We start from the raw sequence: 70,584 nt of genomic DNA, 5'->3' as shown, positions 1-70,584 counted from the left end.
AAATTCAGAAGCCATGTGTGTAAAGTTGTTCATCACAATGATCATTTTATATTGAAAAAAATGTTTAAAATATGCAACTCGGGGCGCCTTGGTGGCTCAGTCTTTCAGCATCTGCCTTTGGCTCAGGTCATGATCTCAGGGTCCTGGGATCGAGCCCTGCATCGGGCTCCCTGCTCTGCGGGAAGTCTGTTTCTCCCTCTCCCACTCCCCCTGCTTGTGTTCCCTCTCTCGCTGTGTCTCTCTCTGTCAAATAAATAAATAAATAAAATCTTAAAGAAAATAAAATAAAATATGCAACTCAAATATCTACCAATTAGTAAATGATCAAAACCATCCACTTGGTGGAATATTCTGAAGCTATTAAAAATAATTATATTTTAAAAATTGTAACTACATGATGAAGTGTTTATATTATAATGCACCATGAAAAAAGAAAAAACTGATTGAAAGAGCAGGTTAAAACCTAAGCATAGAAAATATTTTTTGGGGGGAAAAAAAAAAGCCACACCAAAGTATTACCAGTAGTTCTTTGTGAGGCCATAAAGGACTAAACACTTTTTCCCTACTTTTTAGTCTTTTCCAAATGGTCTTTCACAAATATGTATTAACTTGTATAATGGAGGAAAAACTTGTTTCCCCTAAAAGAGGCCAAGGTTTTAATTCCACATTTTACTAAAAAACTTTTTAAAAACCCACAAATCCTGCATGACCATGGGCACCCACTTCAGCTCTCTAGGGCTCAAGCCTTTCATCTGTCAGTTGCTTCCCTCACCTCCCAGGGTTGTTCAAGGATCAATTCAATAATGGATGTGAAAGTTCTTTGAGGAGAATGATATTCCATATGATTTATTATTAATAATTAATTTTATCTACAGGTTCTCCACAATCTTCTCCATTATCCTGGCTTCCCTATTGATCCAAAATCAATAGGGAAAATATAAAAATTTGTATTTCCCCTCACTCTTGGCAAAATAATAATTTATAATCTGGGTAAAAGACACCACTCTCCATTCAGTAATCCAAGTCCTATGGGTGCCTCCCTTGAGCTCCTGATTGGGCCACTCTAATTGTCTCCCATCTGATCTCCCTGTCTGGTCTCTCTTCCTCCACAGCTTTGCTTACACTAGTGACAGCCAGAATGATCATTCTCAAATGCAAGTTTGGGGCACCTGGCTGGCTCATTTGGTAGAGCTCCCCCGTTGGGGGTGGAGATTACATAAAAAAATAAAATCTAGGGCGCCTGGGTGGCTCAGTTGGTTAAGCGACTGCCTTCGGCTCAGGTCATGATCCCAGGGTCCTGGGATCGAGTCCCACATCGGGCTCCCGGCTCAGCGGGAGGCCTGCTTCTCCCTCTCCCACTCCCCCTGCTTGTGTTCCTGCTCTCACTGTCTCTGTCTCTGTCAAATAAATAAATAAAATCTTTAAAAAAAAAATAAAAAAAATAAAATCTAAAAATAAAATAAAATAAAATGCAAGTTTGGTCAAACCATTCCCCAGCTCAGAATCCTTCAATGGGCCCCACTGCTTTATGGGATTAACTTCAAACCCCTAGTCCTGGCATCTAAGATCTCTGTATTGAACTTTCAAGTCTCCTGCTCTGTCAGGCTATTTCACACCTCTTTGATTTTGCTTGGGCTGTTCCCTCTGCCAGGAATGCCCTTTCTGGCTCTCTGCCTGACAAATCTGTCCTCATCTTTGGGGACTCAGTTTAGGCATCAGCTCCTTTTGAAACCTTCCCTGAAACCCTGCCCCTCAATATAACTTGCCATACCCTCCTTCCTACCACCAGCTCCCCTTCCCCACCATGCTTTAATAATGCCACTTATCATAGAGTCAGGTAATTTTTTCTTTTCTTATCTGACTCCTTCACTAGATTAAAAGCTCCTTAGGAGTTTACAAATCTCATATTAAGGTATATATCCCAGCACTTAGTACTGTGCCTGGTTTATAGAAGATGTTTGGTAAATGCTTGTTGAATTAAAAAATAAACTCATTTAACTTTTTTTTTTGTTTTTTAAGATTTTATTTATTTGACAGAGAGAGACATAGCGAGAGAGGGAACACAAGCAGTGGGAGTGGGAGAGGGAGAAGCAGGCCTCCCGCTGAGCAGGGAGCCCGATGCGGGGCTCGATCCCAGGACCCCGGGACCGTGACCCGAGCCGAAGGCAGACGCTCAACGACTGAGCCACCCAGGCGCCCTCATTTAACATTTTTTAAAAGAGATCTTATTTATGTATTTGAGAGAGAGAGAGAATCTCAAGCAGACTCTGTACTGAGTAAGGAGCCCAATGCAGGGCTCGATCTCACGACCCTGAGATCACAACCTGAGCTGAAATCAAGAGTGGATGCTTAACCGACTGCACCACCCAGGTGCCCCCTCATCTAACATTTTAACTTTAGAGGGCTTTCATTATAGAGCTCCATTTGATCCTGGTTAAGTGGCAAAGCAAGGAGTTGCACCCAGCTTTTCTAAAAGGAGGGGAAAAAACCCAAACCCTGTAGCAGATAACTATTCTTGCTCATTCCAGATCCTCTCAGATCTCTTACCAGTCCTTCTCAGCCCTCCCTTGATTGCTGTTTGCTTTTGCTTCCAATAACCAGCACCCGAGGCTCTTCTTAGGGAGGATGGTCCTCAGGCTACCAGAATGGCTTTGATCCTTCCCTTTTCCCTAGTCTCCAGCAAATGACTAATTGGATGTGAGAGTTTGAAAGCCCAGTTTACTTGTCTCCAGTAGAATTTACACTCCTGAGTTCCCTGAGGGACTAAGCTGCCTGCTGTGGGACTGCCTGAAATCTCATTTTTGCTTGGCTGCTGCTTCTTCTTTCCTGCCCTGCTTTTCCTATGCCCTTACTGGCTTCTCAGAACACTTCTTTAATAAATCTTTTATCCAGGGGCGCCTGGGTGGCTCAGTCGTTAAGCGTCTGCCTTCGGCTCAGGTCATGATCCCAGGGTCCTGGGATCGAGCCCCGCATCGGGCTCCCTGCTCAGCGGGAGGCCTGCTTCTCCCTCTCCCACTCCTCCTGCTTGTGTTCCCTCTCTCGCTGTGTCTCTCTCTGTCAAATAAATAAATAAAATCTTTAAAAAAATAAAATAAAATAAAAAAATAAATCTTTTATCCAGGAATCCTGGTCTCAGGGTCTCCTTCTGAGGTTCCCCAGTGCATCCAACTAAGCATGTTCTTAGTTCCTACTATATGCTAGAAACTCTTGGTTGCTTGTACAAAAACTAGGTTATTTATACCTCATAAACTCTCTATGAGGGGGCCTGGGTGACTCAGTCGTTAAGCATCTGCCTTCGGTTCAGGTCATGATCCCAGGATCCTGGGATCGAGCCCCTCATCGGGCTCCCTGCTCCGCGGGAAGCTTCTCCCACTCCCCCTGCTTGTGTTCCTGCTCTCGCTAACTCTCTCTCTCTGTCAAATAAATGAATATAATCTTAAAAAAAAAAAAGCTCTCTAGGAATAAGGTATATGTATTTAATTTTTTTGTACCCGAATAAACAGGCTTAGAGACGCTGGGTAGTCACACAGCAATTGGAAGACTCAGAAGTTGAACCTACTCACTTTTACTCCAAAGGTGTGTCCTTTCCACCAGGTTTTGATGCCTCTCCGAACTCTAAATTCAATGTTTTTCTCTTGGTGAAGACTACATAATGGACTGACTAGGGTAAAATCATTTGGTGGGAACACTTTTATTTTTGGTGTTTATTTACATACCTGGTTGACTCATTCACCAATTAGTCAACTTTTAGTAGTGTCATATTGAGTGGCAAAAGGAGGTAAGAGACAAAAATACCTTCAAAATAGGCTCTCTCTTTTTTTTCTCTCCTATTATAGGATTCCCGAGATTAACCATAAATCCCTCTAATGATGACATGACCTTTGGCAAGTTTCCTAATCTCTCTGAGTGTCAAATTTCTTACCTTTATTTTATTTTTGTTTTCAATTTTCTTTTCTTTGAAGTGGAGAAATAAGATGATAAGAATAGGGGCACCTGGGTGGCTCAGACGGTTAAGCGTCTGCCTTCAGCTCAGGTCATGATCCCAGGGTCCTGGGATCGAGCCCCACATCGGGCTCCCTGCTCAGCTTCTCCCTCTCCCTCTGCCTGCTGCTTCCCCTGCTTGTACACACTCTCTCTCTCTGTCAAAAATAAATAAAATCCTTAAAAAAAAAAAAGATGATAAGAATACCTACCTTATAGGATAGGTTAATGAAAAACACTTAGAATGGTGCCCAATGCAAAGTGTGCACTCAATAAATGTTGGCTACTGCCGCTTTTTATTTGACAGGTTGTTCTCCAAAAGGCTCTTTGTTAGTCCTTCTGTCCGTATGTTCATTATGGTGCTCAACCACAGAGACTCAGGATGGACAGAATACTAGCAATGAGTCACTCATATAAGCCCCAGATGTGACATACTAAGAAGGAGCTGCTTGCTCAGATATCAATATTGTTCTTTCCAAGCAGGTAGATTAAAAAAATACTGAATTCTTCTCACAGTTCACAAGAGTAAATTCCTATTCCCCCTTGTGGTCACTCTGATAATTACCACTGCCTTACACCCTAGACCTTACAGGACCAGATTTGTAAGAGTTCCTAGAGACCACTGAGAGACCACATTTAGCTAAGAGGTTACCAAGCTGGAGTCCCAAACCCCCACATGTCAGAGAAGGTGCTAATGAATATTTTCAGAATTTCAAAAAAAAAAAAATCTAGCTAAAATCATTCCATTACCTGTGACAGGGGAAAAAAAATTTCACACATATTAACTCTTAATCCTCATAACAATCCTTTAAGGTAGGTCCACGTTATCATTCCCATTTTACAGATGAAGAAGATGACTCATAGAACAAATTGTCTAAGTAACAAATAGCAGAGATGGGTTTGAACTCAGGCAGTCTGGCTCCAGGGCCCATACACGTAACTGCTCTGCTGTGTGGTTCAGCTCTATTTCTCCTTACCCTTAATGTGCCAGAACTCAAGCTAGGCTCACACCATATGTCCTCAAAACTGAGCTGCATTTTGCAGATGAAAAAGCTCAGACTCCAAGGGACACAAGGAAGCTTTTGTGGGTAAAGAATACATTCATTATTGATTTGTAAAGATGGTTTCACAGGTGTATACAAATGTCAGAACTCGTCAAATTGTTCTCTGTGCAGTTCATTGCATGCCAGTTTTATCTCAATAAAGCCGCTTTTAAAAACAGCGTGGAAATATCAGGTTATTACATTAGACTGGCAAAAATTAGAAAGCCAGGCAATGCTAAGTGTTAGCCAAAATGGGAGGAATATAGGGACTCTAGTGGGAATGTTAAATTAGTGCAGCCATTCGGGAGAGCAACTGCCGGTACATAGTCAGGTTCATTTTGGCTATAGCCTAGGTCCCAGTAATTCTATTCCTGGGCCAATATTAAAAAAAGAAGAATCCCATCATAGTGAAACTGCACAAAACCAAAGGAGAGAAAATACAAAAATATACAAGTGAGGAGGACGTAAAATACCTGATATCAAGACTAACTATAAAGTGATGGTAATCAAAACAGTGTGGTACTATAAAGACATAGACCAATAGAATCGTTTGGGAACAGAGGCACACATATACAATCGATTTTCAACAACAGTGCTAAAAAAGGATAGTCTTTTTCAAAAAATGGTGCAGAAACAATTGGATATACATAAGAAAAAACAAGTACCAACCCTTATCTCATACCATACAAAAAATTAATTTGAAGTGGATCATAGGCCTAATCATCAAAGGGAAAACTTTTGCAAGAAAACAGAGAAAAAATCTTTGAAACCATGGATTGAAAAAGCTTTCTCAGAACAGAAAAAGAAAATTAACCATAAAAGAAAAACTTAATAAATTGGACTTAATCAATGTTAAAATCTTCTGCCCTTCTTTTTTTTAATTTTTTAAGATTTTTTTTTTTTTTTGATTTGTCAGAGAGAGAGAACAAGCAGGGGGAGTGGCAGGCAGAGCAGGCAGAGGGATAAGCAGGCTCCCCTCCGAGCAAGGAATCTGATGTTGAACTCCATCCCAGGACCCTCGGATCAAAACCGGAGCTGAAGGCAGACGCTTAACCGACTGAGCCACCCAGGCGCCTGATAGTTTCTTATAAAATGAAACACACACTTAACTTATGACCCAGCAATTCCACTCCTAGATATTTACCCGAGATAAATAAAAACTTATGTCTACAAAAAAAGTCTTGTATATGGATGTGTATAGCAGCTTTATTCATAATAGCCTCAAATTGGAAATAACCCAAATATCCATCAGCAGGTAAATGGATAAATGAATCATGGTATATTAATGCAATGACATACTACTCAGCAACAAACTGAACTGATTTCTTTTTTTTTTTTAAGATTTTATTTATTGGACACAGAGAGACACAGTGAGAGAGAGAACACAAGCAGGGGGAGTGGGAGAGGGAGAACCAGGCTTCCCGCTGAGCAGGGAGCTCGATAACAGGGGGCTTGATCCCAGGACCCTGGGATCACAACCGGAGCCAAAGGCAGACGCCCATCACCTGAGTCACCCAGGTGCCCCTGAACTAATTTCTGCAGTAATATGGATGAATCTCAAAAACATTATGTTAATGAGGGAAGCTAGACAAAAATGAGTACATACTATGTTATTCCCTTTACATGAAATTTTAGAACAGGCAAACCTATATATAATGGAAAGCATATCAGTGATTTTCTGGGAGTGGAGAGATTGACAGCAAAGGAGCCTGAAAGAATTTGGGGAGCTAATATAATTGTTCCATTTCTTGGTTAAAGTGCTTTTGCATGGGTGTATATATTTATCAAAACTCATCCAACTGCATATTTTAAATGGGTGTGTTTTATTATATGAAAATTATAACTACATTTGATTTCAAACATTAAAAGAAGAATAGAAACAAAAGGAATAGGAGGATGTAGGGGAAGAGGAAAAAGGAGAGGGAGAAGCAGCATCATTCAGGCTCAGAAAGGGAAAGTGATTTACCTAAGGTCATACAGCTAATGAACTGTGGATTTTGAGAGCCCAACCTAGATCTAACTGACTTCAAATCTCTGCCACTCTTTCCACTGTTCCCATCGGCAAATGTAGTTTGATTGTAGTTCACAAGGTTAGAAAAGGAAAAAATAACACAAAGCAGGCTCTAATGGTTTTCAAACAAACGAACCATTGGTTGGGTCTTAATCCCTCTTTTCAGATGGAGGGAGACCTGAGGTCCAGAGAGGAAAGTGACTTGCCCAATGTCACACAGCTGGTAAATAACAGACTGGGGCAATAACTCTGCTTCTGTGTTCTGATGATTTCTTCATGGGACACCTTCTCTTCCACTTCACTCCTTCATTTTTCTCTGCCTCAGAGAGTTAAGAAAAGTAGCTCATAGAGTTAAGAAAATAGTAAAGAAAGAATAAGAAAAAAGATGGGAAAGCAATGATCAAATGAGTGTTGCAAGCAACAAAAATAAAGGGAGACAAGAGCAAGCAATTGAACTTGAATAGTTAAATAAGGTTTTTCTGGAGGAGATGGGACTTGAAGGAAACTTGGAAAGACAGTCTTATAAGGTCTGTGAGCTAGAGTTTAGTTACTGAGGGAGCAAGTGGACTTCATAGGAACATGGTTTGGGAGGCACACCACCATCCCATTTGGAGTTTTTTCCTCTGGAAAACTGCCAACCCCAAAATATTATTATCAGAGCCTTAATTTTTTATTTTTAAATTATTTATTTATTTGACAGAGAGAGACACAGCGAAAGAGGGAACACAAGCAGGGGGAGAGGGAGAGGGAGAAGCAGACTCCCAGCTGAGCAGGGAGCCCGATGCGGGGCTCGATCCCAGGACCCTGGGATCATGACCTGAGCCGAAGGCAGACGCTTAATGACTGAGCCACCCAGGCGCCCCCAGAGCCTTAATTTTTTAGGTTGAGATCATATATCTCCAGGAGTCCCAGGTCAAGGTAACTATCCAACACACTAAATGCAGAGTTCAGTCCTTGGCTCTTCTATCATTTGATAACCTGTGTCTAATTAGTGGGGGCGCAGGGCATGAAGAGGTCTGAAGTGAGGAGTACTACCCTGGCTAGGCCCTCTGTGTGGACTTCTCAGGTCCACAAAGACAAGTCCTGGGAGGCTTGGAGGCTGGGGATTGCCAAAAATGAGAATGGACTCTTCATTGATCCCTTAGGGTAGTATTTGGTGCTATAACAAAAACCAACCCACAAAACTAGTTTATTTCTTGCTAACAGAAAATCCAAAAAAGTGTCCCTGATTGACATGTGACCTTCTTTTTAGCAGTGATTCAATAACCCAGGCTCCTGCCATCTCATGGCTCTGTCCATCTTCACTACCTGGCTCCCAAAGTGGCCAAACTGTCAAACCACAGGAAGAAGAAAGGGCATGGGGAGGAGGATCTGATGGACAGAGTATGTCTTTCACATCCCATTGGCTAGAACTCTGTCACATGGCCACACCTAACAGCAAGGGAACTTGGGAAATGTAGTCTGGCTGCCTGCTCAGAAAGGAGGAAATAGACTCAGAAGGGACATGGTCAGAAGGGACATTGCCCACAGCACTTAAAAAATAAAATAATTACCACTGATTGAACATCTGCTCTGTGCCAAACATGATGCTGGCACTTCATTTAATTTATTTAGTTAACTCAATCCTCTGAAACACCTCTGCAAAGTAGGTATAATATATAGGGAGAGGATGACAGAGGAAAAAAAAAACAAGGTTTGGAAAAGTTGGATAATTTGCCCAAAGTCACATAGCTAGTGCATGGTGGAGTCAAGGTTTTGAACCTGGATTTGTCTGATTCCAGAGCCCAATCTATTTATAAGAGTGAGATTCCTTTGTATCTGTGTTTCTTATTTATATTTATATCTAATCTCCTTTCTTTTTCTTTTCTTTTTTTTTAAAGATTTTATTTATTTATTTGACAGAGACAGTGAGAGAGGGAACACAAGCAGGGGGAGTGGAAGAGGGAGAAGCAGGCTCCCCGCTGAGCAAAGAGCCCGATGCAGGGCTCGATCCCAGGACCCTGCGATCGTGACCTGAGCCGAAGGCAGACACTTAACGACTGAGTCATTCAAGTGCCCCTAATCTCCTTTCTATAAGGCACTCTTTAGTGGCAGCAAGTTATTTATTTATGCCTCCAATATATGCCTTGCACATAATTGGTGATCAACAGTGTTTTTTGATTGAATAATAATACATATACACAGTGCTTTAGAGGTATACAAAGCCCTTTTATGCCTTTAAAACAATCCTGTGGGGCTCCTGGGTGGCTCAGTTGGTTGAGCATCTGCCTTTGGCTCAGGTCATGGTCCCAGGGTCCCGGGATCAAGCCCTGAGTCAGGCTCTCTGCTCAGCAGGGAAACTGCTTCTCTCTCTGCCCATCCCTCCTGCTCTGGTCTCTTTTGCTATCTCTCGATCTCTCAAGTAAATAAATCAAATCTTAAAAAAATAAAATAAAAACAAGATTTGAACACAAGTCTTCAAATGCCAAGTCCAGCACTGATACCAGCTAAAATTAGCACTTTCCAACAGGATGACCTTGAGTTGGTAATTTAACCTCGCAAATAATTTAACCTCATACTCCTAAGTAAAATGAGTATAATCAAAGACTTCATTCCATAGGCAAGTAAGTAAAGGCACTAATACTTATAAAGCATTTGGTACAGTGGTTGATGCTGGGTAAGCACTCAATAAAAATGAATTATTGATTAAGAGATTTAAGTTCTTTTTTTTTTTAGACCATGGCATGAAGCCTTATTAGTTGTTTATAAGACACATATCAATCTCGGAGATGTTTAAAAACACATGCATTGTTTTAAAAGAGAGATTTAAGTTCTTTGATAGACCATTTGATTTACGTTCTCTGACATTCCAGTCTTTTGTCATATGTACATGGAAATACTCATATCTCTTTTGCTGTTTTAGTTAAAGATTTTATTTATTTATTTGACAGAGAGAGAGAGCACAAATAGGGGAAACGGCAGGCAGAGGGAGAGGGAGAAGCAGGCTCCCCGCTGAGCAAGGAGCCCAATCCCAGGACCCTGAGATCATGACCTGAGCCAAAGACAGATGCTTAACGACTGAGCCACCCAGGACCCTCCTTTGCTGTTTTTTTTTTAATATTTTATTTTTAAGTAATCTCTATACCCAATGTGGGGCTTGAACTTATAACCCCAAGATCAAGAGTCACATGCTCTACTGACTGAGCCAGCCAGGTACCCCTGGTTTTTTTTTTTTTTTTTTTAATATTAAATGAGCAAAAGCCTTTAAAGCCCCTAGTAAAGTGCTTAGCATGTGGTAAATGGGAGGAAGGAACAAAGAGATTGCTTTTTAAGAAACACCAAACCAAAATCATGATTTTTTCCTTCAAAAAATTAGATGCTGGGTAGATGCAACAGGAAATGTTTGTTGACTGACAAATGAGCAGATGCCAACATCACTGCAATGTACAGCATAATAAATAAATTTCATTTTTCTAAAACATGCTTTTTAGGCACTTAGAACATTTGCCTGTCCCTACTCAGGCTTTCTAGTTTCTTGGTTGGAGATCAGTAAATCATTTTCTTTTTGCCGTAGTGTCCCTACAAAGGCCCTAGGGATTAGTCAAGACTCTCCTTTGAGATCCTGAAGGAAGTAAGGTGGTTCTATAGGGCTATGGTCATAGGAACAGTCAGCTACTTCTGGATCTCCCTACCCCTTCCATTCCTAGGACACATGTTTAGGGCACAACTGGGCTCTGAAAACCACACACACAATTCTTTTTACTTAGGAATTTGTGGCTTTTCTTTTTTCTTTTCTAGATTCATAACTTCATTTTAGAAAGTTGTCAAGTATTCAAAACATACAAAGCGGGCTCCCTGCTCAGCAGGCTGTCTGCTTGTCCCTCTCCCTCTTCTTCTCCCCCCGCTTGTGCTCTCTCAGTCTCTCTCGCAAATAAATAAATAAAATCTTTAAAAAAAATTTTTAAAAATACAAAGAAGAATCATTGTTAATATTTTGTTTATCATTTGGGTTTTTTTCTATACATGTAAAATTTTTTTAAAAAATTTGATCTTATTTACACTTGCTTCCTAAGACATTATATCGTAAATATTTCTCTATGTTCTCAATAGTTTTCCCAAAAAGATTTTATTCATGTCTGTATAAAATATCATCATATAGCTATACCATAATGCATTTTTTGCCTCACTGGTATATATTTAAGTTTGACCAGTTTCCCACCAATAAAATAACACTGTGGGATACACTTGTACATAATTTCTTATATTTATTCCTAATTTTTTCTTTATCATAAATTCAGTGGTATTCTGGAGCCTATTTGTATGGCTCCTGAGAGCCAACTGTGGACATCTCTTCCCAGCTACACATGCATGTTAGTAGCTTGAAAATGGCCATTGTGGGAACATTTATATCACAAAATCAGTAAAGGCTACAAATCAAGAGCTGTTCTCCCTGCCCCTGTCAGTTGTTAAATATTTTTCAGTATACCACTATGTAAGTTCCTCAGAGTAGTATTTAAGAAGCAAAGAGTATGTGCATTTTATATACATTTTAAACATTTTGTTATTGCCTTGTTGTCTTCCAGAAAGGTCAGGCACTTCTACTAGCAACTTATGAGAATGAGGCAGTGTTGGCATTTTAGCTTCCAGTGGAGGAAGCAGGATAAACCTTGCAGATTTTAAAAGCAAAAATCAATGAAATAAACAACAGAAAAACAATACAAAAAGTTGATTAAGCCAAAAACTACTTCTTTGAGAGTATCAGTAAAACTGATAAAATCTCTAGCCGATTGATCAGGATAAAAAGAGAAAAGACATGAATTACTAACATCTGGAATGAGAGACATTCCAGGGACATTACTATACATACCACAGACGTTAAAATAATAAGGGAATATTAGGAACAACTTTATGCCAGTAAATTAGATGCCAACAACCTAGATGAAATGGACAAATTCCTTGAAAGACACAAATGACCAAAGTTCATTCGAGAAGAAATAGATAATCTGAATAGCTGTGTATCTCAGTAATGCAAAGTTAAACATCTGAAATCAATCTATATAATCACTACATCAATAGACTAAAACAACAACAACAACAAGATCATCTCACTAGGTACAGAAAAAGCATTTGACAAAATCCAAAATTCATTCATGATAAAAACTCTCAGCAAACTAGAAAGAGAAGGGACTTCTTTAGCTTGATAAAGGACATCCAGAAAAAACCCACAGATAACATCATACATTGTGGTGAAAGACTGAGTGCTTTCCCACTAAGACTGAGAACAAGACAAAATATTTTTAAATTTAATATTGTACCAAAGATTCTAGTCAATGCAATAAGCAAGAAAAAGAAATGAAACACGTACAAATCAGAAAGGAATAGATAAAACTATCTTTATTTGCAGAGGACAAGTTGTCTATGTGGAAAATCCTAAGGAATCAACAAAAACAGCTATTAGAACAAATAAGTAAGTTAAGCAAAATAGCAGAGTATACGGTCAATATATAAAAACCAATTGGGGGTGCCTGGGTGGTTCAGTCAGTTAAGCGTCTGCCTTTTGGCTCAGGTCATGATCCTGGGGTCCTGGGATCAAACCCCACGTCTGGCTCCCTGCTCAGCGGGGAGCCTGCTTCTCCCTCTCCCTCCACCACTCCCCCTGCTTGTACTCTTTCTCTCAATCTCTCTCTCTCAAATAAATAATAAAAATCTTTTTAAAAAATCAATTGTATTCTTATATACAAGCAACACATGATTGGAAATTGAAATTTAAGAAGCAATGCCATTGACAACATTATTCAAAATATTAAATTCTTAAGAATAAAGTCAACAAGAGATATGCAAGACCTGAACACTGACATCTACAAAATTAAATAAAACCTCAACAGATGGGAGTGCCCGGCTGGCTCAGTCGGTGGAGCGTGTGACTCTTGATCTGGGGTTGTGAGTTCCAGTCCCACATTGAGTGTAGAGTACTTAAAAATAAAATCTTAAAATAAACAAATAAAAATAAAACCTCAAGAGATGAAGATACGCTGTGTTCATGAATTGGAAGACTCAATATTGTTAAAATGTTAATTCTCCTCAAATTAAGTTACAGACCTAATGCAATTCCAATAAAAACCTTACAGATCTTTAAAATTCCCAGATTAACCATCACCTGGGTTTAAAATTATGGAGGTAGGAAAGCAGTAAAGATTAGGAGCAAGGAATTCCAGCTTAGACAGTCCTGAATTCAATCCCAAATTCTGTTCCTTCCTAGCTCTGGGCCCTTGAGTAAATTATTCAATTTCCCATTGCTTAGGTTTCCTCATCTTTTGAGTGGAGATGATAATTTACCTCATAGTGGTCACTCTGATGATTTGTCACAGTGCTTGGTGCCAAGGGCTCAGTGGTTGCTAGTATAATTTTCATTACAACTATGGGTTTTCCTTAAAAGAAAACATTTGTGACAATTAGATAGGAAAAACAAAACAAAACAAAACCTCCTTGGATAGGAAAATATCAAAAAAAATTAGAATTTGAGAAATAAATTGTATTTTATCAAAATTTAAAACTTCTCTTCAAATAAAATGTCAAGTCTCAGATTGGAATATTCACAATACATGTATCTGACAAAGATATTTTACCAGAATATACAAATCCTTTACAATCTATAACTTAATTTTTTTTTTTAAGATTTTATTTATTTGACAGCGAGAGAGACAGCGAGAGAGACAGCGAGAGAGGGAACACAAGCAGCGGGAGTGGGAGAGGGAGAAGCAGGCTTCCCACGGAGCAGGAAGCCCGATGCGGGGGCTCGATCCCAGGACCCTGGGATCATGACCTGAGCCGAAGGCAGACGCTTAACGACTGAGCCACCCACGCGTCCTGTATAACTTAATTTTTAAAATAGGACAAAAGGTGGGGTGCCTGGGTGGCTCAGTTGGTTAAGTGTCTGCCTTCACCTTGGGTCATGATCTCAGGGTCCTGGAATGGAGCCCCATGTCGGGCTCCTGGCTCGGTGGGAAGTCTGCTTCTCCCTCTCCTGCTGCCTCTCCCCCTGCTCGTGCTCTCTCTCTCCCTCTCCCTCTGTATCTCTGTGTCTCAAATGTACAAATAAAATCTTAAAAAAATAAAAAATAAAATAGGGCAAAAGTTTTGAACAGACGAAAGAATATTAGGAATAACTAGGAAGCACATGAAAAGATATTCAGCATCATTAGTCATTAGAGAAATGCAAATTAAAACCACAAAAGGAAACCTCTTCCCACCCACTAGAATGACTAAAGCTAAAAAGACTAATAATACCAAAGATTGGCAAGGGTATGAAGCAACTGGAACTTTTTTTAAAAAATATTTTATTTATTTATTTGACAGAGAGAGAGAGTACAAGCAGGCAGAGTGGCAGGCAGAGGGAGAGGGAGAAGCAGGCTGCCCGCTGAGCAGAGCCTGATGTGGGGCTCGTGGGGCTGGATCCCAGGACCCTGGGACAATGACCTGAACAGAAGGCAGACGCTTAACTGACTGAGCCACCCAGGCATCACGAACTTTCATACATTGCTGGTCAGGGTATAAAATGTATTTTGGAAAATAGTCATTTTTATACAGTTAAACGTACACCTAACCTGGGATGTAGCAATACCACTTCTATATATTTACCCAAGACAAATAAAAACATATGTCCAGACAAAGATCCTACATGAATATTGCTTTTAGTCAAAAGCTGGGGGGAAAAGAAATGGCCATCAACAGATGAATGGATTCGACAAATTATGATATATACACTCAGTGGAATACGACTCAGCAGCAAAAGGGCATGAACCACTGATATATGCAACCACATGGATGAATCTTCAGATTATGTTGGACAAAAGAAGTCAGACACAGAAGAGCACACACTGTTACGATTCCATTTATACCAGTCCTAGAACAGGCAACACTAATTTGTGGTGACAAAAATCAGCATTGTGGCTGTCTGACATCAGGGGAGATTGAGAAAGGAACACAAGGGAATTCTCTGGGTTATGAAACAGTTCTATATCTTGAGAGTGTTATGAGTTTCACCAGTGTATGCATTTGTCAGAAGTCATTCAACTGTACCAAGTGTATGCATTTTTATTGTATGTAAATCAAACCTCAATATGGTTGATAGAAATACACGTGTGGAATTCCCTCTTGGCCTGTCAGCCTGAGTTGGAGTTTAGGAAGGGAAACCGTCCTCACCCTCTCTGAGTCAGCTCACAAAAGGGCTAGTCACAGTCAATGGCCTGCCACCCACAGGCAGCTCATCAGCACCACCGGGGAGGATGTGTGCCCATTGCCTAAATCTGGCTCCTTCATGGTGACTCCAGGGCCTTCTTATGGGAGCTGATCCCGCTGGTCTTGGGACCAGAGGGAACTTTGGCAAGCCGCAGACCTGAGAGGGTCCCTGGACTGAGACACACAGTGGCCGGCTTCGCAGTCAGAGATTTGGGGTTCCAATCCTAACAGTAGGCTTCCTTTAGAAGTATGTGACCTTGGCTAAATGACCTAACCTCTCTGATGCACAGTGCTCCAGAAAAGCGAGGAGGATTTTATCTTTGTATCTTCAGTGCCTGAACATACATGTCTTCTGAATGAACTATGCCCAGAGCTGGGACAGAAAGTCTGTCCTGCACACTTTGAAAGTAAAAGTGCTAGTTATCTGCTCTCCTGGAGACAATAGTTCTTAACATTTTAGGGGATTACAAACCCCTTTCAAAATCTGCTGACAACCTTGTACCCTCTCCTCCAGAAAAATACACATATATATACTGTTTTACATATACATATAATTTCCATATTCCTGGGAAGCCTATGGACCCCGAGTTAAGCTCCTCTGGTTCTGGAGGGTCTCACCTAGCTCTGAAGGTTCTATCAAAGCATTCTCGCAATTTAGCTACCCTTTTTCTCTGCACCTAATCTCTGCCAGAGCCTCTGTTCTTATAACCCTTTGAGGATGGTTTGCAGATGAGGAAAATGAGGCTCAGAGGCCAGTCGACTTGCCCAAGATCACATAGCTAGTCATGGCTGGGGTTGAGTTTTGACTCCAATCTCGTGCCTTCTGATTCCAACCCCTACTCATTCCTCCTCTAAGCGAGAATTTAGCCCCTTCAGGTGCTCTCTGAAGTCCATGCAAAGGGTCTGATAACTCTAAAGTTCTGTCATGACGGCAGGAATGGCTTTGACCAAATCCAGCCCTGGTCAGAAGATTTTGAGATGGGTGAGTGACTCCAGGCCCATCGCGTACAGCCCTCACATCCAGTTCAAAGATGTGTCACATGCCCCTCAATTTCAATTTGGCCCACAGTCTGGGCAGTGGGTGTGGAACAAAAGAAGGGAAGAGAAACAGAGGAAATTATTTATAATAAGTTTCAGACTGAGTCATAAACATAAAGTATAACTCAGAGGCTCTGGGGTAGGAGGGGCAAAGAAAGAGAAGGTCCTTAAGAGAGGGCTCTGCCTGCGGGGCAAAGATGCTCAGATGCATGGACCTCTCTCCAGGCCTTGGATGTGACTCCCTCTACTTAAAAGGGGGTTGGGGAGAGGGAGGGAATTGAGAGTTTGGAGTCTGTGCTCTGGGAGGAGGGAATGGGTAGTCAAAACAGGCTAAGTGGGTTAAGTACTTCATATGTGTCAGGCCCTGGGCTATATGCCTCTGACGCATTACCTCATTTCACCTTCACCAAGGAGTAGACACCACTATTAACCCCCATTTTAAAAAAGAGAAAATCAAAGCGGAGAGGTTAAATGACATGTACAACTCTGTGCTGGGCCTGGCAACTGCTTAGGATTCTCTCTCCCCTCCCCCACCACCCCACCAACCCCTCCCCTCTCTGCTTGAGTGTGCACGAACACGTGCTCTCTCTCTCTAGCAATTAAAAAAAAAAAAGTTTTAAATGACTTGCCCAAGGTCACACAGACAAGTGGTCAAAATTGGATTCTAACCCAGGACTGCTTGTATGTCAAGAAAACAGTTAAAACCAGGATAGCCTAACCTCAGAGTCTGCACTTAACCACAACTCTAGACAGCTTCCTACATCCTGGGTGCTGTTTGCTTGTAACTGAAAAGCTCTGTAGACACTTCACACACACACACCCTCTCTTTTAATGTTCACAATAGCCCTGTTTGACGGTTGAGGGAAGCTCAGAGCAGTGCAATGACTTGCCCAAGGTCACACAACAGGTCGGTGTTGGGGCTGGAGTGTGATCACAGGTCTGACTCCACGTCTAGTGCTATTCCCACTACGAACCCACTGCTGCCTTCACAGATGAGCTGGGCAGGAGTCAAGGCAGGAGGGAACAGGTAGGGGGCCCCCTGCATGGGCCTGGGGGCGGAGGCGGGGGGAGGGCCACGAGGCAGCACAGCCTTAGCACCAACCCTTTGCCTGCCGTGGCAGCTATCTTCCCTGCAGGGGAGGGGAGAGCTCCTTTAGATTTCTCCCTACTACTGTTGAGTCATTTCCCCCTTGGGTCCCTTGGAGTTAGTGGGAACCCCCCAAGAAATAGAGGCTGCTCAGAAGACCTCAAAGTGGAGGAACTTTCCAGCTGCGCGGGGACTGCCTTGTGATGTGGTGGAATCTCCGTCATTGGCGGTATTTGAGCAGAACCAGATAACCATCTATGGGCGATTCCTGCAGTGGGTGGAGATTGGCTCTAAGTCTTTTAGAGCCCTTTTGACTGTGAGATTTTTGTGTGTCACTGTGGGGTGAAGTCCAGCCTGTGCATACTATGAGCTTTGGGGCCAAATAGACCTGGGTTCAAAATATGACTCAAGTCACCAACTTGCTGGGGGACTGTGGGCAGGTTTTCTCTCTAAGCCTCATAAGATGGAAATTATAATACCTACACCATGAGGTTGCTTTGAGTACAGGTTTCCTCCAATGTCTGAAAACACGGAGTTCCTACGAAAACTTCTATAAGCCGAAATGACATAAAAAGAAGAAGCAATTAACATTAATTTATATGGAAATTTTTTTTAGCTTTCCCAAGACCCCCAAAATTACCTCTCTTAAGCTTTTCTGATACGTTAGAACCCATCTTGCTAATGGATGCACAGAATAAACGGACATAGAGCACAGATGCTCCGAGACACAGTCCAAAGATAGAGTAGCCGGCTCAGTTGGTAAAGCATGCGACTCTTGATCTTGGGGTCCTGAGTTCAAGCCCTGGTTGGGTGTAGAGCTTACTTTAAAAAAAAAAAAAAAGGAAAGGAAAGAAAGAAAAGCTGTGGCGGCTTGATGCTGAATGGGGCTCCCCAGGGAGGAGTTTGGCAGGGCTGCTTGGGGTGAGCGCTGCCTCTGTAAGAGCTCACCGCAAGACAGACGCTGAATGCTCTTTATTTTCCTTTTTTGCCTTTTTCGCGTAAGTGAAAATCCTCTTTAGATTTCTTTCGGTTAGCAGAAACAGATACTAATGTAGGTCTTTCGTAAAAGCGAAATGGCCTATTGCGTACTTTTGAAAAACGGAGGATAACTGCCTTAGGGATGACGTGTGTATTGTGCTCAGTGTAAAGAAGGAACTCGCCAAATCAGGCCTGCTATTATGGCCATTAAATGAATGGCCAAGTCACAGACTGGCAGGTCCTTTGGTGGCCTTTTATTATAGGGTTGGGTGAGAGAAATCCAAGTGTTAACCAAAGTACCAAATGTTTGGATATCTAACATATGTAGGAAACCAGCCTTTTTTCTGAGGTTGCCTGTCTTAGAAATGATCATGGAGAACATGGTACATAGTGGGTAAAATGCAAGAAATGCTCAGGGACTTTGATGCCTGTGCCATCAATTGAGAATCTGAGTCTCTGATTCAGAGGGGACGTGTAAGACCATTTAAACAGTCCCGGACTGGGGACTTAGAATCTCTTCTAAGATCCGGACAAGGCTCATTAGTTCTGTGTGAGTGCAGCCCAGGTGATGGGGAACTCACTACCTTATGAGACTGTGCATAGGAAACTCCCCGCATTTCCCAGCATATTCTCTGTTGTTTGCCAGCTGGGAAATGTAACTGCCTAACAACTATACATCCTCTAATGGAGACCAGACCCCAGTATTATAGAAACGTTTATGACCACACGAGACAGATCTGTGGAACATTTAAGTAGATTTGGGGCATTCTCGGAAGCAGAGAGATGAGACAGCACACTCGTTGAGTGAGTTTCAGAATCACACAGACGTCGTTTTGAGTTCTGCTCTGCCACTCACCCATGTCCTTGGGTAAATCAACCTCCAAGCCTCAGTTTTCTCATGTATGACGTGGAATTAATCATTTCTCCTTCACATGAGGATCAAATGAAGTAAAGCAAGGAAAACACTTGGTGCCCAGCACTTCCACATAGTATTCCTTTATTTATTTATTTTTTAGAGAGGGAGAGAGGGGAGGAGGGGCAGAGAGAGAGAATCTGAGCTCGGAGCCCAACGTGGGGCTCCATCCCACGACCCATGAGATCGAGACCTGAGTTTAAACCAAGGGTCGGATGCCCAACCAACTCAGCCACACAGGCACCCCGGGAGAGAGAGGATCTTAAGCAGGCTGTGCACTCACACAACCCTGAGATCATGACCTGAGCCGATATCCGAGAGTTGGGAAAAGCCACCCAGGCGCCCCTAGTATTTGTTTAACGGATGGGAGCCAATATCTCATGGGAAGGGGTGTCCTACAGGGTAGGAGCTCAGGGATTTTTATTGAGCATTAAAGGGAAAAGTGACTCTAGAATTTAGGGACACATGGATTGACAATTTGTTTCCCCAAGCCAGGTTATTTCTATTAGTGGGTTTTACCCAGGGAGTCAGCACTCAAGAGAAGGAAGTTCCTAGCTGAGATGCTGGCAGCTGGGAACTGTTTCTGGAGTCCATTGAGTTCTTGGGGAGTTGTCTTGACTTTGTGAAAATTAGAACAAGCTTAATGGTACAAGCTGCTCTTTTAACTTCCTAAACATGTTCATATTCACTTGCTTATTGATCTTCAGGTACGCTGTGAGATGGACATGAAATAATGATCCCATTTAGCAAGTAGGGAAACCAAGGCTCAGAGAGGTAAAGTATTTTATGCTTTAGAGTTTAGCTGCTGAGAAAACACCTATGGACTCCCAGCCTACCCATCACCAATTCCTGGTTCTTGAATCTTCCCTTTGGTGCCTGGGACAAGACATTAACTGCTCTGGGCAGAGCAACTCTGAGGTTGTAGTTTCTATGCTTACTCTAGTACCACCCACCATCAAGTCCACTGTTCCTGCTTTCTCTTGTGCTGACCCATTCAACAAATGCTAGCTAAGGACTAAAATATTGTGTGCCAGGCCTGGTGCTAGGTGCTTGGGGTACAAAATGAACAAAACATAGTCCATATCCTCAAGTTCAGTCTGGTGTGGGGGAGGGGAGGAAGACATCATCAGCTGTTTCCAAACACTGTGATGTACAAAGAAATGGAACATGAGGATATCTGGGGATCCCAAAGGAAGACTGCCAAAGTCTGTGTGGGGTATGCTGGTTGGTTTCTTGGAAGTGTCATTCAAATTTTCCTAAAGAATGAGTAAAAGTCAACCAGAACACATAGCAGCAGAATCCAAGGGAGGCAGAAGCATGGCAGTTCAGGTTTTGTGAGCAGTATTTGGATAGGTTATGAGAGCTGATGCTTAGCAAGGGCCAGATCACACAGGATACTGTCAGCCTGAGCTCTATCTTGTGGACTATGAGGAGCCACTCCAGGGCAGATGCTGGGTCAGATTGTAATTCTAAATGGAGGATGTTGGGAACACAAAAGACTGGAGGGAATTAGTAGGCTGTGGCAAAGAACAAAAATATGAGGACAGGGAGGATGGAGAGGAGGGGATAAATCCCCCAAATATTTTAGGAGACAGAATTGATGGGGCCAGGATGCAGATGGGATGTAGGAAGTGGGGGAAGGAGTCAGGGATGATGCTCAGGATTCCAGCTGGGGTGAAGAGGTCCAGGATGGACAACCTTGGGCAGTGGGCAGGGCAGGACATATTGGTTTCACTGCACAGATGGAGAAATTGAGTCTCAGGGGAGTGGAACATACCCAGGTCAGGGGCTCAGCACTGTGTGTCTCAGTGGGTGTTCAGTGCCACCTTGAAGTGCTAGCATGCTCCGGGGCTCAGTGGCAGTCCCTTTTCTTCTCTGCTCTGTCCCTACAACAGCACTTCTCAAAGTTCAGTGTGCACAAAAACCGTATGCCGATCTTTTTCAAATGTAGAATCTGACTGAGTAGGTCTGGGGATGGGGCTGAGATTCCGTATCTCTACCAAGTTCCCAGATGCTGCTGCTGCTGGTCTGTGGGCCACACTTGGAAAAGCCTAGCCTCTTGGCTCTATAAACTGCCTCCCAGCTACTGACTCCAAGATTTATACTTCCAATACAGACCTCTCTCCAGAACTCCAACTTCTGGTTACAACTCTTAGTTGACATCTCTACTTGGGTATTTAAAAGGTATCTCCCACAGAATTCTCAAACCTGTTCCTCCACATTTCCCTCCGTGTTCAACTGCTCAAGTCAAAAATCTGGAAGATATGTAAGAATCTCCTTTCTCTCTTAGTCTCTCTATCCAAACGGCCAATAAATGCTGTCTACTTTACTTATAAAGCATATCCTGCCTGTTCACTCCCTCCCCATGCCCTCTCCCACTTTCCTAGTCCAGGCCACCCCATCTCTCATCTGAGCCACTGCAGTAGCCACTGATCCGTCACTCTGCTTCCTGCGTCCCCCGTCCCCCCATTAACTCTCTACACATGAGTCAGAGCCATCTTTTAAAAATGTAAATCAAATCATGTCACTCCTCTGCTTAAATTCTTCTAGGAGCTTACATTTTACTTGGAATTAAACCCTAATCCCTTTCCCTGGGCCACAAAGCCCAGCATGACCAGCCCCACCTTCCTTTCCAACCTCATCTCATGCAAACCCCCTGGCTCTGATATCACAACCACTTTGGCTTCTCTTTGGTCCCTCCCTGAGCATGCCCAGGCTGTTTCCTCCTTGGAAACAGTGTTTCCATGCCCACCTCCTTTGCTGCCCACTCTGCCCCGCCTCCTAGTCTTGGAGAGCCCCTTATCATTCAATCTCAGCTTCTGGGTCACCTCCCCAAAGAGGCCTTCCTGATCATGCCATCTCCTATCCCAATTTAATTCTGCGAATGTCTTATCCATAGCTGACCTCAGTTTGTTAATTGTCCATTTCCCCTATTAGGAGGAAAGACCCGTGAAAACAATGACCTTGTTTTCTACTTGCTTCCCCAGTATCTGGAGCAGGGCCAAGGTGGGTGCTCAGAAAATACTTAGTGTGGACAAAATGTCATTCCCCTCTCTGAGCCTCTGTTTCCCCATCTATAAACAGAGTTGATAATAGACTAGCATTAAACGAGATATACATGTAAGGCCCAGGCACAGTGCCTGGCACTTGGTCACTGGGGGCTAATAATACCATGACTCTTATTAATACCATAATGGAATCCCCTGGCAGGAATGTGCAGGAAGGGCCAGTGGGACTCCCACATGCTCCCCAAATGACCTGAGCTCCAAGCAGCTGGGCTCATTGGCCCTGATCCATTTCTTGTTGCTGCCAAAGTCCTCAACACCCAGTAGCAGAGAGGGGAAATTCAGGGATGAAAAGCGGAGGCGAGCGTGCTTCAACTCAACTGCAAATTTATTAGAAAGGCCGTGGACAGATGAACCCTGAGTAACCAGCTGAGGAAGAAATGAAAAAGAGCCCCTGCCTCTCTCGGCCCACCCCACAGGCCTCTTGTGAACTCTGTCCTGGAGCAGACTCCAACACAAGTCCGCCCAAAAGTGCTTCCTGGATCCTCCTCCTGCGGCTGCCCCATCTCCCTGCGGGGAACCCCCTGGCGGAGCCGGTGTAGATGCTGGTGCCTGAGCTGGGGGCCACGGGGTCCTGGTCCTCTCTTCCAGCAGGAAGAGGTTTAGAGCGACCCCGCCACCCCCCAGCAGAACAGAACGGAAAAGGAGCTGACTGCGAATAGAGCAAGTTCTGCTAAACAGCCGAGGGCTCTGGAAGGTGGTGCCGGACTGCCTCGGAGGTATGTGCAGATGGCTGCAGATGGCTGCAGATGGCCCGTCGTGGGGTGCCCCGGGGTAGGATACCAAAGCTCTAAGGATTCTCAGCCGCAGAGAGCCTTGGTGTGACTCAGTGCCCCTCCTGGGGCTGCACGGGTATTTCTGCTCCCAGAAAGGCAAATGGATCTTGTAAAAAATCCATGGCGGTTTTTGCCGTTTTTTTCCTTAAAAAAAGATGAGTTTGTACAGTGAATTGATTTCAACCAGCAGAGCATGAGCCGAGAAGAGTCCATCCTGGGGAAGGAGAAGGCACTTCTCACACCCTCAGTGGGGGCGATCTGGGCTGGCTGCTTCCTGGGCCCCTTGGGGCTCCGCTCCTGTTGGCCCCGTGACTCAGGCCTGCTCCGTCTGGGAAGTATGCGGCCTCCATCAAGCCAGCACCGCCCTGCGGCCTGGACGCTCTGCCTTCTCACAGGGTGGTGGACGGCAGCTTCCTCACCCGCCGCTGGGCCAGGATCGATGACTCGATGGGCTTCAGCTGAGGGGTGGGCTTGGAGCTGTTGAGTGCGGAGTAGGTAGCTGCCATGGCCCCCTGGGAGAGAAGCGGGGAGGTCAGATCACAACGGCGGGCGGTGCGGGGACACGCGCACCCCAGCCGCTCTCAGTGTTCCACACCCGCCTGGGCCCCTGTTAATCCAGCCTTGGCGGTCCTTCATGGTCAGTAGTCCTGCCTCCTCCATCAGACTGGAGGCTTCACAGGTCAGAGCCTGGGTCCCCCAGAGGACCGTAGACACCCTTGCATATTAGATGGGAGCTCCCTGAGGACAGATAGATACGGCATCTGCAGCCTATGCTGCCCAAGTTCTTGCCCTTGGAACCCTGGCCTGGGCCACCAGAGGCCCAGCAGCCCGGAGTGGCCGTACCTTCACAAGTTGCAGGTCCTGGTGGGACAGCTGGCTCTGAGGGAGCTTGTCTTTCTGGGTGATCCATGGGTGCTGCAGGACCTGCTTGGCTGTGAGGCGCTGGTGAGGGTCCACATGCAGCATCTTGGACACCAGGTCCTGCGGGCGCGGCGGACAAGACGGTTGGTGGAGTTGGCAGCGGAGCCCACAGCTGTGCCCCACTGATGAGAAGTGGGCGAGCGGCCACCTCCTGCCATCTCCCGCCGTCTCCCGCCGTCTCCAGCCTGAACCCTCCCAGTTGCCCCTGTAATCCATCCTCCACATCGCTCCAAGGCCTCCCCAAGCACGTGCCCTTCTTTGGGACTTCTTCCTGGAATGTCCTTTCCTTTCTCTTTCACCTTCTAGAAGCCATGCAGGAAGGTGGGGAGAACCTAAGATTGAGATCAGGCAGACTCAGGTTCAAAACTGGCCTCTTCTGCTGATCAAGTGAGTATCCTGGGCAAATTACTTCAACACTCCGAGCCTCAGTTTCCCCTGACAAAGAGGGAGAACAACAATATCTGCCTCATAAGGCTGATATGAGGTACTATTTATTAAGGGCTCGACCCGTTGTGTGGCACAGAGGCTCCCATAACTGGAAGCTTGCTAATACTGAGAGCTCAAATGCTCCCTCCTCTGAGAAGGCCTCTCTGCTTGACGTGGTCGGTAGCTCGGCTCCATGCCTCCAGCGCCTGCATCCCTGGAGGAGGACTTGCCTTTCTCTGCTGCCTGGCATCTCTGTTCCTTGTATGCAAGCCCCTATCTCTCCCCACACCCAGTTCCCTCAAGGCAAGGGCTGTGATTATGCAGCCTCTGTCCCCCTGCAGGGCTCAGAACATGGGAAGGGCTGTGAATGATCACCAAATTGTCCAAACAAGGTAGGACGGCAGTCTGCCTGGGAACCTTCCACTTGGAGAAATATAGCAACAGCGATTTGTGGAACATTCCACTTGAAGAAACGAGGTTGCAGGTTACCTCTTCATGAACTGCTAAAAAGCCCTGGGATGGGACCCTGCCTCCCCACCCCAAATGAGCTGGGCCTCACAGACTCACCTTGGCTGTCTCTGAAACTGTGTTCCAATTTCCCCCACTCAGGGTGAACTTCCCACTGCCGATCCGGGTCAGGATTTCCTCCGGTGTGTCACTGGGTCCATTGGCAAATGGAGTGTATCTGGAGAAAAGTCCACCCAGTTGGGGTATAGCCTCTGGCCTCCATCCTGGGGCTAGGGGTGGGGGTCGGGAGCTGTTTCTCCCTTCAGGCTGGGTACTCCCCAGGGCGGTGTCTTCCCCTTCCATGTGGGGCTCCCAAAGGCAGGGCTGAGTCTCTCCCCTCAGCCAAGCACCAGCCCCGCCTGTGCACTAGGGCTGGAGGGAGGGCCGGGGAGAGGGGTCGCTCACCCCGCCAGCATGGTGTACAGCAGAATGCCCAGGCTCCAGATGTCGCAGCCTTCATCGTAGCCCTGGCGTTTCAGCACCTGGCAGGAAGGAAGGCAGGGGAGGGTGGTTAGTCTGAGGGGCAGCAGCAATTGGCCCCATATGCTCGTGTGCTGCTCCCCAAAGGGCAGGACAAGGATCCCAACCATGGGCTGGATCCTCCCTTGGTACCAAAGCCAAGACCATACAGACTGGAATCCTGGACCACGTGGGGCCTCTGTAAAAGGGCACAAGGCCTCCTGTGCCAGGCTCCCCGGAGCACTCACCTCAGGGGCCACAAAGTTGGCAGTGTAGCAAGGTGTCATGAGGAGCCCATTCTCAGCCCGCAGCTGCTTGGCAAAGCCAAAGTCGCAGATTCGCAGGCACTCGGGGTTCCCAGACTCGTCCACGTACAGGATGTTGCTGGGCTTGAGGTCCCTATGAACAACCTAAGGGCAGGGGGTCCGGTCAGTTCTCAATGTGGGCAGGCTGCTAGTGGCCCAGGTCAACTGCCAGGGATGAGACAGTTAGGAAGACGGGCCCAGGGAGGGACAGAAGGACCCAGAATCTGAAAGGAAGGGAAGGGGCTGAAATGGGGCCCTTAGTGCTGCTGGTACTGCCGACTTGAATTTCGTGTGGATGTCTGCGAGGCAGCCCTAATTTCACCTGTCCACACCAAACTCTACTTATTTCTCCCCTCAAGTCTGCTCATCACAGTTTTTCCTAAAGACAACTCCACCGATGCTTCCCATTGCTTGGGTCAAAATCTTGAGTCCTCAATTCCTCTTTTTTTCTTATATTCCTCAATCAAGGCATCAGTAAGCTCTGCTGTCTCTACCACTGAAATATATCCAGAGCCCAACCACTTTTCAACCCCTCTACTGGCAGCCCTGATCCCAACCAGGGACGCTATCATCCCTCACCTGCGTTACGGCAACCACCTCCTAACTGGTCTCCCTGCTTCTGCCCTGCCTCCTACAGTCCTAAATACAGCAGCCAGGGCGCCTGGGTGGCTCAGTTGGTTAAGCGTCTGCCTTCGGCTCAGGTCATGATCCCAGGGTCCTGGGATTGAGCCTCGTGTCAGGCTCCCTGCTCAGAGGGGAGCCTGCTTCTCCCTCTCCCTCTGCAGCTCCCCTTGCTTGTGTGCACGCTCTCTCTCTTTCAAATAAATAATCTTTTTTAAAAATACATACATACATACAACAGCCAGAGGGATCCTGTTAAATTAAGTCAGATCATGTCATCCTGGCTGGAACCCCCCAAAGCTTCCCCTTTTAAGAGGCAGAGTCCTTCCAAAGGCCTACATGGCCCCACCTGATCTTTCCCCTGCCCCTCACCCACATCTCTTGCACTCTGTTGTCCTCTAGCACCCTCCTCCTTGCTCAATCAGCTTCAACCACACCAGCCTCTTTGCACTTCCTTCAACATGCCAAGCACACTCCTGCCTCAGGGCCTTTGCACTCACTTTTCCCACTTTCAGGAACATTCTTCCCTCAAGCATCTGCCTGGCTCATTCTCTTGTTTCTTTCAGGTCTCAGCTCAAATGTTACCTTATCAGTGGGGACTTCCCTGGACCATTCCATATAAAATAGCAAATACCAACCAGTACTCCTTAGGCTCCTCATCCTGCTTTATTTTTATCCATACCGTTTACCTCCATTTGACATAATATTTACTTAATTGTTTTTCTGAATCCACCCACTGGAATATAAGTTCCATGAGTGTTTTGTTCACTGCTGTATCTCAACAGTTAAAACAGTTCCTAGCACACAGTAGGTATTCAAGGAGCATCTGTCCAATGTCATTCAGGCCTGAAGCAAATGACTCCTCTGGCCCCCCTCTGCTCCTCTGTAATCTGAGGGCTGAACCACTCCACTTTCCATCCTCCCCCCGTCCCTCTGTAGGGTTCTATGTAGAGCCAATCCTCCATTACCTCATTATCGACAACTCTCAGATCGCCAACCCTAGCCCAGAACTTTCCTGAGTCCAGAATCATATAGCTGCTTGCCAGAGATCAACCACTGAATGTTCCACAGACCCTCGAACCCAATACATCCCAGACTAAACTCGGTCTCACCTTCTTGCTCCTCCTCCCATAAGCTAATAGGGTGTTGACAAAAACCTTCAATGGCTCCCTACTACCTGCAAGATAAAGCCCAAAGTCCCCATCCTGGTGTGGGAGGCTCAGTTATCCATTCCAGCCTCACTGTCCACCACAACCCCTCAAGTGTCCTGAGCTCAGGCCAATGGAGGCTCCCTCGACCATAATCATATCTGTCTGTGGAATGGCTGCTCACCTCCAGCACCCCAGCACAGAGCAAATGCTAAGTGAACTCTGTGCAATGAATGAACAAATCCACTTCTAAAACACATAGAGATCTTGCAGGTGAGGTTTTGACTCTCACAGATTAGCTGGCTTTATGAGATGATCCTTTCATAGCCCCAGTTGAGCCCCAAGCCCTCTAGCAGGTGCCTGTGGGGCAGGTAGGTTGGAGGGTAGACATGGCCCTGACAGTCTACCTCCAAGAGGGCACAGTGCCGGATGAGGAGAGGGCTACACCGGCAGGGTGGTCTGGGTGACACCTGCGAACTGTATCCACACTCTTGGGAAGCCCCTTCCTGGGCTGTTGCCTGACCAGCTCCTAGGGCTCTGTCCTTCTGATACAATCATATGGCCCCAAAGACAAGGCCAGACCCCAAGAATGTAGACTCTCTTCCCTGCGGAGGGCCCAGCCAAGCTTTCCAGAGGTCAGGGATGCTCAGCCTGGCTGAGGGTATGAGTGATCTTCCTGGTTTCCAAAGTATTCTCCTACCCATGGTCTCACGGGGGCTGCCGTGATGCCTAGGTCAGTGGGCAGGGCAGGGACTGCCGGCTCTATTCTCCAGAGAAGGAAGCCAGGGCTATGAGAAGAGAATGGACTTGCTCATGTAAACAAGAAGCAGAGGTGGGGCTTGAACCCAGCTCTGACCTTAATTCCACAGTCTGCAGTTTGGTGTGACAATGACACTTTTGGGAAACTGGGATACGGAAGTTTTCGCTCTTTATCCTGCCGTCACACAACACAGAGAAACGGCAAACGCCTCCAGGTACTGTGGCTCACTACAGCAGGAAGCCCCCGGCCCGGAGATTCTGATACCTGTCCCCCGCCCACCCCGGGTGTGTGTGGGGGAAGGGGTAGCGCAGGCTCCCATCCCCCTGCCCTGAAGACCACAACAGGCGGGGCAAGCGAGGAGTGAAGCCAGCCTGAGACGGAGCCAGGCCAACCAGTCTAAGGGGCAGCTGTGACCTACTCTGCTCCAGCTGACAGTCCCCGCGCGGCAACGCAGGCCCAGGTTTCAAAAGGAGCCCAGTTACCTGACTCAACCAAACCCAAAGCAAAGAAACCACCCCACAGCCTACAGGCCAAACAAAATGTGCATGCAGGTCAAATGCAGCCAGCGAGTAGTAGGCTGCGGCCTCTGGCAGAGCTGTGATTTCAGTCGGGCCAGAGTGCGAATCCTGCCTTTAGCAGCCTGTGTGATCTTGGACGTGTCACTTAAGCTCTCTAGACCTCGGTTTTGGGAAATGGGGCTGGTGATAGTGCTGAGGCCAGAAGGAGCATATGAGTATATGAGTTATGTACCGGGACTATTTAGCGCCGGGCTTGGGAAATGGCAGCTGTGGTCACAGTGACTCCAGCGCTCCCCAGGCTGACCCCACCGCCGGGCTGGACCTTAAGCTACAGAGCACGCTTGTTAAGAAGCACTCAAAGGGCGCCTGGCTGGCTCGGTCGTTTGGGCAGCTGCCTTCGGCTCACGTCATGATCCCAGGGTCCTGGGGTCGAGCCCCGCATCGGGCTCCCTGCTCGGTGGGGAGCCTGCTTCTCCCTCTCCCTCTGCTGCTCCCCCTGCTCATGTGCTCACGCACGCTCTCTCTCTCTCCCTCAAATAAATATTTGAGGGAGAGAGACAGAGAGTGAGAGAGCATGAGCAGGCAGGAGGAGCAGAGGGAGAGGGAGAAGCGGACTCTCCGTTGAGCAAGGAGCCCGATGCGGGGCTCGACCCCAGGACCTTGGGATCATGACCTGAGCCGAAGGCAGGCGATTAAACGACTAAGCCACCCAGGCACCCCAAATAAATAAAATCTTTAAAAAAAGAAGCATGTAAGATTAGAGGACAACAAGGACGGGCAAACTAGAGGACTGGGAAGCCGGATTAGCGAGGAGACTTTTACTTACCCCGAGCCTCAGCTCCCTCACCTCTACAATGGGCATGATGACAGTCCCCACTTCCAACTGTCTGTCAGAACAGTTAGGTGAGTTGGTATGTAAAGTGCTTAGAACTCTGTCTGGCCTGTGGGAACTGCTGTGTAGCGCCCGCTACCATTAGCAGCCACCTCTGTCGTCCTCCCTGTCACTGGAGGATGTGCATTTAGGCGCCTGGGAACACACACACACACACACACACACACACACACACACACACACACTGAAGTTCTTTTATGTAAATCATCTGGGTAAACAGAGAAGCCGAAGTGTGACTCTCTACTGACTTCTCCAACAGGCTGTCCCGGGCTCAGTGGGGCCCTTCTGGTGACAACATGAGGGAAGCTAGGCATAAAAGGACTCCATGTGTTCAACAAAGAACTCTTGCAAAATAAGATGAAAAAGACAGACAACCCAATTTTTAAAAATAAACATAGGACTTGAACAGGCAATTCATGAAAGAGGCTGTCCAAAATGACAATAAACACACAAAGAGGGGCTCAACTTCACTGGTCATCAGGGAAATGCAAATGAAAACAGCAACGAGAAAGCCCTCCCCACCTACCGGAACAGCTAGGATTCAAGCCATGCAATAACCCAAGCCTGGGCAAGGACCAGAACTCCCGCACGCTCTGGAGGGGCTGTAAGCGGGCAAAACAGCTTTGGAGAACTGTTTGGCATCACCTGCTAAAGACGAACACACACACACACACACACACACACACACACCGCAACCCGGAGGGTCCGCTGCTAGGTGTGCACACAGCGTCACAATACCCATGGGTGGTCACCAAAAGACAAGCGCTAGAATGTCACGGCAGCATTATTTACTTGTCATCATCGAAAACTAATAACAATCCAGAGTCCCTTAACAGCAGAAGGGACCACAGAAGCACTGTCTGATCATACAGCAGAAGTTACACCACAATGAGGATGAGGGAGCGACAGCCGCACGACGACATGGAGGACTCGCAGAGCCAGAGGCAACAGGGGAGGTGTTTGTAAAATTCAAAGACAAGCAAAACGAATCGAAGCTGTTAGCAGTGAGCTTAGAATGGTCATCCTTGGGAAGGGGGCAGGGACTGGCAGGGATATGACGGCATTCGGGGAAACTGGAAAAGCTCTGATTTTTTTTTTTTCTTTAAGATTTTATTTATTTATATGACAGAGAGAGACACAGTGAGAGAGGGAACACAAGCAGGGGGAGAGGGAGAAGCAGGCTTCCCGCTGAGCAGGGAGCCCGATGAGGGGCTCGATCCCAGGACCCCGGGATCATGACCTGAGCCGAAGGCAGACGCCCAACGACTGAGCCACCCAGGTGCCCCAAAAGCTTTGATTCTTGATCTGGGTGCTGGTTATGTGGGTGTACTCACTTTCTGAAAATTTACTGACTTGAACGTTGGGATTCGTGTTTATGTCATACTTCAATAAAAAGATAACATTAAAACAAATAGAAAGTCCCAGTGGACACTGTTGCTGGTCATCCCCTTCCCATCCCTCTTAGGAGAGTCCCAGCTTCTAAACCACAGATACTGCCAATTCATAATCAGCTCAAAGAATCTCCCTCCAAATACCTCAATGAGAGTTTCCCATTTCCTCATCATCTCCCCTGGTATTTGGAAAGGGCCAGAAACTTTAGAGACCCACAGACTCGCAACGTTGGGAAAGAGACCACTTTCTCCCATAACACTGCGCCCCCACATGGTTGTCTGTACTTGGGAGTTTATATGTCCCTAGTAGAGGAGGCAGCTCTCACTCTACAAAGTCCTTCCTTGCTTTGAGCTTGACCCATTGGAAACTCACTGCTTTGGCTCTGTCTTCTAAACCTTCTTGGGGGTAACTTTAACTAGTACTCACTTGAGAACAAAACAGGAAAAGGAAACATTTACTACCTGACCTGACATATTTAAATATTAGTCTATTTGCACTGGCCATTTCAAAAGCCAAAACCACTTCGAACATGACCATTAAAACGGTACATGTGGTAACCAAATTGAAGCTCTGATTCTTTTTTTTTTTTTTTTAAAGATTTTACTTACTTTTTTTGTCAGAGAGAGAGAGAGCACAAGCAGGGGGAGTGGCAGGCAGAGGGAGAGGGAGAAGCAGGCTCTCCGCCAAGCAAGGAGCCCGATGTGGGACTCAATCCCAGGACCCTGGGATCATGACCTGAGCCGAAGGCAGACGCTTAACCGACTGAGCCACCCAGGCATCCCACTCTGATTCTTTTTTACAAAAGAATCCCCCTCATAAATTAGACAGAATCAGACATTGCCATTTTTGCAAACCCTAATGAAATGACTGATGCAGGCAAAGATCCTGAAAGGATGAAACCATTGCATGAGAGGTTGGTGAGGGTCTTTACAGTACACCGTCGGGCTCACCCACTGCCTGCCACCCATTCACCCATCCCTAGACTGTTACCACCTGAGGGGACCAATGACTAATGGGGGCAAAGTGACGCTGTGCTTGGGGATGTGATGCCGTATGAAGTACACCACACCTCCCATGAAGTGTTTTCTAACTCCTTGCTTCTGAAAAGAAGTTGAAGCAAAATATAATTAAGATTTTAGAAATACAGGCAATAGAGAAACAATTAAAATGATGCCATAGGGCACCTGGGTGGTTCAGTCGGTTAAGCGTCTGCCTTCGGCCCAGGTCATGATCCCAGGGTCCTGGGATCGAGTCCCCAGTTGGGCTCCCTGCTCAGTAGGGTCTGCTTCTCCCTCTGCCCCTCCCCCCTGCTCGTGCTCTCTCTCTCTCAAAAATAAATAAAATCTTAAAAACAAAAGAGAATACTTTTAAAAAAATGATGCCATAAGGAAGCAAACAGACACATTCAGAATGTGGGACATTCCACAGAACTGATCTCTTCAACTAGTCAGCGGCATAAAAAAGGGAGGTTTTACTATGGAGGTTATGTGGATGTATATATTTAACAAAACTCTTCGGGTTATACACTTAAGCTCTACCATATGCAAAATTTATCTCCGTTTTTGAAAAGAGACTTAAGGGATTTAACAAGTGAAGGAAAGGTGTAAATCTTACAGAGATTGTGATTCCAATATACTAATGGCAAAAAGATTTTTTGAAAGGACAATAGGGAAATGTATCTATTGACTAGGTACTATGTGAACACAAGTAATTGTTAATTTTGAGAGTTGTTATGAAGGAAAATGTCTTTTTTAGGGTTAGAGATATACAACTAAGATTGTGTGAGGTCTGAGATATGCTTTAAAATACTTTAATTATAGGTATTTATGGGTCAAGTGTCATAATGTCTGTAACTTCCTTTCAAATGCATCTGTAAAAATATATATTTATATGCAGAGATAAGGATATAGAAGTAGAGACAAAGAAACAGAGATAAAGAAAATGTGGCAGACTGTTAAGATTTGGTGAATCTAGAAGAGAAATGGTTTTCATAAGATTCTTTTAACTTTTCTATAGATTTGAATGTTTTCCTCAATAAAAGGTTGGGAGAAATACTTCAGCAACAACAAAAAAAGAAAGAAAGAGAGGGAAGGAAGAAGAGGAAGGAAGGAAAGAAGGAAGGAATGAAAAGGGAAGAAAGAAAAAAGAAAAGAAAGAGAGGGAGGGAGAGAGGGTAGAAAGGAGATAAAAATCTCAACAATTCTTTAATCTGGGTGATGGGTATCTGGAGGTTCATTATACTCTTCTCATAGTTTTGTATATATTTAAAAATTTTGACAATAGAAAGTTAATAAAAAAAAAAAGCACAGCAATGATCTGGCCCTATTCCTCCCTATGCAGCATGTTCCACGGGGCTGCTGTGGCCCGTGGAGCCTTCCAAGGGCAGCGAGGTGGCAGCTCCCGCTATCCTGAGTTCGCAGATGAGGAAACGGCTCAGAGGTGAGAGGCCTTCCCAACAGTACACGCAGGACTTGGACACAGCCGATCACTGGATTCCAGAACCTGCATTCTTAACCCCCACGCTGACTGCGAGCACCCCAAAACATCATCTTGTCCAGAGAGAAACTCATGCTAACTCTATTTTCAGCTTCTATACACACCACAGGAAATCTTCCACCTCCATCCCATGCAAGTCGTATGGTTTGGACAAATACCTCTTCTCTAGCACCTGCTGTCTTTCCAGCAGCATTTCCTCCTGCATCCACTTCCTCTGTCCTAGCAGCCGAACCCACAACCAGATTCAACTCCCTGCTGACCCTGCAGCTTCCTAACTCACAGACCCACACCCGATCTGCAGCCCCTCAACCACGTTCCTCAGTCGGACATTCTGGCTCTATTCTTCTCTGGCTGTGTGACCTTGGGCAAGTCACCTCCCATCTCTGAGCCTTGGTCTTCTTACCTGTAAAGTGGGGCCAATAACAGTACCTACCTCCTAGGTCTGTTGTGAAAATCAGGTGAGATAGCGTAAGGAAAGAACTTAACATGGTGCCTGGCACACAGCAACTACTGTGTCAACATTCCTTTTCACCATCCGGCCTCATCTCTCCCTCCTTCCCTTCCTTACATCCATCTCCTTACCCACCCACCACCCATCGTCTCCCCTCTGGCTGGCTGCCTGAAGACAGCTCCTGCCTGGGCCAGCCATGGCTCATGCACTCTGCTGATGGTAAGATCCTCAGCAGCCCGCCATCCCCACTGGGTGCCCCCTACCCCGGACTTACCCCCTGGGAGTGCAGGTACTCCACGGTTTTGCTGATGGTGTGCAGGACAAAGCTGGCCTCCCGCTCTGAGAAGAATTTCTGCCGCAAGATCTTGTCTAGCAGCTCCCCACCCCGCATCAGCTCTGTCACCAGGTACACGTGTTTGCCATCATCATACACCTGTCAGAGACCTCACCGTCAGGGCCCTCCCCTCCATGCCAGGCCTGGGTCCCTTGGTTACCCGTTCACCAGGCCAGGAAAGAAGGACATGAGCCTCGGATATGTGTTCTGCTCCGTGCTTCAGTAGCCCCCATGGGGCCACTTCTCTGGGCCTCTGTCCTCCCTAGACAGGAGGATATTGGCCCTGGTCCCCCAAGGGGCAGGAAAGAGGTCAGAGAAGGCCCGAGTCGGAAGTGGAGAGCCTTGGGGCGCAGCCAGACTGGTGGCACAAAGATCCTTCCCTCCCATGAGCAGAGGAAAATCCGAAGTCAAAGGAATGGCAGTCCTGAGACAAATCCCAGAGTTGAGTGCCCCAGGCCCCATCCCGGTCTCAAGGACCCTCCCACTCACATCTTTCAGAGTGATGATGTTGGGGTGCTGCCCATACCGCAGAAGAATCTCAATCTCTTCTGAGGGATCCCGCTTGCTCTTGTCGATGACCTGAGGAAAGGGGGCACATGGGCGACATCAGGGGGACATTCTCCAGAGTTCCTCCCTGCCACAGAGCCCACACTGCAGGGCTTGGAGGGGGGGGTCTCAGCCGCATTCCTTTCACCCACCCAGAGAGCCTAAGGCACCCACCCTCCCCCGCCAAAGGGCTAGGGCTACATTGGCCTCCCCCCAGCCCAGGAGCCTTGGCTGAGACATGGTCAAGAGGCCCACCTTGACAGCGTACTCCGTATTGGTGGCCTTGTGGACACAGCGCTTGCACACGGAGTAGGAGCCCACACCGATCATCTCCTTTACGACGTAGCCATCGCTAAAAACCAGGTTTTTCCCGTGGAGTTGCTGCACGAGACCAACAGATGGGGCTGACCCTCTGCTCTAGAATGCAGGGGTCGTCCCCCAGCGCCCAAGGCCTTGGCTCAGTGGAGGTGGCACCAGGCAAGAGTTGGAGGCCTGGGGCAGAATCTTGGTCCTGTAACCTCGAGCAAAAATCTCCCTCTGGGCCTCGGTTTTCTACTCTATATGGGCACACGCAGTGGCTCCAGGCTGTGGTCAGACGGGGGTGACGAGAGCAGGCAACAGAGTCACCACACACACATCATGAGGTCTGTGGCTCTGAGAAAGCTGGGCAGGCCTGAGGGACGTAGGAGCCCTGAGCTGGGTCCCGGCGCTGCCACTCCGTGAACTTGGGTGAGTTGCCTCCCCCTTCTGGCGTGTCAGAGCCCATGTCGTGAGGTGTCTTAAGGTTCTGAGCCATTAACAATAGCAAATACTTCTGTGGTGCTTAGTGTGGGGCAGGAACTATTCCCACCACTTTTCAGCAGTGACCACATGCCCTGTGACAGCCCTGGTTCATGCCTGTTGTCCTTACACCCAGTCTGGTGTATTGTTTGTCCTGGACAAAGGTGTCTCAGCTGAATAATAAATTACATGGTCACCTTAACTTTCACACAGAACAACCTATGGAGAAGGTTCTATCATCACCCCCATTTACAGCTGAGGGAACCGAGACCCTGGGAAGGTAAATGTCTCACTCAAGGTCCTTTACCTTAGAAGCTCTGAACCCGGGCAATGAGCTCCGGAGTCTACACTCAGGCCTCTCACTTCTAAATTTCCCACGGAGCTGGGAAAGTGCGCTCATGGGGGACAAATGTGAGGAAACCTGAGCCCTCTGCCCCCCGTCCCCGTCAGGGACCTGTCAGCCACCCCATAGCACTAGCACCCTGGGCACCCCCTCACATTTATTTATCTAGGCTTTACAACGTCCCCGGCTCTGTGCTCGGAAATTTCTATCCATGTGGCCACCCAAGCAGAGAAACTGGGGCCCAAGGAGGCTGGGAGGTCCAACGGACTACACAGTGACAGTCAGGGTTTGACACTCAGTGACTCCAGAGCCTGTGCCCCCAGCTGTTCTGCCTTGGCGGCTCCCGGGTAGGGAAGACAAAGGAGAAGCAGTCTCCCGCCCCCTCACCTGTACCACTGAGTGCAGCGGGGCCTGTGTGGCCCGAGGCTTGCCGTCGTCCTCCATCAGGCCAGTGGCCACGAAGCTGAAGCCACGGAACAGCTGATGGGCACCAGCACTGGGGGGGATGCCCGGGGAGTCTGCAGGGGTGGGAGGGAGATGTGACCCTGAGAAGGCGCCCTTGATCATGGGGCTTCCAGGCCTGCCTCAGCAGCTGGCTGTGGAGGGGGCTTGGGTAGGCCCCTCATGCCAGGCCTCAGGCAGCCCATCTGTTCATGTGTCTTTAGACCAGCCCAGCCCTGACACACAAGAGACATAGAAGACCCCCCACACTGGGCGTCTGGCCCAAGCCAAGACACTTCATCTCTTTCTGGAGGCCTACTGCCTCAGGTCTGCCCCTGTGGGTCCATCTTCTGTGCAGCACCAGGAGGGATGGTCCCAACTACAAATCTACCCCCTGCCCGAACCCTTCAAGTGCTCCCCTCGGACCTCAGAAGAAAGCCCAACTCCTCAGCTGGGCAACTGAGGTCCTTGCGATCTTAGCTTCCTCTGTCTCCACTCTGCAGCTCAGCCTCACTGGACTCCCCAGGTCCTTAAAGGAGCCCCTGAGCCCCCGCACATGCTATTCCCTGTAACTGGGTACTCCACGGCTCTTCTGCCCTTCAAGGCTTGGCTGTCACGCTCCCCTCTGAGAAACTCTGCCTGAAGCTGCTCCTCCAGCTCCTCACCCCTGTGAAGCTGCACTCGTCACACTGCCCAGTTTTCATGTCTCTCCTCCAAATAGAGTCTGAGCCCTATGAAGGCAGGGCCAGCCCCCGCCCCGCCGTGGCTGATCACTGGCAACAGCAGGAACCTGGTACATACGGGTCAGATAAGTGAATCAAGATGAGACAAACTATTGGAGAAGTGCTAAGCTCCCTGTCATCAGAGATGTGCAAGCCACAGTGAGAAGAGCACCCCCTCTGCTAAAACCCATCCATCTGGGAATCCTTCCAGAACTAACACTACCCCCCCAATATCTGGCCAAAATATTGGGATTTATCAAACTCCCTCCCAGAAGCCCCCTCCTTGGCTTCTCGCAGTAACCCCAGGAACTGAGAGGGTCTGTGGCTGAGCCCACGTTCTAGATGAGTACACTGAGATCCAGTGATCAGAGCAGCCAAAGGCGATTCCCACACTTGCCCCTGACCTGTGGGCGCTGTCACTTCTGCTCTGCCAGACTGTCTCCACCTCATGTTTCTGCTGGGTTGGATTCTTTAGTCCTGACGTGAATGTGAGCCTCATGTGTTCGGTCTTCCCAGCGGGCTGGAAGATGCCCCGGGGAAGGGGGCCTGACTTTTCTACTGTGGCCTTAACCACCCACTCCCCCACCCCCTCACCCAGACACAAAGAGGCCCATAGAGCCCTGGAGTGGGAGAGTCAGGCCGAATGAGATGGGGACAAAGAGTCAGAGACCTATCCTGCAGTCTGCCCACACACCTGGGCCTGACCACCCTACATCCTGAGGGGCCCCCGACTCCCTGCTTCCCTCCTGTACCAGCCCAAGACAAGCCAGACCACAGACGCACCCTTGGGTGTGCGGGACGTGAACTCGGTGTCAAAGTAGAAGGTGTCGTCAGGTTGCGCCACGGCCGGCTTGAAGGGTGGCTTGATCTCACGACGGTACAGCTTCTGTAAGGTGGGGTGGGCACTCCGGTCACCATGGCGCCCCCACACCCCATCAGGAGCCTCGGGCAGGAGAAGGTAATTGGCCTGGAGTGCAGGCACCCTGGGAGGCCAACCTCACCTCCAAGGCCATGCCGTCACCCTCTGCTCCACATCCGGGGCCCTTGATGGTAGAAGCCCCCTCCCGCCACAGGTGAAGCCCTGATGGGGGCTCTGGGGTGGACAGACACACTCACATTCCAGTCAATGGTAGAGTAGAAGGCATGCCGCTTGATTTCCTCTGCCCCATCAGGGCCGGAGCCTGAAAGAGCCCAGATGAGGGGTCTGCCCTTGGACGGTCCAAGCCCCCAGACACCCACCCTGTCTGCTGTGTGACCTCACCATGGTCTGGGACCAGCGACTGCAGCAGTCTACTGGGAGCATGGGGGACAATGGGTTCCCCCTGTCCCAAATCCACCCAGCCATGACCCCAAAGGCCTACTGCCCACTCAGCATTTGCCACTTTCTGGAGACCCTTATGATCAAGCTCCAGTGTACTGATGGAAGAAGAAAGGCCCAGAGAGGTCAGGCAACTTGCCCAAGGCCACACAGAACAGAAATTGGCCTTGTTCTGAGATCTGCAGAGGCCCCCATCTCCCTCCCAGCCCAGGCCTCCTCTCTATTGCTCTTATCCCATGTCCTTGTCAGCCACCAGGCAGACTCTCACTCCATTCAACCCCAGGGACCTGGACTGGACCTTACAAAGCTGGTCATGGTCCAGAGGAACCCAGGGGCCAAGGAGCCAAGACACAGTGAACATCTTCTACACAACAGGCATGTTCATGCAACTTCATTTAGTCAACAGGGTTCCAGAGCATCATCTCCCATGGACATGCGGACCCGGGGCTCGGGGAGGTGAAGTCAACTGCCTTGGGTCACTTAGCTCATAAATGGCCCTCATTCAACAAATATTTATGGAGGGACCACTGTGTGGGGGCAGTGAGGACCTGACACGGGGCCGGGATTGGGACCTGAGCCTCCTGACTCTTGAGCTCATGCTCTTTCTGCTGTGCCAGCAGCCTTGGCGAAGGAGATGTGTGGGGGCCTCTGTCCTTGTCCCCAGGGGGAGTGGGGATGACTCAGTTCCTGCCTTCCCCCTACACACAGGTCACCCTCCCCAAACACCACACATGGAGCCAGAAAGCAGGGTGGCCCGCGGCATTGTCTGCCCACACAAAGGACAACAACGGCCCCTTTCAGCCCCAGATGTGGCTCTGTGGCCTAGGCTGCAGCTGTACCCCGCTCCCCTCCCGAGCTGGGGCTGCTTACCGAGCCGGTTGGCAGGATTCCGCTTGAACAGGGCCCGCAGGAGGCTCTGGGCTTCCGTGCTCAGAAACTGGGGCATGCCCAGCTTTGCCCTAAAATAGCCCCCAGGTCTCATCAGGGCTGAGCCCGCCCCAGAGGCCCTGTCTCCCCTCCCCACTCCATCCAGGTTGAATTTCCAGCTCAATCCAGACAAACCATCCACTAACTCACCTCCCAAAGACTTCAGGGATTCCCCGCCCAAGCCCAGGAAAGCATAGTGCTTAACCCAGAGGAGGGTCTCATTAATGGGGAAATCTGAGGCAAGAACAGAGTATTATTCTGGCCCCCAAGCTGGGGCCAGCATCGGGGGAAACCCTAAAGTGTCAGGGCAGGGCTGGTGCTTACTTCAGAATCAGCGTCATGGTCTCCTTCCGGTCCTTCCCCTGGAAGGGCAGGGAGCCCGTCAGCATCTCAAACTGCAAAGGACAAGGGTCTGTGAGGCTGTGGTCTCCATCTCCCATGTCCCCCACCTCCTCCCACCCAGGCCACTCAGCTCCATTCCCAGGATTCTTGCTGGACTGTGGCAGGTCCACCTGGATCAAGAATTGTGACTGTCTCTCTTTCCTCTGCCAATCAGAACACCAAAAGCAGTACTAGGGGCTGAGGCTGAGGTGAGGCCCAATCCCAGGCTGGGGACAGCCCACGTGGGGCCAAGCCTGGAATCCTCCCAAGGAAGGAACCTGCAGCTGGGTGGAGGGTGAGGCAGCTTGGCTGGGAAAATACAGGAGGAAGTCTTAGAGACTATCAACTCCCTCACTGTACTGAGGGGAAAACTGAGGCCCAAAGCATGGGCTGAATGCTTTACCCCTGTCTGGGCACTCACCATCAACACCCCGTAGGACCACCAGTCGGCACTGTGGGTGTGGCCCTGGCGGTTGACGACCTCGGGGGCCATGTACTCCACCGTCCCACAGAAGGAATAGGCTTTTTTCTCATGGTCAATGGCCTCCTTGCTCAGGCCAAAGTCTGTGGCAAGGAGGGCAAGAGGACACGTCTTTAGGAACCCCCTGCCTTCCTTGCTGCCAACCCCTGCACACCCAATGCCCCTGCCCACAGGCCTGAGGACATCACCCCCATGACACTCAGGAGGAGGCTAAGGCCCAGAGAGGTTAGGTGACTTGCTCAAGGTTACCTAGTGGGGAGCTAGGGTTCACACCCAGGCCATCCCAAGTCTAGGGCCTGGACTTTTGACCACTTCCAAGTGCCTGGCACAGCCTCTCAGGTAGAACGGATCTCCTGGCACTCAGCCCAGGCCTATCAAGAGCCCATCCTGCCCTCCCCTGGGACTTGATGGTGGTGGTCGGGGGGAACAGGGGCCCTCTACTCACCAGTGAGTTTGATGTGGCCCTCCTCATCCAGAAGGATGCTGTAATGGAGAGATGGGTTCTGGTGACACCATGGGGGTTGGGGGGGGGCTGGGCCTGGCCCAGAGAAGGTGATCCACCCAGATCCATCTGATGAGAGGCAGGTGGAGTAGACGGGTGCTGCCATGCAGACATGTTGCCTGCCTTCTTTGCTAATCCTTGAAACAACGGGCTGAGGTAGGGACTATTATGGCCCTATTTTAACAATGGGGAAACTAGGGACACCTGGGTGGCTCAGTCGTTAAGCGTCTGCCTTCCGCTCAGGTCATGATCCCAGGGTCCTGGGATCGAGCCCCGCATCGGGCTCCCCGCTCCGCGGGAAGCCTGCTTCTCCCTCTCCCACTCCCCCTGCTTGTGTTCCCTCTGTCGTTGTGTCTCTCTCTGTCAAATAAATAAAATAAAACAACCAATGGGGAAACTAAAGCTCAGGGAAGTTAAGTAACTCCACACGGTCACAGAACTAACAGGTGGTGGAGATAAGATTTGAATTCAGGTCTGCCTAACTCAAAAGCCAGATCTCTTTCCAGCCCAGCACCTGTTCCCCTGGGCTCCCCCAAGTTACCATTTGAGGATATTTTAGCTATTAAGGAAAATTCTAGAGAGGACCATATCAAGGAATGACTTTTAGTGATGGCATCTCAGACATCACACTGGATTAGCAAAAAATGTAGGCAATCACCTGCACGGAGGAGCCTCAGCCCCGTCAACGGCAGAATGGTGATTAGGCAGCCCCCCAAGGTGGGCCTGCTGGCACCACCACCCCACTCCAACCACCTATTCATGGGGCAGCCATAGAGAGGGAGATTTTGTTGGGGAGAGTCACACCCACCCCTCAGGAGAGATCCCAGGGCCTGCCTCTGCACTCCCTAGGGAGGCTGGTATGGAGCGTGGGCTTCACTCACTTTTCAGGCTTGAGGTCTCTGTAAATGATGCCCAGGCTGTGCAGGTGGTCCAGGCCCAAAGCCAGCTCAGCCAGGTAAAACTTCACATCCTCCTCTGTGAACATCACCTACGACAGGCGGGAGGGGGCGTCAGCTGGGAGCGCCTCTTCGTCAGGAGCTAGGGCACTGGGCAATCAGCAGCTTCCTGGTCCTCAGGGCCCACCCTGGGGAGGACCCTTAGACACCCCCAGGCCATACTCTCTTCTCCTTATAAAGGGGGTTGAGTATGAAATGACTAACATACAAGTCACTCATCGTGGCATTGTTTGGAAATAGCAAAAGGGTTGCAAAGAGCCCAAGGGTTGAGCGGAAGACTGAAATGAACTCCCCGGCATGATGGAGTGCTATGTAGCCCTAAACACACAAGGAATCTCTCCATGTGCTGATATGGATCGATCTCTAAGATACACTGTCTTGAGCAAGGCAAGATACAGAACGGTATATACAGGGTAGTGCTTTTTCTGTAAGAAAATGGGGGTTGGAATTCAGAACATGTATCAGAATGGTTTGTATTACTAAAGAAACATGGGGTGCTTAAACAAGAAATCAATAAAAATGTTTACCTATGGGGGGTAGAGGGACTGGGGTGGGAGGAAGACTTCTCAATGAGATTTTTCTTTTCAATCATGTAAACGTATTACCTATTCAAACATTAAAATAACATTTAAAAATTTTTTTTAAAGTTTGTTTCTCTTCTGAAGGTTGACTTGTATTAATGGTCCCATTTTTATATCTGGCTCAAATTCTTTTACGTCAGTTAAAATCCTTTTGGTTAGGGGCGTCTGGGTGGCTCAGTCAGTCGGGTGTCTGCCTTCAGCTGGGCTCGTGGTCTCGGGGTCCTGGGATTAAGCCCCACGTCAGGCTCCCTGATCAGTGGGGAGTCTGCTTCTCCCTCTCCCTCAGCCTCTGTCCCTCCCACTCATGCTTGCTCTCTCTCTCTCTCAAATAAATAAATAAAATCTTAAAAAAAAAATCCTTTTGGTTAACACATAGGACATAATGTTAAAATATCCAGATTTCTGGGAGGATTTGCGCTTCTTCCCATCCTCAAAGCTTTGCCCGGGGCAGCCTTGGAAGAATGGAGGTGGAGAGGTGAAAGACCCCTTAGCTCCTGGGAATCAGGGTGGCGTCAGACGCAGGCCCTGATCCTCCTCACCCATCCTGGGAGAAACTCTGAGGCTTGGCCAGGGTGTACACTCTGTCCCAGGGTGGGTTCCTAGGTCAGGGTCTGCTAGGCAGGCCTGGGTGGTCCCAGGTCCAAGCCACACTGGTCACGTTCTTCACAGAGCTCTGGGATGAGAGGCCTCGTTGTCTCTCCAGCTCCATCCCGGGGTCCTATGGCAGTGGGGTGTCAGCTCACCTCTTTAGAGAGCCGTGTGAAGAGGTCCCCGCCACGCAGGAAGTCCAGAATAAGATAGAGCTTTCCCTCAGTCTGGAAGGCTGGGGAGAGGGGAAAAGGCAATGGTGGAGCCAGCTGGGCCCTGGGCCCTGCCCCTCTACCCTAAGCTCCCTTGGCCTGCTGGGGGTGGGGGCAACATAGGGGGAAGGCAGCAGCCCACCGGCAGGGCAAAGCCTGGCAGGCAGAGTGGGAACTCAAGTAGGGTCTGTGGTCTCACCATAGTGCAGCTTCACCACAAACGGGTGGTTTACATCAGCTAGGATGTCTCTCTCCATCTTGGTCCGAACGCGGTCACGCACTGGCCAGAAGAGAAAGGCAGTCACGGAGAATCTAGCCCCCCCAAAACGGTCATCCCCAAGTCCTGGCTAAGAAGGGCTGCTCTCTTTTCCAAGAGTTCCTCACACCTCATGGCTGTGCCCAGGGCTGGGCCCTAGGTGCCCTGCCCATCCCTCGAGCCCCATCTCCTGCTGTGCCCCATCAAAGGCCATTCAATCCAGTCCGTCTGAGCAACCTGTTCTGTCCTCTGCGTAACCTTAGCTTTTGTCCCCCGAGGCTCCCCCGGAATGCTTTTACCAGCCCCCTCCCCACCTGGCACAAAAATCCCTAATGCCGGTCTGGGGGATGGAGAGTATAGTCACCTGGGAGCTAGTTAGGCAGATTCTTTCCCTAGGCCTAAAATTCAGACTCATGGGTCTAAGCGGCCACCCTCACATCCTTTTTTTTTTTTTTTAAGAATAAAAGTCCCTAGGCATTCTGATCACCAGCAGGTTCTTCTTTGACTCAGCTCAGGCCTCACCTCCTCCAGGAAGTCTTCCTTAAACTGCTAAGCTGAATTAGGACCCTCTCTCCGACAGTGCTCGTGCTTGCCCCTTCAGAGTACTTTTCACCCTCTCTGTTAATTTTTTCTTTTCCCTCACCAGATGCGGCATGGACCATGCTGGAGTTGGACTATTCCAGCCACTGTTTCCCGAATATACCTTACATTTTTACACTTCTGCTCAGGCAAACAGCTTCTCCTTCCTAGAGAACTCCTAACTCCTCCTTCAAGGCACAGCTCAAGCGGCCCCTCCGTACGTGAGCCCACCCTCTGTGGGCTCCCCGCTCACAGCCCCAGCTGCTCCACACGGCAGGCGTGGCTCGGCCACTGCTGCCCTGGCCTGGGAGACCTTCACAGCAGTGCCGAAGTCCTCCATCCTCCCCCTCCATGGCTCCCATCATCCCTCCTGGGGAATGACTTCTGCCCCTACCAGGTTGGCCTGAGGGCATCAAAGCTACAGCACCCCACAAACAACCCTTCATGGGCCACAGGACCCCTGAAGTCTGCAAGGCCGACACTTCTGATCCTCCCCGCCTCGCCACAGCCAGGGCCCACTCCCCCTGGTCAGTGGCTGCACTGGTTCCCAGACTGCTCCAAGGGCCACTGCCCAGCCCAAAGTCCACTACCAACCACTGTCATGCCCTTTGTGAGCCTGGGAATTCTAGACCTGGCCTTGGGCTCCCTTCTGAACCTCCCTGCGATCCATCTCTGGGGCCCTGCCTCCACTCCCCCTCTCCTACCCTCCCTAGGTGCCTCCCTGGACTCCCTGCCCCTTTCCTCACACCTTTCTCCACGCTGAGAGGGTCTCCCTCAGACTCTCCAAGCACCGTGAAGCAACTCTGCCCAACTAACCTCAATATCAGGCATGAGAAGGCCCCTGCCACAAGCACCCTGCACTCACCCCTTGCCTTCCTTCCAGACATTCACCTTCAGCTATGGTAATTGGTGCTTGGCTTGGGGGAAGAGGGGAAAGCTGAGGTTAATCCCCAGAAGTCTTTTCTTTGAAATGGACCCTGTCTCTGCCATGAGGTAGGAGGGGTGAAGGGGGAGGCTAAGGACAGGCCTGTTTCTCTACCTTCAGACCAGGTGCTCCTCCATCAGACCCAACACTCTGGAGAACCGGGCTGTCTCCCTCAATCCTGTGCCCAGCCTGGGCTCTGCACGGGGAGGTGACCTTCACTCACCTTTCAGCGTTGCCTTCTTTAGTACCTTCATGGCATACAGGTGCCCACTATCAGGTCGGGTGACCTTCCGCACGAGGAAGACCTGAGAAGGCAATGGGGAAATGGCAGAGGAGAAGCTGCGGAGGGGGCCGAGCCTGTTCGCTCCCATCCTCCAGGTCCCAGGCTGACCTCTAACTTCCCTGAGCCCAAGGTTGACCTTTTGCCCTCCCTGGGTACCAAGGTGACCTCCTGTCCTCCCCTCAGACCCACCAACCCTTGCCCTCGGATCCTGAACCCCAAGGTGACCCTTCACCCCCACCTCTGACACGACCAGTGCTGCCCTCCCAGCTGTGGGCTCAGGACTCACTTTGCCAAAGGATCCCTGGCCCAGAACCTTGAGCAGCTCAAAATGGGATGGGTCGGCCTTCTCAGAGCCAGCCTTGACGTGGTGCGTGATGGAGATCTCCTTGAGGACGCCCTCATCCTGATGGAGGGACAGAGCTGGTGAGCATGGTGGGGCCCATCCAGGCCGGCAGGAGACATGGTCCCCAGCCAAGCCCACTCCCCCTGGAGACAGGGCCCTGCTGGCCACACCAGACAGCTACACTGATGGGGCCAGCCTCCTGGTTCATCAATCCCAAGAGGGCCTTAAGGGCCAGGGAGGGTCAAACTACCAAGGTGCCGAGTCAGGTGAGGCACGGCTCCCACTGCTCCTGCTCTTCTGGCCCAGTGAGGCCCAAAGGGATGCCCAGGCCCGGCGCAGGTCCTGCCTGTGGGACTCCCCTCCCCCCACTGCAAAGGTTTTCGTTTTGCCACAATAGGAAGTAGAGTTTGTTCTCATACCGGGGAGGCAGAGCCAGGCTTTTGTTCCTGGTCAGAGTGGATGATAGGATTCTTCTGGCCAAAAGGGCAGGGCTCAGATGCACAGGGACCCAAGAGTCAGCAGAGACTACCCCCACCAACCCGGTAAGTGCCAGTCTGGGGTGGACAGGAGCTAAGGCCAGAGACTCCATGATCCACCCTTTGAAACTTCCTTCATAGGAGTCTACCCCAAAAGCCCCTTGCCAGGCCCTAGCTGTTCTGGGACCCTTCTGTCCTCCCTCCAATCGGCTGCTATTGCCCTGGAGCCCTGAAGCGCCTCCCCACTTCCCCAGGAAGCAAGTCTGGGCAGGGTCCAGTCGTCCGGCAGGCCCAGGTCGGGGCCAGGACAGCTGAGAGCCAACCGAGGCCAAGTTCGCTGCCCAGGCACCTGCTCCAAGGGCCACAGCCAGGCCAGGAGAAGACATCTGGGCACACTCACCGAGTCCCGCCTGGGGCCAGAGCCAGGGCCAGGGGCAGGCAGAGAGGTCTGGCTGGTCCTGGGCCGCTGCTTCCTGGGTAGCCAGGGGAGCAGGGCCCAGAGCCGCAGGCGGGGCGGCTTGGGATCCTGCTCCATTCGGCCGGCAGGGCCGAGGCACCATGGCAGGAGCACGCAGCGTCCGGGGCTGCCTCGGAGGTGGCCGAGCCCAAGGCGGATGTGCAGGGTGAGGGCGGGGGCTGGGCCCAGCTCAGGGCCGCCAATCACTCGGGGCCTGTGGTTTCCCAGCTCCAGGCCTACAATCTTACCACGTTCCCTTCCTCTCTTCCCCCCCTCCCCATTGCCTGAGGGCTGCCCTCTGGCCCTTTCCCCCCTCATCCTCCCCCAGGGCCTGCAAAGGGAAAGCCCTACGCCAACGCAGCTGCTGAGGGGCAACAGGTACCCAACGGGCAAAGACAGGCGTCTAACGTGTAGAGGCGGATAAAGAGGGACACCCAACAGGCAGAGGCAGGCATCCACAGGTAAAGACAGATGAAGGTGGGCATCTATCAGGCAGAGGTGGGAGAGTACACAGGCCCACCAGGCAGGGATGGAGCTAGGGGAGCTCCACACCCAGCAAGGGGAGCTAGGAAGAACACACACCCAACAAGCAGAGACAGATGGGGACATGTACCCAACAAAGCAGAGGCAGGAGGGGACCCATACCTAACAGGCAGAGGTGCACGGGACATATATCCAACAGGCAGCAACAGAAGGGGACATGAACTCAACAAGCAGAGACAGACGGGGACCCAACAGGCAGAAGCAGATGGGGGCTGGCATCCAACAGGTGGAGACAGATGGGGACACATACTCAACCAGGGAGAGACAGAAGGGGACACAACCCAACAGGCACCCAACATGTGACATGTACCCAACAAGTGAGGACAGGCACTCATCAGGTGGAGACAGAGACAGGAACCCGACAAGAGAGGCAGATGGGCCGCAGAAAGAGAAAGCCAGTCAGTGAGGCCCAAGGAGACTGACAGAGACCCGGGCCCGACACACAGAAAGCCAGACCCAGGACTCAAGGGCAGAGCTCCGGGTTCTTGCTGGCCTGCCAGGGGCTGGGGGAAGAGGTGAGGGGACATCACCTGCAAACACCCCGCATCTGGGGGAAGAGTCCGGTATTTGTGGCAGGCACACCTCTGAGGTTTCATCCCTGCCAGGGCCTGCAGAAGGCCCAGGACCAAGACAGTGGGCTGAGAGGAACATCTCCTGAATGCAATCTGATGGCTTTGACTCTGATCCAAATTTCCCAAATCTGTTATCCCCATTGCAGATACAGGAAACCGAGGCCCAGAGGCCAGTGACTCACTCAGGCTGAAAGTGGACCAGCGGCAGAGCCGGCCTACACTCAAATCCTTCCCCTAGTTACTGCCTGGCTTGGGGTCAGCAGGCCTCCAGTGCCAGGAAAGGGTGAGCAGGTAAGTCAGCCAGAGCCCTGCCCCGCCTCACTCCCTCCCTCAATACTGGGATCAGCGCAGGGACTTCCCATTCTAGGTCTAGGACCTGACAGACACAGCCCTATCTTCAGGGGACCTTGAACAGCCACAAAATCTGCAACCATCAGAAGTTGCAGGCTCTGCAGGCCCCTGAGTATAACCCTGGGCGGGACAGGCAGAAATCCTGGCTCAGAGAGGGGCTGAAGTGAACCAAGGCCACACAGCAACCCTCACCCACCCCCGCCCTGAGGTTTTAGACTCCGCTCGCCTGCCTCTGAGAACACTCCCTGGGGGCAGAAGCAGTCACCCAGAAACCCCAGGGGACAGAGCCACTCCCAAACCCATTCCTTGCCCAGGGCCATGGTGACAGATATTGCTGGAGGCAGACCAACCCTCTGCTCACCTTTCTGGGACAGGGGAGTGAGTCTCTCTCACCCCTGGGGAAATCTGCCGGGGTCTGCATGGTGGGGCTCAAGCTGGTGGCCAAAGGGCCCCGTTACTCCTCTACTTCTGCTTTTTCAGCCTTCCCGGGCCAGAAGGCAGGGTCCCTGACCCCCTCCTTCTCACTTCCCCCTCTGCAGGGAGGAGGGACAGAAGATGGGTCAGGCTCCCCTGCCGAGGAGGGGACACTGTAGACCCCACACCCGTCACTCCGCAGGGGGGCCCGGGGATACAGCCCTCCTCATCTCCTCTGATCCTAAGGAGGGGAGACTAGAAGACAGACAAAAGTCACAAGATAACAAGGCAATGACACATGGGGCATCCCAGCACCTGCCAACATCTCCTTGAGGGAGTGCGGGGCAGACGTCAGCAAGGCCGGTCTCTGAGTGCCCCAGGCCAGGGCACAGAAGCTCCTTCCCTGGCAAGTGACCTTCCTATGGCTGGGCCCACCCAAAATGGCAACCCTCTGAGCAGGCACCCCGCAGCCGGCCCCGCCTGGGATGGGCAAGGGAGCCACAGGGCCTAGCAAGGACCTCACAGAAGTGTGAGAGGAGGAGAAGGTAGCGGTGGAGCAGGGGCTGACCAGGCCCAGCCCCCTTCCACGTGGCCTGGCCGCATCAGTCCCACCAGTAGGCCCACAGGAACTGGCACGCCCACAAGTACACACAGGCCGATGATCGGAAACCATTTCCACAGACATGTGGAAACACACACCCCCACGTACACACGGACTTCCCCTTCCAGCCCTCAGAGGGCCTCCAGCAACAGTCTGGTGAGGGCCTGCTGGCGGTTGTGAAAGGGGCCGCCTTAGACCGCTCGCTGCACCCAGCTCCTGCAGGCAGGGCTGTGGAGGCCGGGACAGCCCGGGGAGCCCCAAAGCTCTCCGTTCCGGAGCCAGTGGGGCCCCCCACCAATCCTCAAATCCCAAAGCAAAGGAAGACTCTGTGGCTAGCAGGGTGCAAGAAGGGGCAACAGGAAGGAACCGGTCTCAGACCTGCCTTTGCTGGATGGTCTGTGCTGGGACTATGAGGCCTCTGGTGGCTGGAGCGGGGGAGGACAGCCACCAGACCACAGCCCTTGGTCCCTGCCCCATTCCCCACCATATACTTCCTCTTACTTACTTCCCCCCACAGGGCAGCTGGGAGAGAACCCCAGAGCCCCCCAGCCTGATCCCTGGTCCCTAGGGTCCTTCCACCAGCTGCAGCCCAAACCCAGCTGCCAATCCCCGCGGTAACAGACACCAACAGCCCCTTCCCCAGTTGGCAGTATTTGCAGGGCCTCCCGGGCCTGCCCCTTCCGGTGGGACAGATCGCTCCTGATGGGGCAGGTGAGGAGAGGTCCCAGACGTCCCTGCTGCACTAGGCCAGGACTGGGCCATGAGTGACAACCAGAACTGTGCCCCTAATAAACACAGCATGTATTGCACAAGGCCGTTCTTTCCTTCAACCTCCACTGGTGTGGCTTCTGCCAGGCCCTGTGTCTTAGCTTCGAGAGAGATCCTGCACTTCAGAAACACGAAAACCAGACTCGGACAGAAAGTGACTTGCCCAAGGCCACATGGCTAGAAAGGGGGACAGCTCAGAGCAAAATCAAAGAGTGTTTGCTTCCAAAGCCTACACTCAAGCGTTTCATTATCGCCCTCCATGCAAGCCCGTTTCCCCTTTGGACATCCGTCACAGCTACCGGCCCCCTGCTCTGTCCCCAAGCCCCGAGCCTGACACTAGGAGGCGCACATGTTAAGACTCAGGCCTTGTTCTCAGGCAGCTCCTGAAAATACATGATGACAAAACACAAGTGGCTACAAATCTACAATCGCGTATTATGGGTGCCCAGAGGCAGGAACTATCTGCCCGGGGTGAGGTCCCAAAGGACCTTCCAGAGAGGGTGCAGTCCAGCTAAACCCTGAGGATGAACAGGAGTTGGCCAGGCAGAAAGGAGGAAAAGAAAGACACTCTATGCAGAGAGAGACCTGCATGAAGAAGAGGCTGAGGCCAGGAGTGCAGGGTAGGAAGTTAAGAACCGTCCACTCACTAGCTGAGCGCTCCCAAACAAATTTCCCTCCCCGCCTGAGCCTCAGTTTCCCCCTCTGTAAAACAGAGCTCACAACTAAATATTCCACCCTTGGAAGGTTGTTGCTACAAGTACAACGGGCCACAGAGACAACGGGATGTTGTAAACAGGACTCCTCCCTGGATTGGGTGGGCAGTCTTACTGCTGCAGTCTCCTCTGGGCAGGCTGAGGGGACACAGCCCAGCCGCATGGTCCCGGGGCCTGGGAGGGTAGGCTAGCCTACCCCGGCCAGTCCAACGGAAGTTCCCCCCCAACACCTGAGGCTTCCTAGGCTCCCCGAAGTCCGCAGTCACATCCTGCTTGTGCTCCAGCCAGAGGAGCAGGAGGGATCCGGGATGGATCAGGGTTTCATAAACAGGAAGAGAGGAGGGGAGGGGGGAGACGCCCAGCTCTCAAAATAGACCTGCAGGCGCTTCAAAGGGGTCCAGCTCCGGAGATAGCCAGGGGAGGGGGCCGGCGGTGCCCAGTCCACCCTCATGGAGGGAGGGAGGGCAAGCAGAGCCCCAGTCCGCCTGAGGACCCCAGGCGTGCCAGGGTGCCAAAGGGATCTGGGAAGCTCTTGCCCTGGACTGCTGTCCGGGCTATGGCTGCTAAACCCCAAATCCCCCTTTCGGCCTAAAATGAATAAAGTAAGCAAACATTAAACACCACACTTTGGGGGCGCCCGGCTGGCTCAGTCGGTGGAGCAGGCGACTCTTGGTCTCGGAGGTTGTGAGTTCGAGCTCCCCACTGGGTGTAGAGATGACTTAAAAATAAAATCCTTAAAAAAACAACAACAACAAAACAGAACACAGCAAACTTTGTGGGACTGTTTAATTTATACATATCACACTCCTCCTCCGGGTGGCCCTGAGGGGTGGACCCTGTTTTTCTATAGGAAAAGCATCTAAACCTCAGAGCAGTACAGTACCCGCCCAAGTCCTACAGCAAATGAGAAAGGGGCAGGGTCCTAAACTCAGAATGCCTGACTCCCAAGGGGCCCCCCCTCCGCCTCTTCTCCACCTGGAAGGCCCACTTCTCTCTGGAGCTGCCAAATCCTGCCTTCGGAGGCCCAGCCAAATGCCAGTTCTGCGGGGAAGGTGGCCTGCAGCCTTACTCCCCTGCCACACAGAACCGTAACCATCCATCCGGCCCCTGCTCAGCCCCAAGCGCAGGTGCCCCTGGCTGGTTCCCCAGGACATGCTCCTCTTACCATCTCACTGGGAGAAATGTGGGCACCAGGAAAGGGGTACATTTCTCTGCCTGATATGGGGCCTGGCGCAGAATGGAGATTCTCTGTGCCCACAGTCATGCTCCCCACCATCACAGCACCCACCACCACACAGCTTGCCTGTCTCCCCCGCCTAAGAGCAACCTGAGGCTGGGGGTACTGACTTCATTTTAGGGCCTCCCAGCGCTCCAGCATGGTGCACCGAACATCTGTCTGATGAAGCAAAGGAGAAACTGGCCTGCTCCCAGCTCCTTCCACCACACAAAGTGATGAGGGCCTGACCACAGGCTGAGCGCCCCCTGGTGTGCCAAGCCCAGAAGTAGGCCCTGGAGATACTGTGAGGTTCTGGGGGCAACAGAAAAGACAGATGAGCAGGTGTCTAGAAATGGTGGAACCCAGAGTCACAGGGACTCAATACTCTCCCTCTTCAGCATGCAGTGTTCTCTGGGCTGGGAGAAGTATGGGCTCTGTGGTCAAGCAAGACCTGACTCCACTGCTCACCAGCTATGTGACTTTGGGCCTCAATTTTCTCATCTGTAAAATGGGAATAGTAACAATCTCTACATCAGGGGTGTTGTGAAAACTAAATGCAAAGCTCCCGGGGTGGTGCCAGGTATGGGTTAAGCTCTTTCTCTTCCTTAACGTGGCACTCAAGGCTCTCCTTGCCCATCCATCTCCAGCCTTGTCTCCCTTCCCATCCCAGGGTCTTCTGCTCGAGAGCAGGGGTCATAGGCTTGAGATCAAATGTAGGTTACCCACCCGAGTAAGCGCCTGCCCTCTCCCAACAAGCCCCTCTAGCTCCTGAGGTAGCTTACCACCTGCCCCCCCAAAGCTGCAAGCTCCTCTGCAACCCCCAGAACTTGAGCCCCAAGATCTGAACATCCTGGCTGTTCCTAGAATCCCTTCATTTTGTGACGAGGCAACTAGAAGCAGCTACTTTGTGGAAGGAGATTCTCCAGACAAGGGACCCGGTCTCTGCCACTTGGTCTGGCCGCTGTTGGCCACGGTGGCCACAGTAACCAGCAGAGGAGGGGTAGGAGCCTACTTATCTCACCTTGCCCTACCCCAGGCAGCTCAGCTCCCTTCTCTTAGGAGGCTGAGACAAGGCAAACATCGGGACCAGTCCCAGGTCTATTTTATTTATTTTTTTATTTATTTATTTATTTTTTTTAAAGATTTTATTTATTTATTTGAGAGAGAGAATGAGATACAGAGAGCATGAGAGAGGGGAGGGCCAGAGGGAGAAGCAGACTCCCCGCTGAGCAGGGAGCCCGATGCGGGACTCGATCCCGGGACTCCAGGATCATGACCTGAGCCGAAGGCAGTCGCTTAACCAACTGAGCCACCCAGGCGCCCCCCAGGTCTATTTTAAAGGTCAAGCTTATGGCAAGTCTGGTGCCCAGGCTGACCCAGATCTAGAGGGTGTGGCCCCTGGAGGGCACGGAAGCGGAACAAGACACTGGGGTACCCGCGCGGCTGGTGCTCAAGTCACTGTGCGCTAGGCAGTTACTACCCCATCTGTCCTTGCCACCACTCCCGTGACTCAGGTACCGTTGTCTCCAGTTTACAGATGAGGAAACTGGGACTCAAAAGCAAGAACACCTCTGGCCAAATAGTGAGGGTGGAGCCAGGACGTGAACGCAGGTCCGCCACCTACTGTCAGAACCCACGCTCCGTCCTTCCTCAGCAGCTTCCCGAGCCCCCCACGGCCAGCAGCTCTGGGGCCTGACAGCTCCTGAAAACTGGGTGTGCTCTTTCCCAACAGAGAGATGAGAAAGCCCAGGCCCAGAAGGAACAAGGGATCCACCCAAGGTCACGCAACTGCCACCCAGCCCCTGGTGCTTTTGTCCACACACAAAACCAGCAACAGGGACTGATGGGCTAAAGGGAGGCGCCCAGGGGAAGCAAAGACAGTAGGGGGGAGGGAAGCACCCAGGGCTGGGAGGTGGGAACCCAGAGAAACGGCCAGGGTGCCACATGCCGAGCACTGGGCCATGGTTAGACTTGGGGGGCCACCAGGTGCCCTCCCTTCATGTACCAGCACCATATACCCAGAAGATTCTAGGCCCTCATCATGCCCAGCTGACCTGAGCCTCTCCCATCACCCCTTCGGCCCTTTCCTTACAGCCAGCCCAGCTGCCATGGGGAAATAAACCAAGGAAGTGGCCTGGGTGAGGAGGAGCCAGAGTTCTAGCCTGGATTCTGCTCCTGACCCTCTCTGGGCCTCAGTCCCCTCACCTGAGAAATAGGAAGGTTGAGGGGCGCTTGGCTGGCTCAGTGGGTAGAGTGTGAGACTCCTGATCTCAGGGATGTAAGTTCAAGCCCCACACTGGGTGTGAGATTACTTAATAAAATCTTTAAGGGCGGGGTGCCTGGGTGGCTCAGTCGGTTAAGCCGCTGCCTTTGGCTCGGGTCATGGTCCCAGGGTCCTGGGATCGAGCCCCGCATCGGGCTCCCTGCCCGGCGGGGAGCCTGCTTCTCCCTCTCCCTCTGCCTGCCTCTCTGCCTACTTGTTCTCTCTCTCTGTCAAATAAATAAATAAAAAAAAATCTTAAAAAAAAAAAAAAATCTTTAGGGGCGCCCAGGTGGCTCAGTCAGTTAAGTGGCTGACTTCGGCTCCGGTTGTGATCTCAGGGTCCTGTGATCGAGCCCCGCATCGGCGCGCACATCTCTCTCTCTCTCAAATAAATAAATAAAATTTTTAAAAAATAAATAAATAAAACAAAATCTTAAAAAAGAAAGAAAGAAATAGGAAAGTTGGAGCAAGTGATCTCTGTGCACAGGGTCACCTCGAGGATTTGGTGGGACCAGAGAGGGGGGTGGGCCTCCCTCCTCCTCCACAACCATGCAAACGGTCCCCTGCTCAGGGTGCTTGCCTTAGTCCTCACCTTGGACGGCTGCAGTCCAGCTTCTTCCCCTGACGCCTGTCCATTCTGGAAAAGAGAAGGGAGATTGGGGAATTTAACCAGAACTTTCCAGGGTGGGAGAGTGCAAAAACAGACCCACCAGAACGCCCCCTGCCCCCACCCCATGAGGCTTCCCCCAGATAGCTAGGGAGGCCATGTAGGCCAGGGCCCTCTACCTCCACTTTCCCTGGGGGGCGCAGGTGTCAGGCCTCCCACAGCAGCCCCTCGCCAGCATGTCCCACTCCTCCCTCCCTCGCGCTCTCTGCCTAGCAAACCCCTCGTCTTTGAAGACTGAGCTCATATGTCACCTCCTCCCAGAGAGAAGGAAAGGGCATGTGTGGCTCCCAGCTCTGCTGGAGACAAACTGTGACTCTGTGCCAAAGAACCAACTGCAAAGAGGCCTCAGTCTCCTGATCTGTAACATGGGGCTAGTTACCCCACCTCCCAGAATTACTGCAGGGATATAAGGAGACCAAGTTTGCGCAAGTGTCCAGCCTGGAACTGGTGGCTGCCCTGTCCTTGCTCCATTCTGGGACTCCTCCCCGGCCCCTGCCAGGCAGAACCACGGCCGCCACACTGCGCCCCTGCATTCCTTCCCTGCGCCACTGGCCACACGGCAGGGACTATGTACACAGAGGCCTGCCCTTCCTAGTAGAGGGGGGGACAGAGATTAGGCCTTGGCGCTAACAGCTGCTCTCTTCCAAGCCCCTGCCACATGCCAGGCACTGGGCTCGGTGCCTCACACCTGTGGTACCATTAAATCCTCCTGACCTGGGAGGTAGGTCCTGTCCCCATCTGGCAGACGAAGAAACTGAGGTTCAGAGGAGCATAGTGATGGGGCACCTAAGGTCACACGACTGGTAAGTGGGGATTCAAAATCCGGTCTCCGACACCCAGGAGGTGCCCAAAAAAAGGTCTGCTGAAGAGCAGCCCACACCTCAGCATGGGAACTACCTGTAGAGAGGCGGCCACTGGGGCCCATTTCTAGGCAGTCCTGCTTCTTCCAGCCCCTGGACTTCGCCCTCAGGGGTATACCAACCCCAGCCCATCCCTTTCCTGTGTGATAGGAGGTGAGTAACCAGGCCTGGGGAAGCACGGAAGGAGCCGTCCCCACCCCTCCTGGCACAGCAAGAGTGTGGTGAGGCAGCTGGAGGCTCCCACCGGTAGCGAGACCCAGCCTAGGGCAGGTCAGGACTTTGGAGCCAGGGGCTGGGTCCACAGGGCCGCTGTGGCTTTGCCTGGCAGAAGCAGGCACAGCTGTGCTCTGCCCATTACATAATCTCCCTGCCCCTGGAGCAGCTCCTCCCTGCTGCTTGCAGAACATCCTGCCCCCTGAGCCCCTTTAATGCCCCTAATCATCCCCAGGGGCCGCTTTCTGCAGGCCCCTCCACATGCACACACACATACATTCTGTCATCTCTCAGCAACCTGGGGGAGAGGGCTGGGTTGATCAGGGCCGGGGAGTCGGGAGTGGGGGCCATGATGCATTTATGTATTGAGTTCACCCAGCATTCTAGACTCTTGCTATAATTCCCTCAAATGGTCATAACGGCCTTCTTGCATACCAGTCCCCCTTCCTGCCCTCCTCATTCCAAACCCCCATCCTTCTTCAAACTCAACTGTGATCCTTGCATTGAGCAATCAACTCTCTAGCTCACGCACTCCTGATTGAGAACCTTCAATGGACCAGGCCTCAAACCCTGCCATGGCTTCCACTGCCTGCAGAATAAAGTCCCAGCTCAGTCCCCAACTGCCCAACACAGGTGATTAAGTATGTGGGTTCTAGAACCTGACCTTCTGGGTTCAGATTCTGGCTTCTACCACTGCATGTCCCTGAGGTTACTTCATTTCTCAGGGCTTCAGTTTCCTCATCTGTGAAATGGGAGATGAAAGTAATGTATCTCATTGGGTGGCTACAAGAAGCAAACAAAATAGCGCCTATAAATACCTAGCCCTAGCACAGAACCAGTCCACAAACAATAGCCATTATTATTACTGGGTCTTCTTCTTGAGCTTTAACCGAATGACCTGGGACCCTGGGCAGACCAGCTTGTTCCATATCCCCAAGCATCTGTATGGTGGCTCCTTCTACCAAGAAAACCCTTCCTGCCTTGTCACTTTGGCAAATGCCTGGCCTTCTTTCAGCACTCACTCCCAGTGTCCTCTCCTCTGTTCACAAAGCGTCAAGTCCTTTCCTCCCTCCTCTGGGCCCCAACGGCACCGAGCAAACCACAGGTTAACTTAGGAAGAAGCCATGGCTTGTCCGTCACCATTTCCCTAGCACCCAGCTCAGGGTCGGGCACATAGTTGGTCACATGAAAGCTCAGCTCAGCAGAGAGAGCAAGAAGACCAGAGCAGCTACTAGGACTCCTATTTTTCAGACGAGGCTCGGAGTTAAGGGACTTACCTGAGGTCCCTCAGCCAGCAGGTGATGGACATGGGGCCATAACCCAAAGTCACATGGCTGCAAGCCTAAATCCCCAGTGAGGGAGGGGAGGAGGGCTCGGATGCACCCAGAGGTGTGGGCTTACTGAGCAATAATATCTGGACGATTCAGGGGACCCCACAGGTCTTGTTTGGCTGCCTCCGGTCCTAGGGTCTCTGGCCTGGGTACCATCCTCATGAAACCCTTTGCCTGTAAGAGCTGATGCACGACGTTTCTAGAAGGGGATGGACAGCCCTGGAGAAAGGACTGGGAGCACAGAGACCACAGGCGAGCATCCCCCTTAGAGCCAGGGTCCTGGGAAGACAGGGTCCACGTGCCCCTCTGGCCTGACTGCACAGGCAGGTGGAAAGAACACAGTTCTGCAGCCACAAAGACAGAGCCGCTAATCCCAGCTCTGCCGGCCACTCGCTCTGACCTTGGGTCTGTCACATCACTCCTCTGACCCTCGGTTTTCTCATCTGTGTCATGAGGCCAGGTCTGTCTTGTTCACAGCTGCACTGTTGCTTGGCATAGTACTTGTCACATGATAAGTACTCAATAAATATTTGCTGAATGAATGAATAAATGAATGAATGAAAGGGGACAATGATGCTGACCTTGCAGAATCCCAAGTCAAAGACCTTGTCTAAAAAGTCTGGTACAGGGGCGCCTGAGTGGCTCAGTCGTTAAGTGTCTGCCTTCGGCTCAGGTCATGATCCCAGGGTCCTGGGATCGAGTCCCACATCAGGCCCCCTGCTCGGCGGGAAGCCTGCTTCTCCCTCTTCCACTCCCCCTGCTTGTGTTCCCTCTCTCGCTGTCTCTCTCTCTGTCAAATAAATAAAATCTCTAAAAAAAAATTAAAATAAAATAAGAAGTCTGGTACAGGAAGGGCCCTCTGGCCTCTCCCACTCTCCCCACTCTTCTTCAGAGAGCACCGCTCCTAGGACAGCTGCCTAGGGCCCCCAGACCACTGTGCCCCATCCCCAGAGGTCAGAGATGGATTCCAAAAGGCATTCTTCCTTCCCGCCCAAGCAGCTCTGTCTTGAGAAGCAGGGCTCAGGGCAGCGTCTGGAGAAGCCAGGCAGCAGATGGACAAAGACAGCACGTGCCCCACGGGCAGGAAGCAGCCCCAGGAGCTGGGGTCAGAGCCCAGCACTGGCAGCCCTGCACACTGCTAGAGGCTGGGGGCCAGGTGCCAGGGCTGGCTGGCACCACCGGCCCTTCGAAAAGGCTGGACAGAGGCCCTGTGGGACAAGCAGACTCGGCCAACATCCGGAGCCGCCTCTCCTGGAGTACCTTCCACCTGGGCCAGTTTGATCCCAGCCCTTCCCCATCCTTGAGCCCTACCCCCCCAACTTGTTGGAAGACAGTGGGAGATCTGGACTCCCATCCTGACTCTGACAGTAATTCATACGCCAGTTCTCCTCTCTGAGTTCAGCTGTTTCATCCGAAACTGGTGGTAATAATCCCTTTTTTTTTTTTTAAAAAGAGGCTCCTCACCTAACATGGGGCTTATATTCACAACCCTGAGATCAAGAGTCGCATGCTCTACTGACTGAGCCAGCCAGGCGCCCCAATAATGCCTACTTTGAGAAGCTGTTTGGAGAATTATTTTATTTTAAGGAGGTAACAGTGGTGAAGCAGGGCCGGGGGCACACAGTGAAGCTCTGTACATGGCAGGGCTGGGCCCCCTGAGAAGGTTCCTGCTTCCAGCAGGGCCAGGGAAGGCCCAGGCAGAATCCTCACCCACACCGCCACCTGGGCCAGGCCCTGCCTCCCAGCAGCCCATTTTCGGCAGCGTCATGAGGAGGGCAGAGCTGTCCAGGTCCCAGGCCTCTGCCAAATGCCCCCAGCAGCCCCTTGCCTGCCTCCTTCCCGGCCAGGAGCCCGTGACAGCTCCTGTACCTGAGGGTCAGGCTACTATATCGCTTACATATCACCTGGGCTAAGAACAGCAAGGCCCTGTTCTCCACTGAGAACGGCCCAACTGGCGCCCTGGCTGCCCCATGGCTCCTATTACCCAAACAATAACACCCAGTCGCCTGGCACGCCCATGGAGTGGGGGAGGGGGAGAAAAGGCAGCACTGCCCAGGGCCCTGCACCTCTCAGGCCCAGGAAGCATTAAGCTAGGACTCAGCACTGGCCACTGGAGGAACAGAGGTGCAGAGAGGCTAAGGGCCGGCTGAGGGTCACACAGTGTTTCCAAGCTGAAGCTCTGAGAAATCACAATGTCCCCAGTCCTAGGAAATACACTAATCTTCTCCTCGCACGGAACTCAGATGCAGTTGTACTCAAAACTGAGTTGAGTTTCCTTTTTTTTTTTTTTTAGATTTTATTTATTTGAGAGAGAGAATGAGAGAGAGAGAGCATGAGAGGGAGGAGGGTCAGAGGGAGAAGCAGACTCCCCGCTGAGCAGGGAGCCCGATGTGGGACTCGATCCCAGGACTCCAGGATCATGACCTGAGCCGAAGGCAGTTGCTTAACCAACTGAGCCATCCAGGCGCCCCCTGAGTTGAGTTTCCTATTCAAACCTAGTCCCCTGCCCCAGGATTCCCCAAAGGGAAGCAGGAAGTAGTGCCCTGCACTGGGAATCAAGCTCCTGGGTGTCTGCCCTTCCTACGAGTATAACCCAAGGTAAGTCCCTGGGTTAAGTTCTTCCCAGCCTACCTTCCTCTAGGGAGGCCTAAGTCACAGGGGCATGCCAGGGCAAAGGAATCCACCTTTGAGCGCCCCCCCAACCAGGCCCTTATGCCCCAGGCCTCTGAGGGGGGGCTACTGCAGAGGGCAGTGTTCCTCACCTCAGAGAGTGAGTCAGCGAGAGAGAACCTCCGAGAGTCATGCAGGGCTTGTAAAAACCCCATGGCAGGGATCCCAGAGCAATTTACTCCAAATTGCACCTTCAGGTTGGTTACCTAATCCTGCCGCGCCCACCCTCCAATAGCCAGTGTCAGCTATGACCATCCCTTTAAAGGGGTAGCACACCCTGGGTGCTGGGGACCTAGGGTCCTCACTCTAATCACAACCTGTGGCCCTGAGAGGCAGGGTACTTGGTGGTTGCCCCAGGTAAGAGGAGGCAGAGGAGGGGAGCTAGGCAGGGGCTAGGGACCAAAGGCAGGAGAAAATCACCTTGGCTCCCGGGCTCACTGAGGTCTTCACACCCTCCCAGTATACCCCCCACATCCCCTCTGGAAATGGAGTTTCACCTGCCTCCTTCCCAGCATGAGGCCAAGGGGAAAGTTTTCTTAATCTGCTGGTTCAGGGCCTTGACCTTGACCCTGGGTGTCAAAGGGCACAGGAAGAGCTGGCCTTCTGCATCCTAGGGCTTGGCACCACAGAATCTTCAGAGGAGGGCCGGAGCTGCTTCTGGGAGAGGCTGGGTGACAGAGGCTAAGTGCCCCAGGGGCCCAGCCCTTCCTCTGGGAGGGCTCACAAGAAAGAAGGCAGGCACCAAGGTCCTCCCTGTCTCCGGGAATAATCTGCACAAGGTCTAAGGGCTTTTCCCCACTGTCTTCTCCACAGCCTGGGGTGGGGGACACAGGTATCCTCTGGCCCTAGCCTTGGGGCAAAGAAAACCAAGAGTTTCAGCCCTAGACAGGTGGTGTCACCCCATATTCCACAACTGCCAAGGGTCAAGAGGGGTAACCCTGCTAGGGTCAGCAGCGGAGAAGCGGGGAGCTCTCGGGGTAGGGCGCTGGGAGGCATCAAGGAGACGTGGGGTTCCCATGACGCTTGTCTCCTGGCACCTCAGCCCTGCCCGTCTGCGCTGATGGAGGAAGCTCCGACAGCTCCCGGTACAGGTCCTAGTTGTGTGGGGTGAGGAGGGCCAGATCTCAGGGCCCCGCGGGATCCCCTCTCCTGGCTAAGGGGGTTCTGGGCGCTTGGCGGAACTGTCCCTCGCGCACACACACACATACACACACACCCGGGGCATGGGGGGTGGAGCCGAAGAAGGGCAAGAGATCGGAGTGCACTCGCGCCCTCGAGGGCGCCCTCCAGGCTGCAGCGGCGCCGCGAGCCGCCCCGCCCCCGTGGGGACCCAGGCTCGCCGGCCGCCGGCGCCCGTCCCCCGCCCCGCTCACTCACCTCCGGGTCCAGCGGCACCAGCTCCATGAGCGGCCAGGGCTCCTTGAGCTGGGCGAGCGGCATCGCGCCGCCGCCGGGCCGCCCGCTCTCCTCCGGCGGCCCGTGCCGCGCCGCCTCCCGGGTCCCGGGGTCCCCGGCTTGGCGCCCCCGCGCCCTCCCCGCCCCACGCGAGACCCCCGCGCTCGGGCTGGGCCGTCCGCCGCCGCTGCCGCCGCGGCACTCGCACTTCGGCTCCCTCCGTCACCCGGCGCCGCCGCGCCCATTGGCTACCTGCGCGAGGGGCGGGACCGCCTAAGCCCCGCCCCAGCCCCCGCGGCACGGCTTTCCCGGAGCGGACCCCCGCCCCCGGCGCGCGGGAGGGCTGGCCCCGCCTCCGCCGCGAGCCCCTGGCGGGTGCTCTGCCCTGCTTAGAAGAGGCCTTCCCGGCTCCTCCCTCCCAAACCTGGTCCTCCCTGTGCGGACCACGCCGGGGTTGTCGCTTTCCCCTCATCAGCTCGTGTGGAATCACGCCCCAGATATTCCTTCTTCCTCCTGCGGGAGGGAGCCCCTGTTCACCTAGCCCTCGTCCGGCCGCCTCACCCCCCGCCCCCAGGCAAGCAATCACACCGAATATCCCGGGCCTGACCCAGGCAGAGGCTTGAAAGGAACCTGGGCCCCACGCCCCTCAGGCCCTCACCTCCCGAAGCCCTAGAGATCCCCGGGGATCTTAGCGCCCCAGCTCCAGGTACGTTCCTATTCTTCTGTTGCCACCATCCGTACCTACAGCGCCCCCAGAGTGATTTCTTAATACACATTTTTTGGTAATCTGTCCTTGAGGGGGCCCCATTCAACCATGCCTCCCCAGAATCTCTCCAACTTCAGGCCCAGCCCTGGGTTGATTTATGTTTGTGACTCCCAGGGTTGAGGGACACTTGGGCTGCCCGTGGAGTAAAAGGCCAGGGAAAAGAGATTCAGCTTCCATCTAAAGAGGTGTTAGGGGTCCAGGTGTGGTGAGATTTATTCACAGGTGGAGGAGTGGAGGGATGGGGTTGCAGGTTTCATGGGTGGGGAAGAATGGCCAGTTATTTGCAAAGCTGTTCTAAGGCAGGGGTATGGTTGGAGTGCCTGGGTGGCGCAGGGGGTTAAGCATGGGACTCGGTTTTGGCTCAGGTTGTGATCTCAGAGTTGTGACATTGAGTCCTGCCTCGGGTAAGACTCCCCCACCCCTCCTTATACCCCTCCCCCACTCTCTAAAATGAATAAATAAATCTTAAGGCAGGGGGGATGGAGAGGATTTTTTATCAAAAACCTTCTGTGAACCAGCTCCATCAACCTGTGATTTCTTTGAATTCCTACCACCACCTAGTTTACAAATCAAAGAACAGCCTCACAAGGATGAGATGATTTATCCAAGGTCACACAGCTGGTCAAGAACAGATTAGGACTTTTAAGAAATCAAAGTGTATGAGGATTTCTCCTAAATCTAGATGCTCCCCTTATTCCACGACTTTCCTAGGGTAGCAAGTGAATTGAGTTTTCAGTGGAAAAGACTGGAATCCAACAAAAAAATTTTTAAAGATTTATTTATTTATTTATTTATGGGGGGGTAGGCAGAGGGAGAGAGACTCAAGCAGACTCACCGCTTTAGCTCAGAGCCCTCCTCAGGGCTTGATCCCACAACCCTGAGATCATGACTTGAGCCAAACCAAGAATATGATGCTTAACCCACTGAGCCACCCAGGCGCCCCCCAACAAAATTTTTTTGAAGCAAGCTCTGTGCACAGCATGGGGCTCAAACTCACAACCCCAAAATCAAGACTTGTATGCTCTATGGACTGAGCCAGCCGGGTGCTCCAGAACCCAACAAATCTTAGCTCTATTACCTCCTTAACATTGGAAAATTAACTTGCTTTCTATCTCTAAACCACAGTTTCTTTATCTGTGAAGAATTATAATCCAAATCTTTTAGGTATATACTGAGCGCAATATTCATTTTATTTTATTATTTTTTAAAGATTTATTTATTTATTTGAGAGAGAGTGTGAGCAGGGGGAGGGGCACAGGGAGAGGGAGAGAATCCCCAAGCAGACTCCCCGCTGAGCACAGAGCCCAATGCAGGGCTTGATCCCAGGACCCGGAGGACCATGACCAGAGCCGAAATCAAGAATCGGCCGTGCAACCGACTGAGCCACCTGGGTGCCCCTACATTCATTTTAATTCAATAAACATTTATGCCTGTATATTACATGACAGGCCCTCTTCCTGAGCATATATCGTATACCGGGACTGTGTCTAGATCCTGAGGATAGAGCAATGAACAAAACCAAGTCCCTGCTCTCACGGAGTTTACGTTCAGTCTGGTGTGATTACATAGATAATTACAGCCAACGCACACCCAGTCCTTACTATGGACCAGCACTGTTCTAAGCACTTTGCCTGTATAAACTCATTTAATCCTCACAACATTATGAGGTAGGTGCTCTTACTATCTCCAGTGAACAGATGAGGAAACTGAGGACAGAGAAAGTAAGCATCCCATTCTCTGGGTCTCTCTGAGTTACACAGCTTGGAAAATGGTCGAGCTGAGAGACCACCCTGGCAATGTGGTCAGACTCTGTTCTCTTGTTCACTCACTCTCCACCACCCTGATGAGAATGGGTGGGGTCTACACCAGAAGCAGCTCAGACCAGAGGGGGCAGCCATTATTAACATCCGTGTTAGTATGGGCCAGTTCAGTTGCCTGGAACCAGTTTGCAGTGTCCCGGCCCCTGCTTTTCAGGGCTAGCATTGTAATATGTGGACTTACTTGCGCTAAAAAACTGTTGCTGTCTATCTGAAATTCAAATTTAACTGGGCATCCTGTATTTTGATTTGCTAAATCTAGTGATCCTACTAGATCCTACTAGTGCAGCCAAATATCTGACTGCAAGCTGGACTGAAGTGAGACAGGAAGAGACCCCAGAGCATTAGGGCAAAAGACTGGGTGAGGGAGGTGGGGTAGATGGTCAGGAGTAGAGGAAGTGAGCGGAAAGCAGGAGTAATTTTGTCTTCAGTCTGCCCCTTTCCTGGGGCCCCTGGCCCTCTTCCTTTCCCTTCTTATAGGAAAAGGTTCCCTATCAAGTGCATCATCTCCACTTAAGGACTGAGTAGTGATTGTGCTTTCCTATGAATAAGCTTCCCTTCCTATGTCCCCTCTCCCAAAGGTATTGGAAGGACAGTGGTGGGTCATGCTGGAAAAAGGAAGCCCAGAGGACACCCGGGCCCAGCCTCAGCAGCTTGGGCTGGTCAGCTTGCCTATCTACGTTGTAGTGACAGCCGTCACTCAGCAGAGAGCTATGGAGACCAAACCATCGCCTACAAGGCAGTGACCCTGCTATAGGATCAGCTTACAATTTTCCCCCTTTCCCTCTAGACTCCAGCCACACTGACTTTCCTTTGGTTCTCCTGCCACAGGGCCTTTGAACATGCCGCTCCTCGTACTTGAAACTGTCTGCCCTCTTCCTCAAACCAGCTTATCTCCACAATCACTTCCTCCAGGACATCTTCCTTTACCCCCTGGTTATACAAACTCATAGCAATGGATACTTCTCACGATTGTACCTTTCCGTGTGTTTATGTGATTATTTGATTAACACCTGGCTCTTCAATTAGACAGTAAGCTCTGAGAGGGTAGGGGTCGCATCTTGGTTCTTCATTGTCTTCCTGGCACCTGACATACTGCCTGGCACCTAGTAGGTACTTAAAGAGGCTAAGTGATATTCCAGCATCATCTAGGTATGAAATGGTAAATTCAGGGCTCAGACCCGGGCAGTCTAACCCCATGCTCTGAAATTCTGTACTCTGAGTAGTGGATAAATGTTAGCTAATAATAATAATAATAATAATAATAATAATAATAATGGGGTTAGAACAGGCTGTTCTGGGCAGTCACTTGAGGTGTTTATTAAATGAATGACTCATGAAAGGGCTTTGCTGGACACAAGTGAGGTTATTATTTTGTATCCTGTTGAAGAGATTTTTCTGGCATGGAGCAGGGGGGCTGAACTGACAGGGGCTGAGGGCTGGGTTTTGGGTCTCTCTAATGCAGCCTGGGCATGTGCTTGCTGTAATGTTCAAGAGCACAGGGCATTGCCTCAGGGAGAGGGTCTGTCATTACTCTTTCTTAGCCTTTCAGTAGAAGAGGGTCTCCTGGCAGCAGGTGGAACACAATGAGAGGGATCATCGTAATGGCAGTCCAGTCGTCTTTCACAAGTGATTACAAAAGGACAGAGCTTGGTAAGTATTTAAATAATAATCACCAACTATGGAGGCTTATTGAGAGAATACAATATGGCCTGCTTGGAGCTGTTTACAAACAAGAGCTCATCAAATCTTCCCAACACCACCATGAGATAGAAATCATTGTCCCCATTTTTCAGATGAGAAAACTGAGGCTCATAAAGGGCCAAGATAGCCCGTGGTCAGACAGCTGGTAAGGAGTGCAGCTGGGCTGAGAACCCCATTCTCTCAGACTCAAAGCCAGTACTCTTAATCACTTCACTACATAGCAAGCCCAGAAGGGGAGCGCCAGGGTACACAAGGTACAGACAGTGGGTAGTAAACAGGTGAGGGGGTGGAGTCTCTCCTCTGCTCCATTCAGGTCTGGGGGATTGGGGTGGCATCACTGCCCTGCTTGAAACCCTCCTGTGGCTCCTCCATCACATTTCAAACAAAATCCACAGATTTTGCTGGGCCTGCAAAGCCCCACAGGACCCGGCTCCCTGCTGCCCGGGACATCTCCTCTCCTATCATCCACTCACTGCCTTCCTGCCAGCAGGCATCCTTCCTGCTCACTGACACGCCAGGTGGCTCCCACCTCAGGCTTTCACTCCTGCTGTCCCCTCCACGTGGAACATTCTTTTTCCGGCTCTCTGAGTTCACTCCCTCACTTCATTCACACCTCTGCTCAAATGTCACCTCTTCAGAGAGAACTGGCCCTATCTAAAATAGCTCCCCATCAGTGACATCACCTACATGTTACCTTGTTTTCAGGGCACACCTCTCCACCAGCAATCATACTGCCTATTTACCTATTTGCTATTGTTTGTTTTTCCCAGCAGAATAAAGTTCCACGAGGCAGGACTTGTCTGTTTTGTTTACCCTTGTATCCCTGGATACATCTGGCATATGGCAAACCCTCAAACATACTGATGAATGGAGTCACACCAACCTGGGCTCTAATCCAGGCTCTGCCACCTCCTAGCTTTGTGACTCGGAGCATTTAGTTAACCTCAGTTTCTGCATCTCTAAACTAGGGGTGTCTGCATTAAGTTAGACCGGGCAATAAAATACCTGTGTGGTGCCTGGCACATGGTAGGTGCTCAAGAGAAATGGCAAGTAACAACCGTAGCCCTTCTCCCCTAAATCTTCCCCCTGCAAAGGAGGGGAGGGCAAGAGGCTGGGACTTGGAGAGTTCACTGGACGCGTTCTCCATTGGTGTGAGATGAAGATGTGAGAAGAGGCTTCGGTTTAAAGGCACTGCCATGACCGTGGTCATGAGGCTGGTAAAGAATGAGGCCAGAGATGGAGTCATCAGAAAGGATGAGGAGGAACAGGAGCGTGCAGGTGGGACAGTCCCAGGACTGCTGGAGAACTGGCCAGAGGGCTCCCCCACTGCCCTGGAGCCTGGGGGTGAGGCAGAAGCTTGCTGCTATTAGTTGGGGAGGATGGAAAAGGAATTGGAGTTTGAGGGACAAAAGAGGAAGCAGTTCGTCGTCAGTAGATATTATCGGGCCCCTGCTATGTGCCAGGCACTGTTGTGGCCACTGGGGATAGAGCAGAGGAGTAGACAGAGAGCGTCTCTGCCCTTTAGGACAGGGGTGGGCGAATTATGGCCCATGGGCCAAATCTGTACACCTGTGAGCTAAGAATGGTCTTTACATCTTTAACTGATTGAAAAAATCAAAAGAATAATATTTCCTGACACGTGAAAATTATATGAAATTCAAATTTCAGTATCCACAAATAAAGTTTTATTGGCACACAGCCATGCTCCGTTTACGTGTGGTCTAGAGCTGCTTAGCACCACAACAACAGAGTCGGAGTAGTTGCAACACAAACCATATGGCCTGGAAAGCCTGAAATGGTTTTTTTCTTAGGAAAAAAAAAGGTTTGTCAACCCTTGCTCTAGGAACTTCCATTCTCTTTGGATAGACAGTTAAAGAAGCAGGTAAGCGAGTTTCAGGATGCATCTGAAGACGCATCAGCATTTCCTCATACCCAGCTTCTGCCTCTGCCACCTACCCCTGGAAGGGAAGTGCTCCATCCAGCTGGGCTACATTAGAGCCCAGAGGACTGGGGTCATTGTCATCAGCTCCCCGCCTCTGGGCCAAGAGAAGCTAGCCTTTTCCTGAAAGGAAAGAGTCATACTCGGTGATTTGCGAAGTCTAGCACCCACTGGATCCCCTGTCCCCTCTCCCAGATCTTCAATGCAAGAACAACTAGATAACCTCAGAGGAACATCCCCTTTGTCACCAAGGCCTGCCACCTACATGCAGTGCCTCCCTCTTTATAAAAAGTCTTCTCCCACACTACCTCATGGAGCCCTGACAGGGATAAGGCATGGGTTGGGGTTATTGTTCCCATTTCACAGACAAGGAAACCGAGACTTAGAGAAATTACCTGAATTACCCAGGGTTACGCAGCTTGAAACAGCTTGCAGATCCAGAATTAGAAAGTAGTGGAGTGTCAGCTTTGAAAGGGCCTTTGGGATTGTCAGCGAGCCATCGAAAACTGGTGGCCTGGGGCTGAGGTGAATCAGGTGAGGGTGGTGGCAAATCCTCCCTGTGTGAGACATAAGGCGTGCATTGTCTGTGGAGAGTTTAAAAACATGAATGCAACTGGGTAGGTCCGCTTTTTATTATCACCATGCCCTGGCACTTCCAAACAATGTCGGTGATAAAATCCTCCCTCCTGAAGAGATCTTTTTGTTGGTCTAAGTTCTAAATAATTGCTGTGATTATTAAGAGTTTTAAGAATGTAATATATCTGTAGGCTCCAAATTAGTACATTTATATTACCTGACCTTTAATAAATAATATATGCTACGTGGAAGCTAATTTGGAGAGCTCCCCGGGTACGCAATTGACCCCCAACATACGGCTTCAATTTGAGAGTTCATAGCAGGTCAGAATCATTGGAGCTCACTTCGGGAGTGTTCAGGTCCCCATATCCCTGTATTTAAGCATATTTGAAATCAACAATGATGGTACAGTGACTGTAAAAAATGAAGGAACAAAACTTGAGTTACTGCAATTCTCTCATTCTCTGTGCAGATCATTCTCTGAACCCTGCCCTGTTGCCTCTTTTGGAGGCACTTTTTCTTGCATATGTGTGTGCATGTTCCTTTTTGTTAAAAAAACACACACACACACAAAAAAAAACTTTAACTAAAAAATATTGGTCCATTACTTTTTTCCCTTTTGTGTTGTAATTTTTATTTTTATTTTTTATTTATTTTTTTTTTAAAGATTTTATTTATTCACTTGAGACACAGAGATACAGAGAGGGAGAGAGGGAGCATGAGCAGGGAGAGAGGCAGAGGGAGGAGGAGAAGCAGGCTCCCTGCTGAGCCAGGAGCCTGATGTGGGGCTCGATCCCAGGACCCTGGGATCATGACCTGAGCTGAAGGCAGATGCTTAACCATCTGAGCCACCCAGGCGCCCCGTAATTTTTATTTTTTTAAATTTTGGTTGGTCTGACTATGTATATGAAGTCAATAAAAGGAAATTTTTACTGTGTTTTCTGGCCATTATTATTTGTTTTATTTCACAATTATCATTAATGATAATTCTGTCATGTTGTGGTTAAAAAATGATCCATGCTGGGTGTTAAATACACACTAGATTCACCATTGACCTGAAGACAGAGGAAGACCCACAGACAACGGCATTATTTTCTCAATCATGATCATCATTATTATTTTATTGAACACCTACTTGGTGCCATGCCCTGTTCTAAGGTTTGACATGTATCATCTCTCTCTCTTTTTTTTTCGACATTCAACAAATATTTATTAATATCCTACCCTGTGTGAGCACCATTGTAGGTGCTGGGAATATGGCAGTGAACAAAGTCAAATGTTTTTTCTCTATTACCCTTGAACCACTGGGCCTGGAGGTGTTTCTTTGTGTGTCATCTCACTTTAAAAATGAAGACAGGCTCCCACAGGGCTGGAATTAGGGTAAAGTGAGTGAGGCCAAGTCATGCAGTGCAAGTTCAGATCCTGTCTTTACTTAAAATATTAGTAGTTTGTTCATCATAAATATTATAAATATTTATTGCATTAGTTTTGACTTCTTTTTAAGGATATATTTATTTGAGAGAGAGAGAGAGAAAGAGAGTGAGGGGAGGGGCAAAGGGAGAGAATCCCCCAAGCAGACTCCCCATTGAGTACAGAGCCTGACTTAGGGCTCTATCTTATGACCCATGAGATCATGACCTGAGCCAAAACCAAGGGTTGGCCGCCAAATTGACTGAACCACCCAGGGACCCCTACTTTTGGCTTTTTATTTATTTTTAAATTTTTTATTTTATTTTTTAAAGATTTTATTTGTTAGAGAGAGAGAGGGAGAGGGAGAAGCAGAATCCCCTCTGAGTGTGGGGCCCGACACGGGGCTTGATCCCAGGACCCTGTGATCATGACCTGAGCCGAAGTCAGATGCTTAACTGACTGACCCACCCAGGTGTCCCTACTTGATTGTTGAGTTTTTTGGTGCTCCCTTAAATCTTACACCCAAGATGATTCCTCATTAACCTCACCCTAGTCCTATCTTTGCTCATCTAATCCTCATAGCAATCTTGTGAAGCAAGTGCAATAATTATCCCCATTTTACAGATAAGAAAAGTGAGGCACAGAGAGGCTAAATGGTTTGTTCAAGGACACACAGTTATTAAGTAGTAGAGCTGGCACACAAACATCTCTTACTTTAGAGCCCATGCTCTTAACACTACTTTACATTTGTTTGGTCCACACAGGTTGCTGAATAACCCAAATAACTTGCCATTGCTTTAATTTAAATTAAAAATACAGCTAGCTAGCTAGGTTGCTTGCTTGCTTCCTTCCTTCCTTTCTTCCTTTCTTTCTTTCACAGGCTCCATGCCCAGCTCATGACCTGAAATCAAGACCCTGAGATCAAGACCTGAGCGGAGATCAAGAGTTGGACGCCTAACCAATTTACCACCCAGGAGCCCCTCCAGCTTCTTTAAAAGTCTGGCAACCTGGGCTCACATTCCTGTTTTGTAAGCATCAGCAGGATGAGTGGCAGCCCTTCTTAAATCAGGCAAGCTCATTAGGTAGCCACAGCCCCCACCACCCTCTATTGTCTCAACTCGTCCCCCGCTTTACTCTCTTGTTGCCTGCCTGCTCCTGGGGGCATCTGGATTTGGATCCCTAATCTGGCCATTTCACAAATGGAGGAATCCAGGCTCCAGAAAGGAAGAGGCTTATCCAGCGCACCTAGCACTTCTATGACAAAGCTGGGCTCCAAGCCAGGCCCCACAGAGCCCCTCAGTCACAGGAGACAATTGTGAGTGACTTTACTTTTAAGGGAAGCTCAGAGAGGGAGCTCCT

General features: G+C 50.4%; 1 protein-coding gene and 1 long non-coding RNA gene across 4 annotated transcripts; one reads left to right on the top strand and one right to left on the bottom strand.

Annotated features, from left to right (window-relative positions):
- Positions 1-22,643: 22,643 nt before the first annotated feature.
- RPS6KA1 (ribosomal protein S6 kinase A1) lies at positions 22,644-61,132 on the bottom strand. 3 transcript variants are annotated; one of them, XM_081817807.1, is made up of 22 exons: positions 60,996-61,132; positions 54,470-54,514; positions 45,447-45,563; positions 45,101-45,182; positions 43,317-43,397; positions 43,061-43,140; positions 41,662-41,768; positions 40,724-40,761; positions 40,219-40,361; positions 39,741-39,811; positions 39,360-39,448; positions 38,288-38,352; positions 37,955-38,057; positions 36,396-36,526; positions 35,141-35,266; positions 34,829-34,918; positions 34,280-34,438; positions 25,671-25,832; positions 25,369-25,445; positions 25,024-25,141; positions 23,953-24,090; positions 22,644-23,621 (listed from the first exon to the last, which is right to left on the bottom strand). In XM_081817807.1, exons 1-22 carry the CDS (start codon positions 61,056-61,058, stop codon positions 23,499-23,501), a joined length of 2,208 nt encoding a protein of 735 aa, XP_081673933.1. In that variant the 5' UTR covers positions 61,059-61,132; the 3' UTR covers positions 22,644-23,498. The 3 variants fall into 3 exon arrangements, with proteins under 3 accessions (XP_081673933.1, XP_081673934.1, XP_081673932.1); XM_081817808.1 differs by lacking the exons at positions 54,470-54,514; positions 60,996-61,132 and adding an exon at positions 48,264-48,440; XM_081817806.1 differs by lacking the exons at positions 54,470-54,514; positions 60,996-61,132 and adding an exon at positions 46,380-46,700.
- Positions 45,931-48,269, top strand: LOC145721210 (uncharacterized). The gene is made up of 3 exons (XR_014144750.1): positions 45,931-46,045; positions 46,765-46,897; positions 47,698-48,269. It is a non-coding gene; the product is annotated as an uncharacterized LOC145721210 (long non-coding RNA).
- Positions 61,133-70,584: the final 9,452 nt, after the last annotated feature.

The sequence above is a fragment of the Leptonychotes weddellii genome, chromosome 4, assembly GCF_054177405.1.
Source record: "Leptonychotes weddellii isolate Sample4059 chromosome 4, ASM5417740v2, whole genome shotgun sequence".
In the NCBI taxonomy this organism is placed as follows: Eukaryota; Metazoa; Chordata; class Mammalia; order Carnivora; family Phocidae; genus Leptonychotes; species Leptonychotes weddellii.
Note: the sequence above shows the minus strand (reverse complement) of the source record. Positions and strands in the feature narration are given on the sequence as shown.

Excerpts from the sequence above, each read along its gene's own strand:
- RPS6KA1 (XM_081817806.1), bottom strand. The coding sequence starts at position 46,514 with ATGGAGCAGGATCCCAAGCCGCCCCGCCTGCGGCTCTGGGCCCTGCTC. Across the intron at positions 45,564-46,379 it reads CTGGCCCCAGGCGGGACTCG|GATGAGGGCGTCCTCAAGGA; the intron begins GTGAGTGTGCCC and ends TCCCTCCATCAG. Across the intron at positions 35,267-36,395 it reads CGCTGCACTCAGTGGTACAG|CAACTCCACGGGAAAAACCT; the intron begins GTGAGGGGGCGG and ends GGTCTCGTGCAG.